Consider the following 72,089-nt stretch of genomic DNA (forward strand, 5'->3'; position numbering starts at 1 on the left):
GAATGAGAACAAGTCTTTGATATTAATTACTAGTCTGCAGCTAGGAATTCGGTATCATTGAACACGAAGAAACGACAACTGCCGAAACATCCATTCTATAACGAATGTCACTTTGAACTATCCCCTCTAACCAAGACAGAGAGGGAGAGAGACGGACAATTCTACAAAAGAAAGACTTTTCACCAGCGATCAATTGCAATTGTTCCCGAATGAGTGAGCGTTCATGTGTAAAGGATTAGCATTTTAATTGTTATAATTATCACTCTGTAGTGACTTCTTGGTCGACCCCCCATTTCCCCTTTGTCTAATAAGCCGCCATGCCGGTTCAGCCCACTAGGGCACATTTTCCTATCATTACATTTACCTTTGTTTGTTTGTTTATGCATTTCTGTGAATTACTTAGTTAGTAGTAAATACATGATTTAAGACAATTGATGTATGGATAACTCATAGTGAAGACTGGGGTCGTGCAGATAACCAGCAATTTACGACGTTTGGAATGAGACTAACGTGAGGTAAAATAAATAAAACATTAATCAGAAGACTATTGATCAGATATGAAAATATCTGAAAGGTTATATTGGGAAATTATAACTTTGTAATCTGAACACTTTCCTTGGTGCCCCAACTTCCTAGATAGTAAAGACGCGACACTGGTATTGTTCCTTTGCATAACATGGAGTAATTAACATCAAAAATCATTATTTCCAATTGGTACCACCTGGGTTCCCCACAGAAAGGCTGTGGAGGTGGGTTTCTGGAAAATCATTACCTGTGTGCCAGATGTGCTCCCCTTGCCCTGTAGTCCTATGTATAGTGGGGAGAACAAGTATTTGACACACTGCCGATTTTGCAGGTTTTCCCTACTTACAAAGCATGTAGCGGTCTGTAATTTCTATCATAGGTACACTTCAACTGTGAGAGACAGAATCTAAAACGAAAATCCAGAAAATCACATTGTATCATTTTTAACCTCTTGTAACTCCCCATCCCGGGTCCGGGAGCGTAATCATCCACTGACACGAATTAGCATAACGCAACGGACATAAATATTCCTAGAAAATATTCCTATTCATAGAAATCACAAGTGAAATATATTGAGACACAGTTTAGCCTTTTGTTAATCACCCTGTCATCTCAGATTTTCAAAATATGCTTTACAGCCAAAGCTAGACAAGCATTTGTGTAAGTTTATTGATAGCTTAGCATAGCATTTTGTCCAGCTAGCAGCAGGTAACTTGGTCACGGAAATCAGAAAAGCAATCAAATTAAATCGTTTACCTTTGATGAGCTTCGGATGTTTTCCCTCACGAGACTCCCAGTTAGATAGCCAATGTTCCTTTTTTCCCAAAATATTATTTTTGTAAGCGAAATAGCTCCGTTTGTTCTTCACGTTTGGCTGAGAAATCGCCCGGAAATTGCAGTCACGAAAACGCTGAAAAATATTCCAAATTAGCTCCATAATATCGACAGAAACATGGCAAACGTTGTTTATAATCATGGCTACCTCTGTATTTTACGCGAGAATCACTCTGAGAGCCATCAGGTGACCAATTGCGCAATGTAGCCGCTTACGGGTATTCTTCAACATAAATGCGTAAAACTACATCACAATGCTGTAGACACCTTGGGGAATACGGAGAAAAAGTAATCTGGTTGATAGCCCATTCACTGCTCAATAGGGACGCATTGGAACTCAGAGCTTTCGAAAGATGAGTCACTTCCGGATTGGATTTTTCTCAGGCTTTTGCCTGCAATATCAGTTCTGTTATACTCACAGACAATATTTTTACAGTTTTGGAAACTTTAGAGTGTTTTCTATCCTAATCTGTCAATTATATGCATATTCTAGCATCTTGTCCTGAAAAAAAATCCCGTTTACTACAGGAACGTTATTTTTCCAAAAATGAAAATACTGCCCCCTAGTCACAAAAGGTTTTAAGTAATTAATTTGCATTTTTTTGCATTACATAAGTATTTGATCACCTACCAACCAGTAAGAATTCCGGCTCTCACAGACCTGTTAGTTTTTCTTTAAGAAGCCCTCCTGTTCTCCACTCATTACCTGTATTAACTGCTCCTTTTTGAACTCGTTACCTGTATAAAAGACACATGTCCACACACTCAATCAAACAGACTCCAACCTCTCCACAATGGCCAAGACCAGAGAGCTGTGTAAGGATATCAGGGATAAAATTGTAGACCTGCACAAGGCTGAGATGGGCTACAGGACAGTAGGCAACCAGCTTGGTGAGAAGGCAAGAACTTTTGGCGCAATTATTAGAAAATGGAAGAAGTTCAAGATGACGGTCAATCACCCTCGGTCTGGGGCTCCATGCAAGATCTCACCTCGTGGGGCATCATTGATCATGAGGAAGGTGAGGGATCAGACCAGAACTACACGGCAGAACCTGGTCAATGACCTGAAGAGAGCTGGGACCACAGTCTCAAAGAAAACCATTAGTAACACACTACGCCCTCATGGATTAAAATCCTGCAGCGCACGCAAGGTCCCCCTGCTCAAGCCAGCACATGTCCAGGCCCGTCTGAAGATTGCCAATGACCATCTGGATGATCCAGAGGAGGAATGGGGGAAGGTCATGTGGTCTGATGAGACAAAAATAGAGCTTTCTGGTCTAAACTCCACTCGCCGTGTTTGGAGGAAGAAGAAGGATGAGTACAACACCAAGAACACCATCCCAACCGTGAAGAATGGAGGTGGAAACATCATTCTTTGGGGATGGTTTTCTGCAAAGAGAACAGGACGACTGCACCGTATTGAGGGGAGGATGGATGGGGCCATGTATCACGAGATCTTGGCCAACAACCTCCTTCCCTCAGTAAGAGCATTGAAGATGGGTCGTGGCTTTGTCTTCCAGCATGACAACAACCCGAAACACACAGCCAGGGCAACTAAGGAGTGGCTCCGTAAGAAGCATCTCAAGGTCCTGGAGTGGCCTAGCCAGTCTCCAGACCTGAACCCAATAGAAAATCTTTGGAGGGAGCTGAAAGTCTGTATTGCCCAGCGACAGCCCCGAAACCTGAAGGATCTGGAGAAGGTCTGTATGGAGGACTTGCCCAAAATCCCTGCTGCAGTGTGTGGGTGTGTGGGTCGAGAACTACAGGAAACGTATAATCTCAGTAATTGCAAACAAAGGTTTCTGTACCAAATATTAAGTTCTGCTTTTCTGATTTATCAAACACTTATGTCATGCAATAAAATGCAAATTAATTACTTAAAAATCATACAATGTGATTTTCTGGATTTTTTTTTTTTTTTGTCTCTCACAGTTGAATTGTACATATGATAAAAATTACAGACCCCTACATGCTTTGTAAGTAGGAAAACCTGCAAAATCGGCAGTGTATCAAATACTTGTTTTCCCCACTGTACGTCACTGCTTTCACCCATCTATTATTCTCCACATCCCCGTCCACAAAGGGAAGGGTAGGATTTGGAGAGCAATAAATACCCTGCATGTGTGTTTCCATGGTTGCGATTTTCTTGTTTCACAACCATAGTGTGTGTGTATGATGGTTTCCTCGATATCTGGTGAATCTTCAGGTTCTGTGGTTGAACCCTCTGTTGGGTCTTCTGGCCTTTGGTCTCGGTCCTCTGGCTGTGGTCTTCCCCGTTTCTCCTCTGACCTTCCTCATCGGTGGATCTCAGCCTTTTTTGTTGCCATGGTCACCTGGAAGGGTCCTATCCATCTTGGCTGGTTCCAGTTTCTTTTATGGACTCGTAGTTTCACTCAGTCTCCTAGACAGATGGTCAGAGCATCTGGATCCTCATCTGGGATTGGATCCGCTGCTTTCCTAGTGTGAGAGTGGAGACATCTTACAACAGAAGTTAGTTCCTTCGTGTACTGAAGACAGTCACACTATATCTCAGTTATGTCTATCTATCGGTCAGTCATAGGTCTCACTCCTGATGTGTTCATTGGTCGTCTTGTTATCATTTCATAAGGTGTACACCCAATACCTTTGTTAAGGCTGCTGCACATTTTCATGAGGACAAGAGGCATTCCCTCTACCCATGTCATTCCTGTGGAATGGCATAGTTTAACAAGGAAGCCTTTCATGTTCTTATTAGCCCTCAGTAACTCTCGTTATCCGCAGTTGATAGATGGACACAAACTTCTGGTCAGCGCCCATCATTTTGGCCATTTGGGTAACCACATCTTCTATGAGATGGGTCCCATTGTCTGCAGACAAACCTCAGGCACTCCAAACCTGAGTATAATTTCCCTAATTATCAATTTTGCAACTTTTCGTGCATAACAGTTAGTAGTGGGATGGTTCCATCCACCTGGTAAACCTGTCAATTATCACCAGGCAGTATCTCTTTCATTCTTTTCGCTCTACCATGTCTATGAAATCCATAGCTAGGTGGATAACCCCTCCCCTTCTATTAATACAACATAAGCATAATCAATTATTATAATACATCAAACATTTGGTACAGCCCCTATCATGACCCCTAGGTGAACTCCTGACAACATCCAGCCAATTTGACACAACTGTGGGGAGCATTGGAGTCAACAAGGGCCAGCATCCCTGTGGAATGCTTTCGACACCTTGTAGAGTCCATGCCCCGACGAATTGATGCTGTTCTGAGGGCAAAAGCGAGGCGGTGCAACTCAATATTAGGAAGATATTCCTAATGTTTAATATACTCAGTGTATATCGTATGCTTAAACGAAAATGTTAAATTATTACGTTACACTAATAAAATTGTTCAGAGAAAGAGATGTTGTTTAACAAGGAATAAAACAAATCTTGAAATGATACGGTTAAAATTATTGGCACCCCTGTTTTCAAGACTTCCCTTGCAAGGGGGGCGGTAGCCTAGTGTTTAAGAGCGTCAGGTCAGTAACCGAAAGGTTAGCCTAAGAAAAATCTTTTGATGTGCCCATGACCAATTCTCCATACAGAAGGCAAACAGGTTTTTGGCTAAAATGCACTTACTAAAGTTCATGATATCGTTGACTGATGCCGAACAGTCGAAATGAAATAGCCCCATAACATCAAAGATCCACCACCATATTTTACCATTGGTATGAGGTACTCAGCATATGCTTCTGTTTTTCCAGTATCAGCAGAGAAGCGTCCGTTTTAGCAAAAAGAGACGCATCAAATAACATGAAGCTTATGTGAATACATTGCATTCAGCAGGGGTAAGATTAGTCTCACAATATTGAAACCTTAAAAATAAGAGTCAGAGACATGATTCCTAAGTGAATACATTGTATTCAATGAGTCTCTCTCTTTCTCTCTCAAAATATATGGTTCAATTGATTTGACCCATATGTCAATACATAGCTGAAGCTGATGAAGCTGAAATGGGTCAATTGCATTTGTCAGTTTTCAGCAGACCATCCAGCCAAACCAACATAATTGGTATGGAGAGGAGGGCAGTGATATTCAGCTTTCCTGCTACTGCTACTGCTCCTCAGCATACAGTGTACTGTGGAATAAACAGTATCCAGGATCAGCTCCCCAATTCCTCCTCTTCATCCTCCATGCCTCTAGGACTGTAGTGAGAGCTAAACCTCCATCCTCTCACCTCACTGTTAAACTGAACAAAGAGAAGACCTGTACAGATCTGGAGATCTCCTCTGTTGAAGTGAGAGACTCTGCTCTGTACTACTGTACAGTGGAGCCTACATTGACAGGAAACTGAGAAACACTGTACAAAAAAAATGAATCAAATGTATATGAAACGTCTTTGATTCTACATTGTCAGTAGGGGGAGCTAGAGTATAAAACTCAGGATTAGATTATGAATCCTCAAGATAAAACACGATACTACCATGAATATCATAGCCAGTTGATGCTGTGCTTTTCATCAGCAGTTGGTGCTTATTCTACACATCCTGCCATCTACAATGTTGTTCTGTTCACTTTTACTCTTCTTTGACTTGATAGGTAAGTAATTACATTTTCATTTAAACTGAGTGTGATTATGTTAAGGTGTATTTATTTTTCAAAACAAATAATATAAAGACAATGGATGACATTATGTTCCATGTTTTATCTTTACACTGCATTTGGAATTAATTAAATCTTCCATGTGGGTTTAAAGTATTAAATATAATGTTTTATGTTTTACAGGTGTCAGTTCTGAACAGGTATTAATACCCTACACTGATGTAGAAGTGGCTTCAGAAAGGGACAGAGTTACTCTCTCTTGTAACTACACCTCTGGTGACACTCTTCAATGGTATCGACAATATCCCAAATCAGCACCACAGCTACTGCTTAATGAGTATCTGGATAATACACCAGGGTTCATCCTAAATCATGACAAAAAAGCTAAACGTGCGGATCTGGTGATATCCTCTGCTCATGTGACAGACTCTGCCATGTACTACTGTGCACTGAGGCCCACAGTGACAGGAAACCCAGAAACACTGTGCAAAAACCTAGAACATCTGACTGAGCGGAGAAAGTTATCAACAGGCACATGAATGACTTTGTCCAAAACACTAAGGCCTCGATTCAATCAGATCAAGCACTTGCAGTGTCGGAGGTGTAACTGCGTTGGACCTGTCAAATTTGTGAGCTCTTGATCATTGTCACAAAGCCTAACCTGTTCTCAGAGCATTTTCATAATATTAGGTTATGAATTACAATTCTAAGCCTTACCCTGTCTTTGGCAGTAGGTGGAGCTTCAACATTTTCTCCAATCATCAAGACTGAAACGTTGCTACAGGGAGAGATACACAGTTCCACCTCTGGTACCACCAAAACAACAACTATGCAGATGTTGGCTAAAGTGTATCTGATTGAAAAGATCCCTGAATAGAGTCCTTCTGCCTAGCCAGAACCCTAGCCCTAATACTAACCCAAGCTTCATGTCCACACCCCAGATCAATCCTAACTTTAGCCATAACCCTAAACCTAACCTTAACCCTAGCTTCATGTCTACATCCTGGATCAACCCTAAGCTTAACCCTAACTGTCAAGGATTTCCTCCTCTTCTTCCGAAGAGGAGAGCCGAAAAGGATCAGAGGACCAAGATGCGGCGTGGTAAGTGTCCATGGTTCTTTTAATACGTAAACGTACACATGAACAACTGATTACAAAAAACAAGAAACGTGTGAAACCCTAAACAGCCCTATCTGGTGCAAAACACAGAGACAGGAACAAGCCCGCACAAATACCCAGCGGGCCTAGTGCCCTTAAATACCCTACAAACAAACCCTAATACAAAACAGGTGTACCCAATTACCCAAAACAAACGGAAAGGGAATCGAAGGCAGCTAATAGGCCGTCGACGACGACCCCTGAGCACCGCCCGAACAGGAAGAGGCACCATCTTCGGCGAGGTTCGTGACACTAACCCTAACCCAAACCCTAACCCTAGTTTCATGTTCACATCCCGGATTAACCCTAACCATAGCCATAACAATAACCCTAAATTCACGTCTAGATCAATGATTAATTTCAAAACTTTTTTCTTCACAACATATAAGGAGTGGTATTGTTAAAAATAAATACTTAAATCCTACGATGTACATTAAACAAGGGTTGAATGGCACATATAAACACACCCCATCACCACCCCGATCTTTGGTAGTAGGTGGAGCTACAACATTTTTTCAAATCATCAAGACTGAACGATTGCTGCAGAGAGAGATATTCAACTCTGCCTGTGTTGTGTCAGAGTCTTTTTGATACTGTATATATTAACTATGTTGCTGGTTTCATCAGTTCTCCTCCTCTCAGTCCTTGTTGGTGAGTGCTGGATTCAAGTTGATAGTTTTAATTTAAACACCAGAATGTATTTCAAAGTTGTCAAAAATACAATTATACTTCAGATTTGAGTATCACTAAATGGTATTAAATTGATTGGACACACCTACTCATTCAAGGGTTTTTCTATATTTTTTTTTACAATTTTCTACATGTATTCTTATTCTACATGTAGAATAATAGTGAAAACATCAAACTATGAAATAACACATATGGAATCATGTAGTAACTGAAAAAGTGTTAAACAAATCAAAATATATTTTCCAAATATCTTTGAGATTCTTCAAAGTAGCCACCATTTGCCTTGATGACACCTTTGCATACTCTTGGCATTCTCTCAATCAGCTTCATGAGGTAGTCACCTGGAATGCATTTTTATTAACAGGTGATCCTTGTTAAAAAAATGTTTAAGGTATTTCCTTCTTAATGCGCTTGAGCCAATCAGTTGTGTTGTGACAAGGTAGGGGTGGTATACAGAAGATAGCCCTATTTGGTAAAAGACCAAGTCCATATTATGGCAAGAACAGCTCAAGTAAGCAACGAGAAACAACAGTCCATCATTACTTCAAGACATAAAGGTCAGTCAATCTGGAAAATTTCAAGAACATGGAATGTTTCTTCAAGTGCAGTCACAAAAACCATCAAGCACTATGATGAAACTGGCTCTCATGAGGAAAGCCACAGGAAAGGAAGATCCAGAGTTACCTCTGCTGCAGAGTTCATTAGAGTTACCACCCTCAGAAATTGCAGCCCAAATAAATGATTCACAGAGTTCAAGTGACATACACATCTCAACATCAACTGTTCAGGGGAGACTGCGTGAATCAGGCCTTCATGGTCGAATTGATGCAAAGAAACCACTACTAAAGGACACCAATAAGAAGAAGAGACTTGCTTTGGCCAAGAAACACGAGCAATGGACATTAGACCAGTGGAAAACGTGTCCTTTGGTCTGATGAGTCCAAATATGAGATTTTTGGTTCCAACCACTGTGTCTTTGTGAGACGCAGAGTAGGTGAATAGATGATCTCTGCATGTGTGGTTCCCACCGTGAAACGAGGAGGAGGTGTGATGGTGTGGGGGTGCTTTGCTGGTGAGAATCTCTGTGATTTATCTACAATTTAAGACATTTAACCAGCATGGATACCACAGCATTTTGCAGCAATTCGCCATCCCATCTGGTTTGCGCTTAGTAGGACTATCATTGTTTTTCAACAGGACAATGACACAACACACCTCCAGGCTGTGTAAGGGCTATTTGACCAAGACGGAGAATGATGGAGTGCTGCGCAAGATGACCTGGCCTCCAAAATCACTCAACCTCAACCCAATTGAGACGGTTTGGGATGAGTTGGTCCGCAGAGTGAAGGAAAACCAGCCAACAAGTGCTTAGCATATGTGGGAACTCCTTCAAGGATGTTGGAAAAACATTCCAGGTGAAGCTGGTTGATAGTATGCCAAGAATGTGCAAAGCTGTCATCAAGGCAAAGGGTGGCAACTTTGAAGAATCTAAAATCTAAAATATATCTAAGATACTGTACTAGTCTGAATAAATACAGAATGAAGAACATTTGTTGTGTTGTTTTACTTCCTTACAACAAAACTTTTTCACTTGGGCCCCCCCATCAGGCATCGTGGAACACCCCCACCCCCATCTAGAGGTCCCATCTAGGGGTGATGGGAGACAGGGTGTTCCTTATGTCCATTCTCCTCCGTAATTTCTTTTTGTTGGCGTCATTGCGGAAAAACCTGCTTCGCAGATATAGGAGATTGGAAATGGAAGCAAAATGTTCAGTGCTTTTGTGGCTATCACAGGATATTCAGCCTTGGTCGGCAGAGATGACATTATCTCAAACATACTTTTAAGGCCACCGTCATTTGCAACCTCAAGGAGTTGATCTTCTTCCTGCATGGACATGGACGATTCACCTGGGACATTCACAAATGGGTCGCGGATCCATTCCTTCGCACTTCGTGAGTCTTTGGAAGTAACACTTGAACTCCGTTGACAGCGAAGCTAGGTGATCGCGCACGAGCTGGGAGGAAGACGGCCCAGTTTCAGTCTCTCCAAAAATTCCCGCTAATGTTTGGAACATGTAAAATATGCCCCTCTCCACTCGCCGTCCCCACAGTTCCAGTTTGGCTTTGAATGCAGCCACTTTATCTGCCAACTTAAAGACAGTTGTCATTCTCCCCTGAAGTGACAGATTGAGTTCGTTGAGCAGGTTGAATATGTTGCACAGGTAAGCGAGTTTTGCGACCCATTCCTCGTCATTGAAATGTGCTGCCAGTGGTGACTTTTTTTCTGATAGAAATCTTGGCAGCGGCTCTCGTAACTCAAACACTCTAGCAAGCAATCTCGCCCTGGATAGCCATCTGACTTCTGTGTGTAAGAGAAGGAGTTTGTGCTCTGCGTCCATTTCCGCATAAAGCTGCCCAACCAGACACGAGTTAAGGGCGTGCGCTTTGATGTAATTGATAACTTTAATAACATCATTCAATACGATGTTAAATTCAGGTGACATTTTTCGGCTAGCCAGCATTTCTCTGTGAATTACACAGTGCGTAGACTCACATTCAGGCACAACCTCTTTAACCCGGGTAGTGAAACCAGACAGCCGTCCAGTCATGGCAGTAGCCCCATCCGTGCATAACCCAACACAGAATGACCAATACAATTTTCCTGACATGTAATCATCCAAAGACTTGAATAGTTCTGCAGTCGTTGTGTTAGTCGGCAGGGACAGTGAAAACAACATATTCTCATGCACATCATCCTGAAATATATATTGCACATAAACAAGCAGTATTTCCTTGTTGTCGACATCGGTAGATTCATCAATCTGGATTGCATACCACGGTGACTCGTTAAGCCGCTCTAACAATTGTGCCTCAACGTCCTCCGTTATTCCATCAATTCGCCTAGTAACAGTGGTAGCCGAAAGAGGAACCTGTGCTATCTTTTTAGCGGCAGCCTCTCCTAACAGTTCAAGGTAAATGTCCTTAGCAGCAGGTAAAATCATCTCCTCGCCAATTGTGAAATATTTCTTGGCCTTAGCAATACTGCTAGCCACTAAGTATGACACTCTCAGTGCAGCCACATTTGTTGGATTTCAAGAGTTGCTTCTGTCCTTCTTGTTCACGTTTTCTTCACTCAAAGAATTCAACAGGTTTGACTTTAAGTGCAGGGTGCTTGGATTCGATGTGCTGAAGTGGTTTTGAGGGCTTCATGGCCTCGTTAGATAGCCTATATCCACATACTACGCACAGGGGGCTTGGAGCATGCGAGTCACCTGTCGCAATAAAGCATTATTTTAGGTAGGACTCATCATATTTTCTATTGAATGAGGCTTTCTTTTTTTTTGCAGTCTCGGGCTCTGCTGTCCGTGCATTATCGACATCTTCGTTGGGTCTTTTATCTCTCTTACCCTTTGTGAAGAAGCTCTCCAGCGACATTTGTTTGTTTTTATTCATGTCAGCTAACGTATCTAGCAGGTACAAAGTTGGCGGGCAAAACAGTTCATGCAGACCGTGATGAACAGGCTGCGAGCGCATTACTCAAGTTCCAAATCTGTAAACTGTTGTGGGCGTGACAGAGATATTAGAGTGTTGAGAAAAGGACCAACAGATTGCATCAAGTTCAAAGTAATTACTGCACAAATAGCCTATACTTGTGTATAATAATTATTTTATTTTATAGATTTAAAAAATACCAAATAAATGATTTATCCTTTCCATGCGGCCAAGGAGCGAATGGGCCTGGGCCGCATGAAGCTAAATGATCTCTTTTCAGAACTACAGCAAAATCATGAAGATGACATTTAGCAGCAATCCAACCCAGAAAGACAGTTGAACTCAAATACACAACAAACTATACTGTAGAGAGGTGGAGCTACATAGTCAATGAGTGCTTTGACAGTACAGTATGTAGTCTACAATATGTTTGAGGAGAGGATAATGATACACTCTTACTTGACAGGGCATGAAGACAGTCATTCAGACACCATGAAGATGTTTTACACAATTCTGCTTTTTTCAATGTTCTTAGGTAAGTGCACAGGTTTAGCACTGCAGTTTTGGATTGTACACATATGTCTATATAGCATTTATGGTGCATGAATCACGATATGATTAATTCAAAACATGTTTAACATTATTTATTTCAGGTAGCAGTTATGAGGAGGAAATAATATCAGCCACAACTGAAGAGCGTGTTTTTGAGGGTGGTGGGATTACTTTATCCTGCAACTACACTGGCTCTTACGGTAGTGATTCTTTACTGTGGTATCAACAATACCCCAGATCAAAACCAGAATTCCTGCTCCTCATCACTGAAGGAGGGTTAAAGACACATAATGAATCGACCCATCCTCGACTGTCTGTTAAACTGAATGAAGAGAAGACCCGTGTGGATCTGGAGATCTCCTCTGCTGAAGTGACAGACTCTGCTCTGTACTACTGTGCTCTGAGGCCCACAGTGACAGGAAACCCAGAAACACTGTACAAAAACCTGACAACACACAATATACTGTAGAATAAAAGCCATAACAGACAACATTTCACTTTGGTGTCAAGAGGAGGGGCTGTATAATCAAAGATCCACATGAAGCTTATGGGATTTTATTGTTCGTTAGTTAGTCGGTCAGGTCTTTCACTGCTGTCTGTCTGTCTGTCAGTTTCTCAAAGGTCTAAGCAAGATGTTTCTTAAACATTATTATTTATTTTTTTTAATGTAGGAGGTAGATCAGCTTTAATATTGCTGATAGATTGTAGCTTCTATCAATGCAGTTGTCTGCATCACAATGCCAAGAGTATACAAAGCTGTCATCAAGGCAAAGTTTGGCTACTTTGAAGAATCTGAAATATAAAATACATGTTGATTTGTTTAACACTTTTTTGGTTACTACATGATTTCATATGTGTTATTTTATAGTTTTGATGTCTTCACTATTATTCTACAATATAGAAAATAGTCAAAAAAATAAACACCCTGGAATGAGTAGGTGTGTCCAGACCTTTGACTGGTAATGTACATACATATATACACATACACACATACATTTAAAATATATATATATTTTACTTTTTACTTTCTAACCCTACCACCCATCCTCTAATTGGAGTAAACTAGTGAACAACAATGCTTAGGACTCTACTTCCAGTGTCACGGAATTCTTCCTGGGAAGGAGAGGCGGACCAAAACGCAGCGTGGTTCTTTTTATACATCTTTAATAAAAATGATAACTTGAACAATGTATAATACAAAATAAGAAATGTGGAAGAAGAAAAAAAACTAAACAGTCCTATCTGGTGCAAACAAAAAGACAGGAACAATCACCCACAAACCCCAACACCAAACAGGCTACCTAAATATGGTTCCCAATCAGAGACAATGACTAACACCTGCCTCTGATTGAGAACCATATCAGGCCAAACACAGAAACAGACAAACTAGACACACAACATAGAATGCCCACTCAGATCACACCCTGACCAAACAAAACATAGAAACATGCAAAGCAAACTATGGTCAGGGTGTGACATCCAGCTTAAACATACTATATAACTCTTGTCCTTCCTCTAACCTCAACCTCTCCCATATATTTCTGATGTCCATCTGGTTTCATTTCTATTTCCCATATCTTTCAAACTGTCCTCTTTCGCAAAAAATCTTAACCCATATACCTTTTTTTACAGACACAGTCTGTGTTACATGAGTTATCTTTAATATAATTTTTAATTTGTCCCAACCTTCAGCTCCATTCAAACCCTCCCATCTGTCTCTTAACACCATCCATATTGCATTTCTATTTACCATACATGTTTCAACTGTGTGATGTTTCACAAACGTTCAGAACCTTTCTATTCTCATTGTTTCTACAGATTGTAAATAGACAATTATCATTTTTGCTGAAGTATTATTATATTATTGATCGATTGACTTTGACTTTTCAGATCACCCAGTATTGCTGTCTGCATAGAGTTAGCTCCAGGTAAATATTGCAATTCTGCAGCCTTTCCTGGACCTGTGACCCAAAACATATGGACAGTACCAAAATAAATAAACAAATGATTCTGTCTGAGCTGGGATGGTTGAATCCCCCATACAAATAGCATTCTATTGTTTGCAATAATTTTGTATAGTAATTTACATTGACAAATTCTACGTTTTGAATCCGGTGTCGTTTTGCCTATTAGTTCATAAACCATGTGCCATGGAATCGGTACATCTAAAATCTCTTCCCAACTGTTTTTCAACTATCTATGAAACTAGTGTACTTTTTAATTATTTCAATTTTCTTTAACCTATTATGGTCTTCAATTAATGCAGGGCCGACAGTAAAGTTCCTTACTTTTTCCTCCTTCCACTTTCCTCTTCCATTTTTGCCCTAATGCTTCAATTAGTTACTTGTAATTTTGGGTAGAGCAGACATTTCCATAGTATATTTGAGTTTAACCACAATATTTGTTGTATTATTTGTTCTGTCTTTTCTGGTGGATTAAATTGAAATTGCAACCAACTTTCTATGGCTTGTTTTAAAAATAGCAATATTTGGGAGATGATTTCCTTCTCAAAAAACTGAAAGTGAGACGTTGTAATTATTGAACTTGGGGTCAGACATTCTTACTAATATGCTAGAGAACCAGTTTGGATGTAAGTATAACTTTTGTCTGACTGAAGCCTTTAGTGAGAGGTCAAGTGCTTTAACATTTAATCATTTCAACCCTATAAATAGGCCCATTTGATTTGAATATTGTTTTCTCAAATAATAAAAAATAATAAATAAACTGTTCTCTAGGTGTAGGCGAGACCATAAGCAAATAGGTAAACTGGGATATGACTTAATCAGGGTGATTTTTCCACAAATAGATAGGTATTTACCTTTCCATGGTAGCAAGATCATATATATATTTTTGCTAACTTTATATTAAAAGGTATAGGAGTGAGATCATGCATTTATTTTGGGATATGTAAACTGAGTATAACCACTTCACCATCAGACCATTTTATTAGTAAACTACATGTTAATGTTAAAGTTGTATTGTTTTGTGATCCAATACCTAATATAGTACACTTATCATAATTTGGTTGTAATCCAGAGAGGTTAGAAAAAATATCTAGATCAATTGTGAGGCTGTGGAGGGATCCAAGTTATGGATTTAAAAGAAAACATGAATCTTCAGCGAACAATGGCACACTTGTTTTTAAGCCCTAGATTTCTAATCCCCTGATATTATTGTCGGATCTGATTTTAAAAGCTCACATTTCGATGCCCATAAAAAAATAGATATGTCGATAATGGACAACCATGTTACACTCCTCTTGACAGTTTAAAACTTTCTGAGAGGTAGCCATTATTTACTATTTTACAACTAGGGTTATTATACATGATTTTAACCCATTTTACAAGAGATTCTCCAAAATTGAAATGTTCGGGGCATTTATATATAAATTCCAGTCGTACTTTATCAAAAGCCTTTTCAAAGTCAGCTATGAATAGCAGGCATGGTTGCACAGATTTTTCATAGTGTTCTATTGTTTCCAGTACTTGGCTTATATCATCTCCAATGTACCGTCCATGTAAAAAAAACTGTCTGATTAGAATTAATCATGTCTGACAATTGATGTTGTTCTTCTCAACTGTTCTCTTTTCAGCTTTTTTAGGTGAGTTATATGGATTGAAATCTTTTAATTTTACAGTCAATTAACAGCACAAAAACATGTTCATTGCACATTAATCATTTGTAAATGTCAGTTATAAGTGCACAGTTTTACAGTTACAGAAGTTATTTGACCAAATATTTTTGCAGGAAACAGTTTTGGGGATTCAATAAACCCTGAGACTACGGAAGAGCTTGTTCAGGAGGGAAGGAATGTCCATCTCTTCTGCAAATATGATGTCATTGTCTACAATCTACAGTGGTACTGCCAATATCCCAGATCCAAACCAGAATTCCTCTTGTACATCACATCCTATTCTGACAGTTTCCATTGATAAAGTGGACAAACTTGTGGATCTGAAGATCACTTCTGCTGATGTGACAGACTGCTGTTTGCTACTGTGCCATGAAGACCACAGTGACAGGAAACTCTGACACACTGTACGAAAACCTGTCAAGACCCATGGGAGGAAACCGATATCTTGTATGACATACATAAGTAACATACTTACTGTATGTTAAGGGGAGGGACTTATGGTAGAGGATGAGTTGAACAGCAGTTGAACAGCAGCATAGAACATTTAAAACAGGAGGCTGCTTAGATCTTTCTTTCAGTTTGTTTCTCTTCATCTAAGATGCAGTTGCTGTATTCAGCATTGTTCCTGACCATATTTATGGGTTTGTGATACAGTACATTTCCATGAAATGTATTGCCATACTAGCCAAATTTCAATTAAATTCAATTTCAGTACATTTTCATGAATAATTAAGTGTGTGTGTATTAAAATCATTCTCTATGCAGGTGTCAGTTGTGAGGACCTCACTCCACTCAAGAAAGAAGAGTACTGTTTAGAGGGAACCCCTGTTACCCTGTCTTACAACTACTCCAGAACAGCTACTGCTGGAGATGAATTCTATTGGTATCGACAGGACACAGCACAAAGGCCAGAGTTCCTCCTGTACATCTCAGGTTCAGGGTTTATAAATAAAGCAGATCCTCTGAACACTCGAATATCTGCAAAACTGAACAAAGAGAAAAACCGTTTGGATCTGGAGATCTCCTCTGCTGTAGTGACAGACTCTGCTCTGTACTACTGTGCTGTGAGGCCCACAGTGACAGGAAACCTACACACACTGTTCAAAAACCTCAGCAGGGACCACATCAGCAGGAATGTATCTAGTTTTTGTTTGAACTTGTGCCTAACCCTTACTTTGCATTAAATAATTATGTCAATGTCTCCTGTAAATAAAGTTAATGACTCCAATGTTTCACCTGTCCTTAATTTGATTTGATCATTGACAGATTCTGTCAGTTTGTTATATATTCCCATTCTGATACACTCAGAACCCCTATTCACATCCTCTACATACAATATACATGCATTATGTGACATAATTACTCTCAACATGTACAGTCATGTTGCTGATCTTTATCAAGGGTGCAAATTATTACGGACATGACTGCTCAGTGGTTTAGTCCTCTGACTGGGGTATCTCAATCCCAGCGCGCAATAGCCTTAGGATGAGGTTAAGTGACTGGTAATTGACCAGACAAACATAAAAGGCTCTTACACTGTTTTGGTCTGGTAAAGTCCATAAATATTTGCCCCATTGATAAAGATAACCAAAAAATACTGTATTAAACAAAAAGACAAAAACAGAGCTACACTGAGTATACAAAACATTAAGAACACCTGCTCTTTCAATGACAGTCTGATCAGGTGAATCCAGGTGAAAGCTATGATCCCTTATTGATTTCACTTGTTAAATCTACTTCAATCATTCAGTGTAGGGGAAGAGGCAGGTTAAAGAAGTATTTTTAAACCTTGAGACAATTGAGACAGGGATTGTGTATGTGAGCCATTCAGAGAGTGAATAGGCAAGACAAAATATTTAAGTCCCTTTGAACGGGGTAAGGTATTAGGTGCCAGGCACACCGGTTTGTGTCAAGAACTGCAATGCTGCTGGGTTTTTCACGCTCACCAGTTTCCCATGTGTTCAAGAATGGTCAGCCACCCAAAGGTGGCACTTAACATTAACTGTGAGCAAGGCACTTAACCTTAATTGCTCCTGTAAATCGTTCTGGGTAAAACTAAAATGTAAAATAATAAATACTGATACAGCTTTTTTCTAAAATATTTTATGAGATTGGAGAACACTTGGTGGGGGGGTCTTAGACAATTCCTCCATACAGAACCTTTCCAGATACTTGATATCCTTCATCTGCTATTATGGGATGCTCTCTTCAATTCAAACTACAGGTGACTGAGCTGGCCATTACAAAATGTTGTTTTTGTGGCCAATTACCCATTTCTTAGTTGATTTTGATTAGTGCTTGGGTTAATTGTCTTGCTGGAAGATCCACTTGCGGCCAAGTTTCAGCATCCTGGCAGAGGCAACCAGGTTTTTGGCTAAAATGTCCTTGTACTAGGTAAAGTTCATGATGCCATTGACCTGATGCCGAACAGTTGAAGCAAAATAGCCCCTTAACAAAGATCCACCATCATATTTTACCATAGGTATGAGGTATTCAGCATATGCTTCTGTTTTTCCAGCATGGAATCAGCATAGAAGTGTCAATAGGGTACGTTTTTCAAAACGAGAAGCTTCAAATAACATGAAGATTATGTGAATTTGCACGTGTAAGCCAAACACCACCACTGTGACAGTAGCACTGTCAAAGCTGTACAAAAAAGCACGCACTGCAAACAAGCACACACTGGCCACGAACAATGTGTTTACAATACCGCGATTGGTAATAAGGCATTATTTGTTCGACAACAACTTCTGGGGTTGCTAGCTAGCTTTAGCTTGGTACCTAGCTAGCACCAACACAATAAGCCTGAAAACAATGACCCTTAGAAACTGCAGTCATTTTCATTATCCTTAACAATGATTTAGGAACCCTTGTAAGTATTAGCTAGGTAAATTACCTAAAGTTGGATTATGAAAGTTGTTTGAAATGTTTGGACAAAGTTTGGACAAGTAACTCATTAGATCATTTGTAGACATGTTGGGCGAGTTGGAACCGGTGTTTTTCTGAATCAAACGTGCCAAATAAATGGACATTTTGGAGATATAAACGACCGGATTTATCGAACAAAATTAACATTTGTGATGTTTATGGGACTTATTGGAGTGCCAACAGAGGAAGATCTTCAAAGGTAAGGCATGAATTATATTTCTGAGTTTTGTGTCGCGCCTAGCGGATTTAAATATGATTGTCATGCGTTTGTATGATTGGGTGCTGTCCTCAGATAATAGCATGTTTGCTTTTGCCGTAAAGCCTTTTTGAAATCTGACACGGTGCCTGAATTAAGAAGTTAGGCTTTATTTTGATGTATTGCACTTGTGATTTTATGAAAGTTAAATTCTAATAAGTTCTAATAATTTTATTTGAATTTGGCACTGCCATTTCACCGGATGTTGTCATATCGATCCCGTTAACGGGATTTGATCCCTAAGAAGATATGCGAGCAGGCTCCCATCACCTACAAGAGCCAGCTCTTAGAGCCGACTCATTCAGGAGCGACCTATCACTACCCGGTCCAGTCGAGCCTCACTAGCCAGATGAAGCTAGCTGGCTGCTTATAACGTTAGCTTTGGGCAACAGGGTTAAGTAGCTGGCTAGCTATTTATTTCAATAGGCAAACAAATGGTTACTTAAAACATAAATAATCGATCAAATTTAAGACGGGATAAACTTTGTTCAATAACGGATAAAATGAAAATGGAGCGAGCTCCAGGTCACGTGCCCCAAACAAAACAGTACACTTTGCTATACACCCAGAAAGGAAAGGGCTACTTTTTTATTTCTCAAAGGAAAAACCATCAACCAATTTCTAAAGACTGTTGACATCTAGTGGAAGCCATAGGAACTGCAAGTATATTTCTATTAAAACGGGTTTGCCATAGAAACTGAATGGAAAACAGAATGACCTCAAAAAAAAATCCCTGGATGGATTGTGCTCAGGGTTTCCCCTGCCAAATCAGTTCTGTTATACTCACATACATTATTCAAACAGTTTTACAAACTTCAGAGGGTTTTCTATCCAAATCTAGTAATAATATGCATATCCTAGCTTCTGGGCTTAAGTAGCAGGTTGTTTACTTTGGGCATGCTTTTCATCCAGGCGTGAAAATACTGCCCCCTATCCCAGAAAGGATATCAGAAGAGCCAAATCTAACTAAAAAATATATTTTAAAAATTAAGATATGAAAAGATTTAGATGAATATAATTAACTAATTCAAAGAACAAAAAAATAAAAAAACACAGGCCTAAATGCTCAAGCGCACACACATTCATTCTGACTGTCTGCTCAGACTAACAGCCTCACCTGTTGTTCCTGTCACAGACACAGTGTCAACCAATGAACCAAAGATGCGTGAGGGAGGGCTGAGCCAACTCACTCACAGTCACACACTTAGCACCCGAGGAGAGAGAGGAAGCATGCCCAAAGTTCTACGCACAACCTACACCGGCATATGCGAACTGTGCACCCAACTGTGAAACTAGCTGTAGCGGAGCTTCGTGAAACTAGAGGCCTGCTAGTGATAGTGGTGGAGCCAGCAACTCCACAAGTGGAGATGTATCCACTCAGTCAAGTAGGCCTACTCCGTGACCCACAGCAACGCAGTCTTCTATGGACCAGTTTATGCCAAAGTCTATGTCTGTAGCAAAAACAAGGCCAAATTGATATTGCATTGGCTAAAATGATTGCCACAGATATTGCATTGGCTAAATGATTGCCATTTTAGCCAATGCAATAGAGGTTCTAGAAATAACAATAGTCTAAATCCAATGTACACATTTCCAAGCAGGACAACCCTTTCAAAATCACTTATGCCACAAATGTATGAGAGCACACAGGCTTCAGTGCGGGAAAGAGTCCAAAAAGCTACTGTAGTTTGCCTTACGACTGACTGCCGGACATCAAAGGTAACCACTTCTTACATGTCGGTTACATGCCACTTCATTGAAGATTTTTCAATGTCTAGCTGTCTTCTGGACTGCTTTGAGTTCAGCGACATACACACCTCAGAGAACTTGGCCGAGGAACTGCTGAGGGTGGTCAGAGAATGGCAAGTAGATGGAAAAGTGGTCTGTTGTGATAGCAACAATGCAGCTAACATAACCAAAGCCATGTAAATGTTTAAATGGACCCATCATCCATGTCTTGCACACACAATCAACCTGATTATAAGAGATGCTCTGAAGGTGATGAAGCCCACTGTGGACAAAGTGAAAGCAGCGTTGGAATACTTCCACAAGAGCACAGTAGGTGCTGAAAAACTATAGTCTACACAACACCAGATGGGGATGCCCGAGCTGAGGCCTAAACAAGACTGCACTACAAGGTGGAATTCAACATTTTATATGTAGAAGCGGTTTCTTGAGTCAAAGGATGACATCATTGTTACGTTCCCCAGATTATGTGTTGTAGTTTGTGTATTTGCATTTGTTTATTTCAGGAAATGGCTTCCTGAAATCCCTCAAGTTATGTTACGCACGCCTCTTTGAAGAGGGAACGCAGCACCCTGCTACAACTAAACTCTCCGTGAAGTGAAAAAGGTATGGACTGTAGGTGCAAGTAAGAATGACAACAGGCAGAATGTGGTACCGTTTACAAGGACTTTATTCCTTTACACGGTAATATGGGGAAAAGGGGCTGGACGGAACCAAAGCAAATAAATTAAATCTCAAAGCCCCCCCCCTCTCCTATCTTACCTGCCTACCCACTACTTACCTAATTTAGCACCACCTGGTGCCCTAACCAAAATACAGGGGGTGGTCCGCCCAGGTCTTACCTAGTGTGCCTAGACAGTGAATATACTACAGGTATATGTATGCCCGCAGGCCTCTTGCCTAAGCACTCCCAAGGTGCCTTCCCCTTTCCCCCTGGGAACAAATGAAACAGAATATTAAACAATTTCAAACAAACTAAGAAACAAAGGACATCAAATAAGCTCTATCTGAGCAACAAACTCACAGAACATACCAACTCTCAGCAATGAACTCCCAGCAAAATCAACCTCTAGCAAAATCTCTCTCAGCAATGAACTCCCAGCAAAATCAACCTCTAGCAAAATCTCTCTCAGCAATGACCTCCCAGCAAAATCTCCCTCCTGAACAGAACACTGGCTTTTATATAGCTTCAGAAGGAATGGGTAATTGGAGACAGCTGCGTCTTGACGAGGGGGCGGGGTCAGCTCTCCAATTAGCCCTGGAGTCGACCAATCAGCTGCTTGAGGGATTTCAGGAAGCCATTTCCTGAAATAAACACATGCAAATACACAAACTACAACACATAATCTGGGGAACGTAACAATCATCTCTACCCTGGCCATTGTCAATGTGCCTGTTGATGCTCTGACCGAAGAGGAGCATCAACAGAGGAATGGGAGGTGGTGGAGGAGGTGTGCAGAGTCCTGGAACCCTTTGAGCAGGTCACTGTGGAGATCAGTGAAGAGAGGTACAGTAAGCAGTGTACAGTAAGCAGTTATTACTACATCATTATTTATCCATCATTATCCAGTATTATATATGTATATGAGCAGTAGATGAGAATGTACTATCAGTGGACAAAACATGAACCTGAACTAATAAGTTACTGTTTTCTCTTTTCAGCTATGTGACAGCCTCAAAAATGATACTCCTGTGTAAGGGTCTGCAGCGAATCACAGCCAGCTGCCAGAGAGAAGCAAATGTAACCACAGGACATGTGACAGAGTTGATGGACACCATGTGTTCACCAATGGACAGAAAGTTCCACAGAATGGAATATAAGCACATCAGAAACTGCTGCACAAACCTGACCCAAGGTTTAAGAAGTTAGCCTTCAGTGATGCCAGAGCGATTGATGAGGCTCTTCAAAGAATTACCTCAGCAGTAGAGAGGGACAGCCCAAGCAGTCAGCTGGCTCAGGCACCAGGGTAAAAGAAAGAAGAGGGATCAGATGGAGCAGGAGCACCAGCAGTAGTGCCACAAACGTCTGCTGTTTGGATGCTGTTTGATGAGAGAGCAACTGGGGATGCAGCACGAAGGAATCCCTCAGCAGATGCCATAATGGAGGTCCGATCCTTATTTGCAGATCCGCTGAGCTGGTGGAAGAACAAGGCCTCTGTCTACCCACGGCTTACTAAAGTCATGACAAGGAGACTGCATAGTGGCTACATCCGTTCCCTTTGAGAGGGTCTTCTCGAAAACGGGATAAATAATTACTGAGAGAAGAAACCGCATCAGCCCCTCGAAAGGGAGGCAGCTTGCATTTCTGTATGCAAATCTCTCATAAAAGAAAAATATGGTCAGCATTGCTGTGTGCTGCTGGTTATAACATGGCAATGAAGAAGAGAGAGAAAAGAAGGACCAGTTTAATATTTTAAGTGGGATGCTGCAGTTTTGCACATTGTTACTTATTTTTCTTTGATATGGTGCAATATTCTATTATTATGCTGTTCAGATTGTATTCGTTCTGAATTGTTATATTTATATGCACTTTGTTTATATACATTAAAAAGTTGTACTTTAAATGCACATGTGTAATAGCATCCTTTTTTTAAACATTTATTTCAATTTGTGGGATGCTGCAGTTCTGCAAATAGATATTTATTTTTCTTTGACATGGCGCAATATTCTATTATGCTGTCCAGATTGTATTAGTTTTGAATGGTTAGAATTATATGCACTTTGCTTATATATATTAAAAAGTTATACTTTAAATACAAATGTGTTGAAAAGTTCATAAAAAAACAATGCATTTTTAAATAGATTGTGGTTAAAGGTAGAGTATGATTTCATTTAATAATTTAATTAGAATTGTTTTAACACCAATCATAGTCAAAGGATTTGTGCAATTATAGGGGACTTGTATAAGGAAAAGTATATCTCCTCTAAACACAGGTATTATTTTTATGGTCCGGACCCGCCGAGAGCCAGAAAATTATTTATCTTAAGTAAAATACACAAGGATCCTAGTACATGGGCGGTCCCATATGAGGTTCCCACTGGTCGACCAATCGATTTGTATTGCGGCAGCGAGTCATGTAGTGTGGCAGAGTAAAATCCCTTTATATCAGTTATGTCAAACACACCTATGAGCTTGTAAAAAAACATTGAGATTTAGATTTTCCCCCTGGAGCAATGCTTTTCTCTATTGATGTATACTGAACAAAAATATAAACGCAACTTGAAACAATGCCTGATATTTTACTGAGTTACACTTCATATAAGGAAATTAGTCAATTTAAATAAATCCATTAGGTCCTAATCTATGAATTTCACATGACTGGGAATCACAGATACCTTTAAAAAGAAATGGGCCTCACAACGTGCCTAAGGATATCGTCACAGTATTTGTGTGCATTCAAAATGCCATAGATAAAATTAAATTCACCACCACCATAGGGCACTCTGTTCCCAACGTTGACATCAGCCAACCGCTCGCCCACACAACGCTATACAAAATACCAAATTCTCTAAAACGACGTTGGAGGAGGCTCATGGTAGAGAAATTAAAATCATATTATTTGGCAACAGCCCTGATGGACATTTCTAGAGTCAGCATGCCAAATGCACACTTCAAAACTGCACATTTTAGTGTGGCCTTTTCTTGTCCCCAGCACTATGTGCACCTGTGTAATGATCATGCTGTTTAATCAGCTTCTTGATATGCCACACTTGTCAGGTAGATGTATTATCTTGGCAAAGGAGAAATTCTCACTAACAGGGATGTAAACAAATTTGTGCACAACATTCTAGAGAAAAAAGCTTGTCTGATCATTTCTGTGATCTTTTATTTCAGCTCATGAAACATGGGACACAAACTTTTATGCGTTTATGTTTTTGTTCAGTGTAGATTCGTTATATATTAACATTGACACTCAGTTAGGCCTGAAAGCAGTCACAGAAATCCCAGACCCAAATTTGCCAGGTGAGGCTATCCTCTCTCTCCTTGAGCTGGGGTTGATTTTGAGTTTGATTCAAAATGTTATGTGCAGGTTTCGGGTACTGCGATGGGTAAAAAGTTTGCTCCCGCGTATGCCAATGTACATGGCTGATTGGGAGCATACTGTCCTTTCCAAGTGCAGGAAGCTACCCTCCCTATACATCCGATATGTAGATGATATCTTTGGGATTTGGTGCCAGCCAGTGGTGGATTTTGAGAGTTTTATAGACACTGAATGGGAATCCCCCATCACAGTTAAATAAAACCTACAACCCCAAAACATATAACTTCTTGACACTTAGGTATTTCTGATGCCGGGGAACAATGGGAGAAATGTCTTGGGGACAAAGGTATATTTTAAGCTTACTGACACACACGCCTTGATACATAAGACTAGTTATTACTCTAAACACACATACAGGGGACTTATAAAGTCTCAACTGATAACATTCAACAGAATATGTACAAGAGCAGAGGATGTTGAAGTAGCAACACAGATACTCTTCAAAGCACTCAGACCAAGAGGTTGCACCAAGAGATTTTTCCGCTCAGTAAAGGCGGCGGTGCACATGGCGGAGACCTCCATCATGGGGAACTTCCTACCCAGGCCGATACTGTTGAGTGTCATATCGTTTGCCACTACCTTCTCCACACCTTCAATGCAGCTTAATTCTATAGTGAAGGCGCACTTCTAGGAGACACAGAATATTTTTTTACTGTTGCATATTTTAAACTTATCTCAGAGTTAGGAAAGAAGATAATCTTAAAGATGACTTTGTGAATACCTCTCTGGATGGTGGGAAACGGTCGATCAATTCCCACCTCGGGTCTATGAAGTACATTATAAAAAAACAAACAGGATTGGGGCGCCAGTCTGCCAAATCTTTCAGCTGGAGTCATCCAACCTGGTTTATGTGATACAATGTCAAAAGTGTAACAAACTGTACATCAGGGAAACTAAAAACACATTTCTCAAAGGTTACAGCAACACATCTATTACGCAGGGAGATCTGACAAGATGACAGACCACCGGCCTTAATGAGATTGAATGAAGTCCCTCTTTGGACTTTATTCCAACCGGAAGCCTTAACTTTTAGCATTTATAACCCAGTACAGTATCCATGGGAGGAGAGGACCCTAACCCTAACAGACCCACTACTGACCCACTACTTTTTTCTTTATTTATAAATACTTTGCTTGGATCTTTAGTGTGTGTTCCGTTTATTTGAATGATACTTTAAGATGTGGGAAGGTGGTTTCTTTTGAAATATAAGGGAGGCTTCTATTGCACTTACTCCCCTCCCCTTAATGCACTTGATTCATTCATATTAGCAGTTATGACTTTTGAATTATAATACTTATTTATTTTTATTATAATTTATTATATATTAATTTAAGGGTCTAGATATTTTGACGTTTTGATTCTGTAGTGGTCTCTTCTCCCAAAAAAAGGTATTATATTGGGCTTTATTTTCACAATTCCTGAACAAGTATCATATTGTACTTGTTCAGGAGTTGTGAAAATAAAGCCCAATATAAGACCTTTATTCATTTGGATGCACCTGTGGCCATAGCTTGCCATCTAGTGGCCTTTTATAAACACTACAGAGCACTCTTTATTGATTCTGGTAGGAGTGTGGAGCTTTCTGTGGGACCCCGCACATACACTCTTAATAACAGGTTGTAGAAGTGTTCTCTTTTAACTAGAGGTTTATAAAATGAGTTGGTCAAGTCGTTATGTGCTGTGCACATTGTCCCCCTGGCGGGTAACATACCTCAGTACCCTTACCTAACTCTAACACTAACTAAAGGTCACTCTCAAGTTTTGCAGGAGTGTGTAATTGGAATGCTGACTGCAGACACCAGAGCTGTTGCCAGATAATTGAATGTTCATTTCTGTACCATATGCTGCCTCCAATTTCATTTTAGCTCATTTTGCAGTATGTCCAATTGATTGGCTGGGCCTGGCTCCCCAGTATGTGGGCCTGGCACCCAAGTGGGTGGGTCTATGCCCTCCCATACCCACCCATGGCTGCCCAGTCATGTGAAATCCATAGATTAGGGCCTAATGTATTCATTTCAATTGACAAATGTCCTTATATGAACTGCAACTGAATAAAATTGTTTAAATTGTTGTGTTTATATTTGTGTTCAGTAATAGATAAGTATAGGTCAGAAAATTAGGAGTTACTGCTTCCTACAAGAGCACAAAACGTGTAGGCTACGTTTAAAGCTGTTTTTGAAAAGCGATTCAGGTAAAAAGCTTATGTCTTGATTAAAGGGGCAGTGTTGTATTTTGAAACAGGCTTGAATATGCAAATAAGACAATAGGCAGAGGAGTAGCCTATATTATCTGTATGGTAATAATAATTGTTATTTTGTAAAGTGGTTTCTTAAATCAAACAACACAATACAATGCCATGTACAGTCACATATTTGACCCATGGTGTTACAGACCAAGTAAAAAATTATTAATGTCAAGCCCCACATATAGGCTACTATAGGCTACGTCATAGAAATCCAAAGCTACTTCCATGTGAAAATGTTCCATTGGTTTTGTTGGCAGGCCTACATTATGCTCAAATAGCCACAATAACATATTGGCTACTGTATAAAACTGTAAGGGTACAGCCTCAGTGTTCACTGTAAACGTGAGCCGGAAGTTGCACAAAATTCAAACAACATTCAAGTTTCAGTTCACAAGACCTAAAATTTGCCCAGTGCCCCCAGAAATTAGAGGGAACATTGCCCAGGGTGTCATTTGGGTTATTGCATTGGAATTAGAATTCTGCTTATATCATGCTATACCACAATAAACATAAAAGTTGAAAACATTATTTGACCATGAAGTGACAGTTTCAATGGCACGAAGTCTCGCTAAACTCTATCAGCACCATGGACAGCGCCCTACACACTAAGCAAGATTTTGATACAAACCAACCAGCTAGATTGTTTCAATCTTACCTTTTCATAAGAGTTGCAGCTTCCTTGATGCTCTGTGGAACTTCCTGAGTCATCAGCATGCTTCTTGTGTGCCGACTGAACACATTTGTCAATGTGGGAATTAGTTCTCGCATGTGACTGTGGACTCCCCAAAATTCAGTCCATGTTTCAGTGCAGTAAACATTTCAGTCTGCAAAAACTGGCAAGCGACACTGAACTCAGCTTTCACTGCATTGCTTAAATCCAGCAGTGGTTTCACCTTTTTCACATGTAGAAAGTCATGGCTCTCTGGGTCAAGGGCACAATAGGGCCTCCACTAGTTGGCTGTTGCGTTCGCGAAATCTTTCTGATATTTCACCAATGGCAGCATCCAACGTGCTGAAGAATAGTATTTTACACTCAGTCTCTTCTCCTCTATCCTGCTGGTCTACTGTACTGTCCACCACGCATTTGTACTTACATAAAATTGGCTTCCAACTCGCTGTCAAACCTCAGCTTCTCGACGCACTCCAACGCACCACTTTGCGGACCACTTTGACTCCAGTGTAAAGATCCATTGCTTTTGCCTGGAGTAATTTTTTTTCGGTTCGAGGAGACTAGGAATTCTGTGCACCATGGTGGCTGTAAACGTAAAGCCAGGGTCCATCACCGCTTTCAGCAGCCCTGTCCATTGTGCTGACACAGCGCAGCGGATATAGTTTTGTTTTGTGCCAACATATCACTCAATCATTTGAAATTCTTTGCTATTTTTATATATAGACATACAACTGAAACTGAGGGGGATAAAGTTTGAACTGAGGGATCTAAGTCCCCTTGATCCACTTGGCCCATCAGGAGCTGTGGAAATAAAGCCCAATATAAGGCCTTTTTGTTGTGAGAGACCATCACCGAATTGAAACCTCTAAATATCTAGACCCTTAAAGAAATATAATAATAATAATAAATAAGTTATAAGTTATAATATGAACAAATCAAGTGCATTAAGGAAAAATTTGTACATGCAAACAAAACCTCCCTTATATTTGAAAAGAAACCACCTTAAAGTATCATACAAATAAAAGGAACAACACAAAGCAAAGCATTTATAAATAAATAAATATTACAAAAGAAACGCTTTGGTAATGGGTCAGTTAGGCTCATCTCCTCCCAAGGATACTGTACTGGGTGATAAATGTTAAGGGTTCTAGTTGGAGTAAAGTCCAAAGTGGGACTTCATTCTATCTCATTAAGGTCGGTGGGAGGAAGAGTTCCAAACCTTTTTATCAACCACCTTTCTGAGGCCAATGTACCCCCCCCCCACCCAACTCGAGGCCTGCAATTGATAGCCACTCTTTTCCATGTGTATGGAAGTGGAATTTGCTATTTTATTAGGATCGCCATTAGCTGTTGCAAAAGCAGCAGCTACTCTTCCTGGGGTCCCCACAAAACATGAAACATGACATAATACAGAACATTATTAGACAAGAACAGCTCAAGGACAGAACAATATCAATTAAATAAGTGTTAAAAAAGACACACATAGCCTACATATCAATACATACACATACACTTTCAATGTCAAATAGGGGAGAGTCGTTGTGCCGTGAGGTGTTGCTTTATCTGTTTTTTGAAACCAGTTTTGCTGTTCATTTGAGCAATATGAGATAGAAGTTCCATGCAATAATGGCTCTATATAATACTGTACGCTTTCTTGTATTTGTTCTGGATTTGGGGACTGTGAAAAGACATGGTGGCATGTCTGGTGGGGTAAGTGTGGGATTTTCAGCACATGTTTCTTATGTTCAACATTCATTACCAGATTCAGCTGAGGTCTAGAACTTAGGGAATGATTTGTACCAAATACAATGCTCTTAGTTTTAGAGATGTTCAGGACAAGTTTCTCAAATACTTCTCATTCAGACCTGTGGGATCAATAGTACATATTGTTTTCATCCAAAAATGCTCCTTAGTCTGTCTCTGTGTTAATGACCTCCCTTGGTTGGATTCCAACCCTCCTATTCTTAGTTGTGCTACTATATGAGATCTATAATGTGTGTATAGTGTGGTTGTGATAGACTTTCCATATATGGTTTAGGTGTTGTTTGAGTCTGGCTTCCAAGGAGTTCCTGTTTTCCACATTTTAGGTATTAATTACAATATAGAATGTTGGTAGTCTTCAGTTGAAAAACCTCCCATACTGTAACCCCTGAACCTGACACTTTGTTCTGAATGCACTGTACTTGTTTAAAATGCGATCCACTCTGTACCAGCTTATCCTTGAATCCAGAGTGTACCAGCATATCTTTCAAATGTTTGTTTCGCCGATATATTTTACTCTGAATTGTTGGAGAATATCATCATCCTTTGTCTGCTGGAAATGACCATTCACTACAGAATTAAACTTCAGAGAAGACTGAGAGTATGTGGTGACAAATGGAATAACATTTACATAATTACTGGTCACCTCATGCATAGGTTCAGTTCCAAATGTAGTGTCCATCTCATGCTCTGACGAGGGATAAAGTTTGTATGCTGTAAAAGTGTGGTGATTGGTTAAAATTGCAAGCGCTCTTCTTGCGGTAATTGCAAAAAATACTTTGCTTGGATCGTTAGTGTGTGTTGTTCCTTTTATTTGTATGATACTTTAAGATGTGGGAAGGTGGTGTCTTTTTAAATATAAGGGAAGCCTCTATAGCACTTACTCCCCTCCCCTTAATGCACTTGGTTTGCCTATATTGGCACTCATCATTTTCTTCCACCTTTACTTTGTACTTGTTTTGTTTGATTGATACTTTAAGTTTGTTGAATGTGTTTTCAAAAATAAGGGAGGTTTTCTTAGTATTTACTCCCCTTATTTCTTAGTATTTACTATTACTACTTGATTTGTTCATATTAGCACTTATAACTTATTTATGTATTATTATTTACTATATTTCTTTAACGATCTAGATATTTTGAGGTTTTGATTCTGTGGTGGTCTCTTCTCCCACAGAAAGCTGCAAACTCTACCAGAATGAAATAAATGTGCTCTGTAGTGTTTATAAAAGGCCACTAGTTGGCATCCTATGGCCACAGGTGGGTCCAAATGCATTAAGCTCATGCTGTACATGTTCAGGAGCCAGACCTGACCCCAGCATAAAGTGACAAAGGGGGCAGTTGAAATCACTGTGGGGCCCCAAAAAACGGGGTTCTTGCATTGGAGTTATATTGAATTTTGTTTATATAATCATGCTATTCCACAATAAAAAATCAAGTTCAAATATAGAGACTCCGGGATCATTGAGTGCTTTTGAAATCTGTAGCCTATCTCTGCTGAGCTGTATCAGCAAATGGGCAGCGACCAACAGCTAAGCCGTTTTGGTAATGAATAAGCTTCAAGATGGGGATGTCAATTCACCTATTACATTCAGCTATGGGAATGCAGCCGTACATACATCTGTCTTATCAAAATAATGCAAACTAAATGTTGAAATTAGTAGCCTAATTATTCAAGCATGCAAATAAAAATACTGAATAGCAGTTTGGCTTAGAATACCGACATACAGTGCCTTGCGAAAGTATTCGGCCCCCTTGAACTTTGCGACCTTTTGCCACATTTCAGGCTTCAAACATAAAGATATAAAACTGTATTTTTTTGTGAAGAATCAACAACAAGTGGGACACAATCATGAAGTGGAACGACATTTATTGGATATTTCAAACTTTTTTAACAAATCAAAAACTGAAAAATTGGGCGTGCAAAATTATTCAGCCCCTTTACTTTCAGTGCAGCAAACTCTCTCCAGAAGTTCAGTGAGGATCTCTGAATGATCCAATGTTGACCTAAATGACTAATGATGATAAATACAATCCACCTGTGTGTAATCAAGTCTCCGTATAAATGCACCTACACTGTGATAGTCTCAGAGGTCCATTAAAAGCGCAGAGAGCATCATGAAGAACAAGGAACACACCAGGCAGGTCCGAGATACTGTTGTGAAGAAGTTTAAAGCCGGATTTGGATACAAAAAGATTTCCCAAGCTTTAAAAATCCCAAGGAGCACTGTGCAAGCGATAATATTGAAATGGAAGGAGTATCAGACCACTGCAAATCTACCAAGACCTGGCCGTCCCTCTAAACTTTCAGCTCATACAAGGAGAAGACTGATCAGAGATGCAGCCAAGAGGCCCATGATCACTCTGGATTAACTGCAGAGATCTACAGCTGAGGTGGGAGACTTTGTCCATAGGACAACAATCAGTCGTATATTGCACAAATCTGGCCTTTATGGAAGAGTGGCAAGAAGAAAGCCATTTCTTAAAGATATCCATAAAAAGTGTCATTTAAAGTTTGCCACAAGCCACCTGGGAGACACACCAAACATGTGGAAGAAGGTGCTCTGGTCAGATGAAACCAAAATTGAACTTTTTGGCAACAATGCAAAACGTTATGTTTGGCGTAAAAGCAACACAGCTCATCACCCTGAACACACCATCCCCACTGTCAAACATGGTGGTGGCAGCATCATGGTTTGGGCCTGCTTTTCCTCAGCAGGGACAGGGAAGATGGTTAAAATTGATGGGAAGATGGATGGAGCCAAATACAGGACCATTCTGGAAGAAAACCTGATGGAGTCTGCAAAAGACCTGAGACTGGGACGGAGATTTGTCTTCCAACAAGAAAATGATCCAAAACATAAAGCAAAATCTACAATGGAATGGTTCAAAAATAAACATATCCAGGTGTTAGAATGGCCAAGTCAAAGTCCAGACCTGAATCCAATCGAGAATCTGTGGAAAGAACTGAAAACTGCTGTTCACAAATGCTCTCCATCCAACCTCACTGAGCTCGAGCTGTTTTGCAAGGAGGAATGGGAAAAAATCTCTCGATGTGCAAAACTGATAGAGACATACCCCAAGCGACTTACAGCTGTAATCGCAGCAAAAGGTGGCGCTACAAAGTATTAACTTAAGGGGGCTGAATAATTTTGCACGCCCAATTTTTCAGTTTTTGATTTGTTAAAAAAGTTTGAAATATCCAATAAATGTCGTTCCACTTCATGATTGTGTCCCACTTGTTGTTGATTCTTCACAAAAAAATACAGTTTTACATCTTTATGTTTGAAGCCTGAAATGTGGCAAAAGGTCGCAAAGTTCAAGGGGGCCGAATACTTAACTGCGAATGCGAACAAATGGAACAGAGCAAAACAGCGGTACCAAGTAGTTGGACAATAAAAAAAATACCAGATTGAGAAAGGCATGACACAGTCTATATTTAGGCTAGTTACATTAACAGTAAACAAATGCAGTACACAAAAGGCGATTGGAGATCCAAATAACCAAAACATAGCCTACTACAGTGAGATGCATTCATGCACAGCTGTCTTGCCAAATAAATAGGCCTAAACAGGCCCGCTTAAAAAATGGAAAATCATGCCGCTCGCTCATGAGTTCAACAACACGTTGTGATATGGTACAATACCCGTCTGTGAATCAAATTCGACCCAAGTAATAAATGAAGCAATGCCAGCATACAAAAACATGTTTCCAATGCAAACAGTTCCATTTACAGAAATGTAAACCAATAGGCTACCAAGGAAACCATAGAATGTAGGATCTATTTCTATGATGAAACTTACCGATATTTAGCCATACCCAGGGGAGTCAATTGGGTTCTTACATCGAAATTATATTGAACTATGCTTATATCATGCTATGCCACAATAAACATAAAAGTGACAGGTTCAATGGCAATAAATCTCGCTGCGCTTCAACAGCACCATGGACAGCGCCCCACACACTAAAGCAAGATTTTGCAAAAAAAAACAACCAGCTAAATTGTTTCAATCGTACCTTTTCACAAAAGAGTTGCAGCTTCCTTGATGCTCTGTGGAACTTCCTGAGTAATCGATCACGCCATTCTCCCTGAAATCATCTCAAGATAGCCTGCAGAGTTCTGTCCTACTATCCAGGTCTGTACCCCAAAAAATTTAACTTCTACTTTTAAAAATCCACCTCTCTAAAAACAAGTCTCTCACCGTTGCCCCCAGCTGTGCACTGGACACCATATGTGAACTGATTGCCCCCCATCTATCTTCAGAGCTCGTGCTGCTAGGCGACCTAAACTGGAACATGCTTAACACCCCAGCCATCCTGTAATCTAGGCTTGATGCCCTCAATCTCACACAAATTATCAATGAACCTACCAGGTACCTCCCCAAAGCCTTAAACACGGGCACCCTCATAGATATCATCTTAACCAACTTGCCCTCTATATATATCTCTGCTGTCTTCAACCAAGATCTCAGCGATCACTGTCTCATTGCCTGCATCCGTAATGGGTCAGCGGTCAAACAACCTCCACTCATCACTGTCAAACGCTCCCTGAAACACGTCAGCGAGCAGGCCTTTCTAAACGACCTGGCCGGGGTATCCTGGAAAGATATTGATCTCATCCCGACAGTAGAGGATGCCTGGGTATTTTTTTTAAATGCCTTCCTAACCATCTTAAAAAAGCATGCCCCATTCAAGAAATTTAGAACCAGGAACAGATATAGCCCTTGGTTCTCCCCAGACCTGACTGCCCTTAACCAACACAAAAACATCCTATGGCGTTCTGCATTAGCATCGAACAGCCCCCGTGATATGAAGCTGTTCAGGGAAGCTAGAAACCATTATACACAGGCAGTTAGAAAAGCCAAGGCTAGCTTTTTCATGCAGAAATTTGCTTCCTGCAACACTAACTCAAAAATGTTCTGGGACTATGTAAAGTCCATGGAGAATAAGAACATCTCCTCCCAGCTGCCCACTGCACTGAAGATAGGAAACACTGTCACCACTGATAAATCCACTATAATTGAGAATTTCAATAAGCATTTTTCTACGGCTGGCCATGCTTTCCACCTGGCTACTCCTACCCCGGTCAACAGCACTGCACCCCCCACAGCAACTCGCCCAAGCCTTCCCCATTTCTCCTTCTCCCAAATCCAGTCACCTGATGTTCTGAAAGAGCTGCAAAATCTGGACCCCTACAAATCAGCCGGGCTAGACAATCTGGACCCTTTCTTTCTAAAATTATCTGCCGAAATTGTTGTCACCCCTATTACTAGCCTGTTCAACCTCTCTTTCATGTCGTCTGAGATTCCCAAAGATTGGAAAGCAGTTGCGGTCATCCCCCTCTTCAAAGTGGGGGACACTCTTGACCCAAACTGCTACAGACCTATATCTATCCTACCCTGCCTTTCTAAGGTCTTCGAAAGCCAAGTCAACAAACAGATTACCGACCATTTCGAATCTCACCATACCTTCTCTGCTATGCAATCTTGTTTCAGAGCTGGTCATGGGTGCACCTCAGCCATGCTCAAGGTCCTAAACGATATCTTAACTGCCATCGATAAGAAACATTACTGTGCAGCCGTATTCATTGATCTGGCCAAAGCTTTCGACTCTGTCAATCACCACATCCTCATCGGCAGACTCGACAGCCTTGGTTTCTCAAATGATTGCCTCGCCTGGTTCACCAACTACTTCTCTGATAGAGTTCAGTGTGTCAAATCGGAGGGTCTGCTGTCCGGACCTCTGGCATTCTCTATAGGGGTGCCACAGGGTTCAATTCTTGGACCGACTCTCTTCTCTGTATACTCTCTTCTCTGTATCAAGGATGTCGCTCTTGCTGCTGGTGAGTCTCTGATCAACCTCTACGCAGATGACACCATTATGTATACCTCTGGCCCTTCTTTGGACACTGTGTTATCAACCCTCCAGGCAAGCTTCAATGCCATACAACTCTCCTTCTGTGGCCTCCAATTGCTCTTAAATACAAGTAAAACTAAATGCATGCTCTTCAACCGATCACTGCCTGCACCTGCCCGCCTGTCCAACATCACTACTCTGGACGGCTCTGACTTAGAATATGTGGACAACTACAAATACCTAGGTGTCTGGTTAGACTGTAAACTCTCCTTCCAGACCCACATCAAACATCTCCAATCCAAAGTTAAATCTAGAATTGGCTTCCTATTTCGCAACAAAGCATCCTTCACTCATGCTGCCAAACATACCCTTGTAAAACTGACCATCCTACCAATCCTCGACTTTGGCGATGTCATTTACAAAATAATCTCCAATACCCTACTCAACAAATTGGATGCAGTTTATCACAGTGCAATCCGTTTTGTCACCAAAGCCCCATATACTACCCACCATTGCGACCTATACGCTCTCGTTGGCTGGCCCTCGCTTCATACTCGTCGCCAAACCCACTGGCTCCATGTCATCTACAAGACCCTGCTAGGTAAAGTCCCCCCTTATCTCAGCTTGCTGGTCACCATAGCATCTCCCAGCTGTAGCACACGCTCCAGCAGGTATATCTCTCTAGTAACCCCCAAAACCAATTCTTTCTTTGGCCGCCTCTCCTTCCAGTTCTCTGCTGCCAATGACTGGAACGAACTACAAAAATCTCTGAAACTAGAAACACTTATCTCCCTCACTAGCTTTAAGCACCAACTGTCAGAGCAGCTCACAGATTACTGCACCTGTACATAGCCCACCTATAATTTAGCCCAAACAACTACCTCTTTCCCTACTGTATTTATTTTATTTATTTATTTATTTTGCTCCTTTGCACCCCATTATTTTTATTTCTACTTTGCACATTATTCCACTGCAAATCTACCATTCCAGTGTTTTACTTGCTATATTGTATTTACTTTGCCACCATGGCCTTTTTTTGCCTTTCCCTCCCTTATCTCACCTCATTTGCTCACATCGTATATAGACTGGTTTATACTGTATTATTGACTGTATGCTTGTTTTACTCCATGTGTAACTCTGTGTCGTTGCATGTGTCGAACTGCTTTGCTTTATCTTGGCCAGGTCGCAATTGTAAATGAGAACTTGTTCTCAACTTGCCTACCTGGTTAAATAAAGGTGAAATAAAATTTAAAAAATCTTGTAGGATCCCCCTCAAATACCTGTTGGATTAGTTTAGCATTACCTCTGGTGTAGCATGCTTCTTCTGTGCTGACTGAACATGTTTGTCTAAGTGGAAAATTAGTTACCTCATGTCTTGCTTCTGTGTTGTAGGAACCGGTGTATTTTTTCCCCCACTTTATATGGAAACCCAAAGGAGTCAGACATAACCACACAGTGGCTTTCCATAAACCCCTACACACATCGCGACACTGCCTGTCTAAGTTTAACCAATCCTTTCTGGAAGATGTGAATAGTATTAATAACACCAAACATTTCATAATTAAATTATTTAATCACAATACAGACACAGCTGATCAGCATTATTGTATGGGACGCCAACAAATTCGCCTTCAGGGGACATGTGAAAAAACATTCCTCTTGGACATTTTGTCTGATTGACCTACTGAGGGAGGAACTAAACTTTGTGTATTCGACCATATTCCTAGTCACCGTGCCATGGTTAAATGGTTCGCTCTTTCAGTTTTCCGCGAATGCTGCCATCTATCCACGATTTCTGGTTTGGGTAGGTTTAAATAGTCACAGTGGGTACAACATCTCCTGTACACTTCCTGACGGACTCAATCCCCGTATTCATGTATTCGTCGATGTTATTCTCAGAGGCTACCCGGAACATATCCAAATCCGCGAGATCAAAACAATCTTGAAGCATGGATTCTGATTGGTCAGACCATCGTTGAATAGACCTTAGCACGGATACTTCCTGATTGAGTTTCTGCCTATAGGAAGGGAGGAGCAAAAAAGAGTTGTCATCAGATTTGCTGAAGGGAGTGTGGGGGAGGACCTTGTAGGCATTTCGAGAAGTTGAGTAGCAGTTGTCCAATGTTTTTTTAGCGTGAGTAGTCCAGTCAATGTGTTGGTGGAACTTCGGTAGCATTTTCCTCAAATTTGCTTTGCTAAAATCCGCATCTACAATAAATGTGGCCTCAGGATATATGGTTGATTGGCATTTGAATTTTTCTAGGTCAGGTGAACAACATGACTTGAGTTTCTGTATGTTATCACAATCACATCATGAAACATACACCCCACCTTCTTCTTCCCGGAGAGTTCTTTATTCCTGTCTGCGCAACGTACTATCTTGAGAGAACCATATTTCCGTGAAACAGAGTATGTTACAATCCATGATGTCTTTCTGGAATGAGATCCTCGCCCTGCGCTCGCCTACTTTATTATTTAGAGACTGAACATTAGCGAGTAATATACTCGGAAGTGGTGGATGGTGTGCAGACTTCCTGAGACTGACTAGAATTCCACTCTGAATACCTCTTCTCCGCCGGCGGTGTTTTGGAGCAGCCCCTGGAATAAGTTCAATTGCCCTGGGGGATACAAACAAAGGATCCAATTCGGGAAAGTTGTATTCCTGGTCGTAATGCTGGTGAGTTACCATCGCTCTGATATCCCAAAGTTATTTTGGGCTGTATGTAATAACACAAAATAATTCTGGGCTAATAATGTAAGAAATAACATACAAAAAAGTAAATACTGCAAAGTTGCTTAGGAGCTAGAAGCAGAGCTGCCATATCTGTCAGCGCCATCTTACTGAAATGATTCATTATTATGATAAAGCAAATAAACTGGGCCTTATATTTATTGATTTGACCAGATTGTCACGCTGGTGTAAAGGATTTGGAGACAGGCGCAGGAATACATCATCTGGGTTTTTAATACATCCAAAACAAACATGTATACAAAACACTGGGATGTACTCAAACTAAAGAGCGAGGGTAAACCTCGTAGAACAACATGGAACAAGAACCATAATACACAATGCACAAAACACGCAGCACAGGCTGAGACAATGCATAGGTATTCATACAACCAACGGACATGGGAACAATAATCAACAGCCCAATGGGGAAAACAAAGTGCACATTTATTCAAACACAATCAGTGATGAATTGGAACCAGGTGTGCGTAATGACACAGTTCAGTGCAGCCCAGAAGGCCGGTGACGTCAACCTCCAGAACAGAATGAGCAGCAGTACCAGGGGCATCCGTGACACAGATGGGACTTCTTAAATGCATGTCTGAAATACTTTACCTTTGGCGAGTCCCTCATGAAATGGGCAAAGGTCTTATACCAGAACATAAATAATGGATACTATCAAGAGCAGTGAGAGAGGGTTGCTCACTCTCACAAGTATCGATTTTTAATTGGAATTTAAATACTGGCTATAAAGGTGAGAAATAACAGAGATCGAATGATTAGAAATGTATGGTTTTATGATCAAGAGTTATACCTATTGTCACGCCCTGATCTGTTTCACCTGTCCTTGTACTTGTCTCCACCCCCTCTAGGTGTCGTCCATCTTCCCCATTATCCCCTGGGTACTTATACCTGTGTTCTCTGTTTGTCTGTTGCCAGTTCGTCTTGTTTGTCAAGTCAACCAGCGTTTTGTTTATCAGCTCCTGCTTTTCCCCAGTCTCTCTTTTCTCGCCCTCCTGGTTTTTGACCTTTGCCTGTCCTCACTCTGAGCCCGCCTGCCTGACCACTCTGCCTGCCCCTGACCCTGAGCTTGCCTGTCGTCCGGTGTCTTTGCCTCTACTTTGGATTACCGACCCCTGCCTGCCTTGATCTGTCGTTTGCCTGCCCCTGTTGTTGTAATAAACATCTGCACTTGGGTCTTACCTGAAGCGTGATACCTATGCAGAAAATATCACTTACCATCTCTGTCCTCTTGCTGCCCAATAAGATTAAAAGATTTTGCCAATCTGTCCAGTTTGAGTGCTTAGTATTTAAACTTGGATCTTTAAAAAAACTCCAACTTTGTACTACTATGTAGTGTACCAATTACACGGACAGACATGTTACAGGAATACGTTTACCTGAAAACATGAACGACCTTGTTAAAATATATTCTGAAGCGACATTTAAATATATTGATAAATATTGCAACCATGGAAAGGCAATCATCTTTCCATCCATGGAAAAATCACATTAATAAATGATTTATCAGTCTTTAGACTAATTTATCTTCCTTCTCCAGATAATACTTTCTTCGATATAAACAGAAAAATATAAAAATGTATATGGAACAATAAACCTGAGAAAATATATGTATGTATAACTCATTTCAAGAGTAAGGTACCGAGTCAGGTTAGTCGAGGTAATTCAGGTAATATGTACATATAGGTAGGGGTAAATTGGCGATGCATAGACAATAAACAGAGAGTAGCTGCAGTGTATGTGAAGAGTGTAAAGGAATGTGTGTGTGTGTATTTTGTGTGTGTGCATGTGTGTGTATTGGGGTATCAGTGTAGTATGTGTGAGTGTGTGGTTAGAGTCCAGGGAGTGTACATTGAGCCTGTGCAAGAGAGTCCGTGCAAAAAATTATAATAAATAATAATAAAAACGGGGTTAATGCAAATAGTCCGGGTAGCCATTTGATTAACTGTTCAACAGTCTTATGGCTTAGGGGTAGAAGCTGTTAGGAAGCCTTTTGGTCCCAGACTTGGCGCTCTGGTACAGCTTACCGTACGGTAGCCGAGAGAACAGTCAATGACTTTGGTGGCTGGAGTCTTTGACAATTTTTAGGGCCTTCCTCTGACACCGCCTAGTATAGAGGTCCTGGGTGGCTGGAAGCTCGGGACCAGTGATGTACTGGGCTGTAAACAGTACCCTCTAAAGTGCCTCGCGGTCAGATGCCGAGCAGTTTCAATACCAAGCAGTGACACAACCAGCCACGATGCTCTCGATGGTGCACCTGTATAACTTTTTGAGAATCTGAGGTCCCATGCCAAAACTTTTCAGACTTCTGAAGGGGAATAGGCATTTTCGTGCCCTCTTTACGACTGTCTTGGCATGTGTGGACCATGATAGGTTCTTAGTGATGTGGACACTAAGGAACTTGAAGCTCTCGACCGGCTCCACTACAGCTCTGTCAATGTGAATGTGCTTGATCCTCCTTTTCCTGCTGTCCAGGATCAGCTCCTTTATCTTACTCACTGCCAGGTCTCTGACCTCTTCCCTGTAGGCTGTCTCATTGTTGTTGGTGATCAGGCCATTGTGTCATCTGCAAACTTAATGATGGTTTTGGAGTCATGCGTGGCCATGCAGTCATAAGTGAACAGGGAGTACAGAAGGGGACTAAGCACACACCCCTGAGTTTGTCCCCGTGTTGAGCATCAGCGTGGCAGATGTGTTGTTGCCTATCCTTACCACCTTCCAGTTGCAGAGGGTGTTCAGTCCCAGGATCTTAGAAGCTTAGTGATGAGCTTGAAGGGCACTATTATTTATTTTTTATTTTACCTTTATTTTACTAGGCAAGTCAGTTAAGAACAAATTCTTATTTTCAATGACGGCCTAGGAACAATGGGTTAACTGCCTGTTCAGGTGCAGAATGACAGATTTGTACCTTGTCATCTCGGGGATTCGAACTTGCAACCTTTCGGTTACTAGTCCAACACTCTAACCACTAGGCTACCCTGCCCCCCTGGTGTTCAACGCTGAGCTGTAGTCAATAAACAGCATTCTCACATAGTTGTTCCTTTTGTCCATGCGGGAAAGGGCAGTGTGGAGTGCAATAGAGAGCGTCATCTGTGGATCTGTTGGGGTGGTATGCAAATTGTTGTGGGTCCAGGGTTTCTGAGATGATGGTGTTAATGTGAGCCATGTCCAGCCTTTCAAATATTTTTATGGTTACAAATGTGAGTGCTACGGGTTTCCACTGCTCTAGAGTCCAATGGCTGCAAGCTTTATACCACTCCTGCTGACGCTTGGCATTGCGCATGGTGATCTTAGGCTTGTGTGCGGCTGCTCTACCTTGAAAACCCATTTCATAAAGCTTCTGAAGAACAGTTATTGTGCTGACGTTGCTTCCAGAGACAGTTTGGAACTCACTAGTAAGTGTTGCAACCGAGGAGTGAGTGTTCAGCACTCGGTGGTCCTGTTCCTGTAAGTTTGTGTGACCTACCACTTCGCGGCTGAGCCATTGTTGCTTCTAGATGTTTCCACTTCACAATAACAGCACTTGCAGTTGACCGGGGCAGCTCTAGCAGGGCAATATTTCATGAACTGACTTGGAGAGGTGGCATCCTATGACGGTGCCAGGTTGAAAGTCACTGAGCTCTTCAGTAAGGACATTCTACTGCCAATGTTTGTCTATGGAGATTGCATGGTGGGGTGCTCGATTTTGTGTGGCTGAAATAGCGGAATCCACTCATTTAAAGGGGTGTCCACATATTTTTGCATATATAGTGTATGTTATTATAAATGCAAACGGCTCCCTATGCCATGGAATGTAAGCTAACAATGTTTTGTCCTTATTTATTTTTGTATTGGAGAACACCATGGCATTGCTGATAACTGTCTTTTCCAAGTGTGTTGTATCGTGTGTGTGATTATCTATCTGTTTGAGTATTGTTATGTCCTCAGTTCTTATGGTTGTCTTGTCATATTTTTATTTGTATCTAATCTGTGCATCACGTCTAATCTATGCATCTAATCTATGCATTCATTGATTGCAATAATTCACTTAGGTGTTTTGTCTCTGGTGCTTATCTCTAGGAGTTAATACTGTGACACTAATCTTCCCCCATTGAATAGAATGTAGTAACTTAAGCATCAAGTCTGTGATGCCTGTCTCTAGGCATAGATATTGTGACACTAATCTTCACCCTATTGAATGCAAAGTAGCCACATAAGTGTCAAGTTCTGGAGACCTATCTTTTTGCAAAAACATACCAGATTTATGATTTTCAATGATGTCATGTTGGTTTTTCAATGTCAAACCCTTTGTCTCTCTGCATGTCTGTCTGTGAGACTTTCATAAATGTACCTATTGCAGCTTTATCACCTACTTTTTTGCCTTGAATGCAATGTATTGAATTGACTTCTATGCATCAATATCCAGTCTGTAGAGGTCGGAGATAGGAGCGAGAGGTGGGGGTGGGAGAGAGGAGAGAGGAAAGGAAAAGAGAGAGAGAGAGTTATCAGGTGAACAAAGGGAGAAGGGGTGAAAGAAGGAGAGAGAGAGAAGAGAAGGAGGGGGATAAAGAGGAAGTAGAGAGGCAGAGGAAGGCAAATATAGGGACAGAGAAGGAGGAAGGGAGGGAGAGAGAATAGAGAGAGATGGAGAGGGGTGATTAGAGAATAGGTAGTAGATAGTTTACCAATGAATAGATAGTTTAATGGATAGTTTATCAACTTCTTCGTTTTGTCCTTTTTTCATTCAATTTCTCACCCCAGACGATTTATCTGCATGTGGATCTGCAGGACCTCCATCAGCTAAGCTAAGTAACATTAAGCCTTCTCATTGCAGTCGCTGTACTCATAATATGCAGGAGAACTGTCGCTGAGGAAAGCCGAGTTGCAAGCCCATCTTCAGATGCAATCGTTAGGCAAGGGCAATTTAAGTGTAGGAAAGGATGAAACAGCGTCTGTGCCCCCCCACTGTCCCTGCAGCCGGACCATTTTTATGGAATAAATAGCAGAATTCTGTCAGTATGCATAATGAGTGTCACTCAGTCAGCCATTAAAAACTTTCAACCGATTTTCCCCACTAAGCAACGAGTCGAAGTCAGAGCACGGGCCTTCTCAGGTCTCTTCTCCACCTGTCAGTGTCGACATCATTACCCTCAATCTTAGATTTAAAAATAATCATCCAGCGATCATACATTGTTCACCAGGGGGCAGGGCTACCTACGTAAAAGGCTAATCTTAAAATGAGGCTAAAACTTGTGAGTGTAGAGACTATAGGGATATTTCTATCCACGTTGGCACCAACGATGTTAAGATGAAACAGTCAGAGGTCACCAAGCACAACATAGCTTCAGCGTATAACTTGTTGGCGTTGAGTAATTGTCTCTGGTCCCTTCGCAGCTGGGGGAGTGATAAGCCCTACAGTAGACTCGCACAGCTCAATTGCTGGTTGAGAACTGTTCTCTGCCCCTCCTGAAGGATGAATTTGTAGATTATTGACCCTCTTTCTGGGACTCACCCACAAACAGGACCAAGCCTGGCCTGCTGAGGAGTAACGGACTCCATCCTAGCTGGAGGGGTGCTCTCATCTTATCTATCAACATAGACAGGGCTCTAACTCCTCTAGAGCCACAATGAAATAGGGTGCATGCCAGGCATCAGGCTGTTAGCCCCTAGCACAGTCAGTGCAGTCAGCTCAGTTTTCCCCATTGAGACTTGTCTGTGCCTCAATCTAGGTTGGACAAAACTAAACATGGCAGTGTTCGCATTAGAAATCTAACTGGAATAAAGACCTCCTCCATTCCTGTCATTATTTAAATAGATTGTGATATTACTTCACACCTCAAAATAGGACTACTTAATGTTAAATCCTTCATTTCCAAGGCAGTCATAGTCAATGAACTAATCACTGATCATAAACTTGATGTGATTGGCCTGACTGAAACGTGGCTTAAACCTGATGAATTTACTGCGTTAAATAAGCCCTCTGCTCCTGGTTGCACTAGTGACCATATCCACCACACATCCCGCAAAGGCAGAGCTGTTGTTAACATTTATGACAGCAAATGCTTAAATACATTTTTCGTGTTTTGAGGTTCTAGCCATGAAATATATGCAGCCTACTCAATCACTCTTTATAGCTGCGGTTTACAGGCCTCCTGGGCCGTATACAGCGTTCCTCACTGAGTTCCCAGAATTCCTATCGGACCTTGTAGTCATGGCAGATAATATTCACATTTTTTATGACTTCAATATTCACATGGAGAAGTCCACAGAACCACTCCAAAAGGCTTTTCGAACCCATCATCGGCTCAGTGGGTTTTGTCCAACACGTGTCCTACGCATTTACACAATCATACCCTGGATCTAGATATGTGCCATGGAATAGATATTGTGGATCTAAATGTTTTTCCTCATAATCCTTGACTATTGGACCACCATCTTATTATGTTTGCAATTGCAGCAAATCATTTGTTTAGACCCCAAACAAGGATTATCAAAAGCCGCGCTAGAAATTCTCGGACAACCCGAAGATTCCAAGATACCCTTCCAGATGGAAGCCTTCCAATTAGCTTGGAAAAACAGTACCATGCTCTCACTTGAAAAGCCCTCACTGCTGCTTCATCAGACTATTTTTCCAACCTGATTGAGAATAAAAAATAATCCAACATACATTTTTGATACTGTCGCAAAGCTAACTAAAAAGCAGCATTCCCCAAGTGAGGAAGGCCTTCATTTCAGCAGTGGTGAATTCATAAACTTATTTGACAAAAAGATCTTGGTCATTAGAAAATGAATTACGGACTCCTCCTTTGAATATCCATATTTCTCAACAACTCACCTGTCCTGAGTCTGCCTTCCTGAATAATGTATATGAAACGATCAGTCTGATTCTAGGCCCCATCATAGTACTAAGACCACACTCGTAAAAGGGTGGTAAAATACCTCTTAGGGGCGTCAGACTCTGCATCGCTCCTCATGCTCCTAGACCTTAGTGCTGCTTTGGTCGTGATGCTGATCCAGTTTTTTTTGGTCTACGGAAAAAAAATATCCAGTATCGCCACCCCCAAACTACTTCCTGCGGTTATGGAACTCTGACATGCTACCATGTCGTGCTGCTGATCCAGTTTCTGCTGTTCTGAATGCAGCTGTGGAATCCTGACCTTTTCATTGGACGTGCTACCTTGTCCCAGACCTGCTGTTTCAATCCTCTCTCTTTCCCTGTTTCTCCCTCCCTCCCTCCCTCTATCTCTCTCTCTCTCTCTCTCTCTCTCTATCTCTCTCTCTCTCTCTCTCTCTCTACCTCTTGAAGAACGATCTGGCCTTAAAGGCCATGTATTCTTATAATAATAATTATACAATAGTTCCATCTAGTGTTCAACATTCTGCCCAACAAGGTGAAACCTAGAAATTGCTTGAGCTAGTTTTCAAGGGCAAGTTCCGAGTGAGAGTCAATAGGTGTCAGTAGAGACTCATCAATTTGCTCCTATTCCTTTAAATGACGCATGCAGCATGTCAACACTACATGTGTCTATGTTGTATAATTTCCCCACCAAACAGAGTATACATTCATTATGTTTTAATTATGTTTTAACCCTTTCTTGACACAATTGCATATTTTGTTTGATGGGGAAACTGTGGCTTTCCAAAGTGCATGCAGGCAGAGTCAACTGTATTTATGACTAAATTGTGTACAACAATATACTGTATAATGTAGGCCAGGGCTAACCCAAGCTTCATGTCCACACTGCAGCTCAACCCTATCCCTAGCCATAACCCTAGCTTCACTTCCACATCCCAGATCAACCTAGCCATAACCCTAGCTTCACGTCCACATCCCAGATCAACCTAGCCATAACCCTAGCTTCACGTCCACATCCCAGATCAACCTAGCCATAACCCTTTGTGATTTCCGTTTTGCTTTCAATATTACCGGACCCTGATATCAATCTTAAACACAGGCAAGAATATTCTACACATGTAAAGGCAAGATCTAACTTACTGTTTTAAACAGTCTTATCATACGTACATCTTCCTGTGTCTTTGTCTCTGTTTTTCTGTGGTGTCTTCATCTGTCTCAACGTTTTTAACATGATTTATGATATATTGACAATAAAATACATCAAAGCAAGCATGCATTTGCGTAATTGAGTGTGACCTCTTTTCTCATGTACAAAACATTAGGAACACCTGCTCTTTCCATGACATAGGCTGACCAGGTGAATCCAGGTGAAAGCTATGATCCCCTTATTGATGTCACCTGATACATCCACTTCAATCAGTGTAGATGAAGAGGAGAAGACAGATTAATGAATGATTTTTAAGGCTTGAGACAATTGAGACATGGATTGTGCATGTATGCCATTCAGAGGATGAATGGGCAAGACAAAATATTTAAGTGCCTTTGAATGGGGTACGTTAGTAGCTGCGAGGCGCACTGGTTTGAGTGTGTCAAGAACTGCGACGCTGCTGGGTTTTTCACGTTTCCCGTGTGCATCAAGAATGGTCCACCACCCAAAGGACATCCAGCCAACTTGACACAACCGTGGGAAGCATTGGAGTCAACAAGGGCCAGCGTCCCTGTGGAACATTTGACACCACTCCCTAGCATTCTTCTTGCCAATGTCCAGTCTCTTGACAACAAGGTTGATGAAATCCGAGCAAGGGTAGCATTCCAGAGGGACATCAGAGACTGTAACGTTCTCTGTTTAACGGAAACGTGGCTCACTGGAGAGACGCAATCCGAAGCGGTGCAGCCAGCGGGTTTCTCCACGCATCGCGCGGACAGAAACGAACATCTTTCTGGTAAGAAGAGGGGCGGGGGCGTATGCCTTATGGCCAACGTGACATGGTGTGATGAAAGAAACATACAGGAACTCAAATCCTTCTGTTCACCTGATTTAGAATTCCTCACAATCAAATGTAGACCGCATTATCTACCAAGAGAATTCTCTTCGATTATAATCACAGCCGTATATATCCCCCCCCAAGCAGACACATCGATGGCTCTGAACGAACTTTATTTAACTCTCTGCAAACTGGAAACGACTTATCCGGAGGCTGCATTCATTGTAGCTGGGGATTTTAACAAGGCTAATCTGAAAACAAGACTCCCTAAATTTTATCAGCATATCGATTGCGCAACCAGGGGTGGAAAGACCCTGGATCATTGTTACTCTAACTTCCGCGACGCATATAAGGCCCTGCCCCGCCCCCCTTTCGGAAAAGCTGACCACGACTCCATTTTGTTGATCCCTGCCTACAGACAGAAACTAAAACAAGAAGCTCCCACGCTGAGGTCTGTCCAACGCTGGTCCGACCAAGCTGACTCCACACTCCAAGACTGCTTCCATCACGTGGACTGGGAGATGTTTCGTATTGCGTCAGCCAACAACATTGACGAATACGCTGATTCGGTGTGCGAGTTCATTAGAACGTGCGTTGAAGATGTCGTTCCCATAGCAACGATTAAAACATTCCCCAACCAGAAACCGTGGATTGATGGCAGCATTCGTGTGGAACTGAAGGCGCGAACCACTGCTTTTAATCAGGGCAAGGTGTCTGGTAACATGACTGAATACAAACAGCGCAGCTATTCCCTCCGCAAGGCTATCAAACAAGCTAAGCGCCAGTACAGAGACAAAGTAGAATCTCAATTCAACGGCTCAGACACAAGAGGCATGTGGCAGGGTCTACAGTCAATCACGGACTACAGGAAGAAACCCAGCCCAGTCACGGACCAGGATGTCTTGCTCCCAGGCAGACTAAACAACTTTTTTGCCCGCTTTGAGGACAATACAGTGCCACTGACACGGCCTGCAACGAAAACATGCGGTCTCTCCTTCACTGCAGCCGAAGTGAGTAAGACATTTAAACGTGTTAACCCTCGCAAGGCTGCAGGCCCAGACGGCATCCCCAGCCGCGCCCTCAGAGCATGCGCAGACCAGCTGGCCGGTGTGTTTACGGACATATTCAACCAATCCCTATACCAGTCTGCTGTTCCCACATGCTTCAAGAGGGCCACCATTGTTCCTGTTCCCAAGAAAGCTAAGGTAACTGAGCTAAACGACTACCGCCCCGTAGCACTCACATCCGTCATCATGAAGTGCTTTGAGAGACTAGTCAAGGACCATATCACCTCCACCCTACCTGACACCCTTGACCCACTCCAATTTGCTTACCGCCCAAATAGGTCCACAGACGATGCAATCTCAACCACACTGCACACTGCCCTAACCCATCTGGACAAGAGGAATACCTATGTGAGAATGCTGTTCATCGACTACAGCTCGGCATTCAACACCATAGTACCCTCCAAGCTCGTCATCAAGCTCGAGACCCTGGGTCTCGACCCCGCCCTGTGCAACTGGGTACTGGACTTCCTGACGGGCCGCCCCCAGGTGGTGAGGGTAGGCAACAACATCTCCTCCCCGCTGATCCTCAACACTGGGGCCCCACAAGGGTGCGTTCTGAGCCCTCTCCTGTACTCCCTGTTCACCCACGACTGCGTGGCCACGTACGCCTCCAACTCAATCATCAAGTTTGCGGACGACACAACAGTGGTAGGCTTGATTACCAACAACGACGAGACGGCCTACAGGGAGGAGGTGAGGGCCCTCGGAGTGTGGTGTCAGGAAAATAACCTCACACTCAACGTCAACAAAACTAAGGAGATGATTGTGGACTTCAGGAAACAGCAGAGGGAACACCCCCCCATCCACACCGATGGAACAGTAGTGGAGAGGGTAGCAAGTTTTAAGTTCCTCGGCATACACATCACAGACAAACTGAATTGGTCCACTCACACAGACAGCATCGTGAGGAAGGCGCAGCAGCGCCTCTTCAACCTCAGGAGGCTGAAGAAATTCGGCTTGTCACCAAAAGCACTCACAAACTTCTACAGATGCACAATCGAGAGCATCCTGGCGGGCTGTATCACCGCCTGGTATGGCAACTGCACCGCCCTCAACCGTAAGGCTCTCCAGAGGGTAGTGAGGTCTGCACAACGCATCACCGGGGGCAAACTACCTGCCCTCCAGGACACCTACACCACCCGATGCTACAGGAAGGCCATAAAGATCATCAAGGACATCAACCACCCGAGCCACTGCCTGTTCACCCCGCTGTCATCCAGAAGGCGAGGTCAGTACAGGTGCATCAAAGCTGGGACCGAGAGACTGAAAAACAGCTTCTATCTCAAGGCCATCAGACTGTTAAACAGCCACCACTAACATTGAGTGGCTACTGCCAACACACTGTCAATGCCACTGACTCTACTCCAGCCACTTTAATCATGGGAATTGATGGGAAATTATGTAAATATATCACTAGCCACTTTAAACAATGCTACCTTATATAATGTTACTTACCCTACATTATTCATCTCATATGCATACGTAGATACTGTACTCTATATCATCGACTGCATCCTTATGTAATACATGTATCACTAGCCACTTTAACTATGCCACTTGGTTTACATACTCATCTCATATGTATATACTGTACTCGATATCATCTACTGTATCTTGCCTATGCTGCTCTGTACCATCACTCATTCATATATCTTTATGTACATATTCTTTATCCCCTTACACTGTGTATAAGACAGTAGTTTTTTTGGGGAATTGTTAGTTAGATCACTTGTTCGTTATTACTGCATTGTCGGAACTAGAAGCACAAGCATTTCGCTACACTCGCATTAACATCTGCTAACCATGTGTATGTGACAAATAAATTTGATTTGATTTGATTTGATTTGAGTCCATGCCCCAACGAATTGAGGCTCTTCTGAGGGCAAAAGGGGGTGCAACTCAATATTAGGAAGGTGTTCCTGTTTTGTACACTCAGTGTATATATGTTACAGGATCAACATAAAAGTGAGATGTTGCACACAAACATCTAACTCAGTGTTTTGAAAGGTCTTATCATATGTTCATCTTTTTGTGTCTTTGTTTCCGTTTTTCTGTGGTGTCTTCATGTCTCAATGTTAATAACATGACTTATTATATATTGACAATGAAATACATCAAAGCAAGCATGTGTTTGTATAATTGAGGTTGTGATCTCTTTTCTCATGCAGATAACCCCTCGGCCACGTTTGCAGACGCCCCACCTCATGCACGCTCTTCTCGATGTGTTGCAAAGCATGCTTGCCCTCGCTTTCTGTCAACCCCCACACACACATCCTGTCACAGGCACAGCTTGAGGTGAAACTACCTCAGTCTCCTCTGACGCAGTCAGCCAGCATCAGACCATTTTACACAGCTCAATACTGAGACCACATCCCAAGGAGATAATCATGCAAAACTCAACCCCAATGTTATTCCACCCCACCTACCTATTTTGGGCTGTAAATCAGCACAGAGTCTAAACATCTTAGTGGTTTCAGAAAATGAAATCTGCCTTCACAATTTTACCTGTGTTTAAAGTTCTAACGATGATGATTGTTCACCAGGCTTGACTGAATGCTTTTGGCTCACCAATATGTTTTATCAATACAATTCTAATTTGAAAGAACGATACAGTTATATTATAGTATTGTTGGTGCAAAACAAAGTTGATGTGTTCTTGTGTGTAGGTCAATTAAGGTGTTAGCACAATTATAGTGTACAGAGTACACATTGCCAAATAAAGCACCAATAATGTTAACACCTTATCAGAATAGTCCATCTGTAGATGTTCTACAGTAACATTTCAACTATCTACTAACCAAGCCCTAACCCTTATGCTAACTCTTATCCTAACTCTGAACTTAACCTTCACCCTAACGCTAGCCCTAATCTTAAACCTTACCCTAACCCTGGTCCTAACCTTAACCTTAACCCTAGCCCTAACCCTAGCCCTAACCGTAACCCTTATCATAACCCTAGCCCTAACCTTAACCCGTACTCTAAACCTAGCCCTAACCTTAACCCTTATCCTAACCCAAGCCCTAAACTTAACCCTAAACCTAACCTTAAACCATCCCCTAACCCTAGCCCTAACCTTAACCTTATCCTAACCTAAGGAAGCTCAATAAAAAATAATGTTTTTTATTTGCTCATTCTATTTTTGTCTTTTTTATGATTGTATTATATAACATTTGTTTTCAAATTAAACTTGCTTACCCTCAGCACTTTATCAACAATTTTCTTCTTCCTGTTGTTGAACTGTCATGAGTGACCCCTCTGAGCTCTCTGCCTTTCATGTTCTCTCACCCTCTCCAGACCGGTATGATGTACAAAATAGAAACAGGACAGAAAGTTGCTATTGACTTGTGCAACCCAACCAACAACCTAAAACAATAACCTAAGAAGACAATCCAGAAATCAAGAAGACAAAGGACAACACAAACTACCTGGGTCACTCCCAGCAAACACAAAAAGGATCAAATTAGTCTATAAACTCAACAAAAAGAACTTCACCACTTCCACAGTACAACAGTCAAGTTGTTATTAACATCCACCTGTGCTAATACCCCTTTCACCAGCTTTTATCCTACACAGAAGGCTGTAAAGCATAATCCAGCAAATGTTATTTGTATGTGATTGAACATTAGCTGGATTAAATATGCTTATTAATAGATTCACTGTTTTAGACACCCTTCCCAGGAGGGGGAGACAAACACACACACACTAAAGCAAAACAAACAACACAGCACTTTCTACCCAACACACAACCAAGACCTACCTCAAACTGATACAAGCCATACAGCACAAACAAATCATTGAACATGTGCTCAAAACTGATGATGATGATGAAACGGGTCTCTCAATTTACAAACTTCAAACTTCATCCCCAAACCCAGACACTAAGCAGTAAGTAACTGACAACACAAAGAATTGGATGTCAGCCAATATGCACATCTTGAGTGAACATTACTACATAATATTAAACGTTCTATCACCTACAGGTTTCCCATTCAAAAGTAGCGCCTTTCAGGTAGCAGCACATTGGTCCCAACACAGGTACAGACACAAATTACGTGAAAGTGCAGTCACTTTTAGAGTACTCACCATCCACCAGTGCTCTAGCTCCATTTCTATCCACCAAGCACCACTCCTCTACCCCTATGCCAGCCCCGAGACTGCACCTAACCAAGCTTTAGCGCAGGCCAAACCATCCACTCCAGTTTCGGGGTCCCCTGAATTATGCTAACATCACATTTTACGGAAGAACCAGATTCAGACAGTGTCGAAGTAACAAAGGTGTATTACTAGAACAGAGGGCAGGTCAAGGGCAGGCAGAGGTCAGTAATCCAGTGTGGTGTGACAAGGTACAGAGTGGCTGGCAGGCTCAGGGTCCCTAGGTAGAATGGCAGGGAAACCGGGAAAACTAGAAAACAGGAACTAGAAACAGACAGGGGCAAGGGGGAAAACGCTGGTAGGCTTGAAGAATAAAACGAACTGGCAACAGACAAACAGAGAACACAGGTATAAATACAGGAGACAGGAGACAAAGGGCTGTAAGACATGGGTTTGATTCTAGACACATGAAAAGTGGGATGTATACGGAGGGTACGGGCCAACAGAAGACGAACAGCAGAGGGGCCAATGACCTTGGAGATGGGGAAAGGGCCGACAAACCGGGCAGAAACTTTGCAGACTCCACCCGGGGGGGGCAGATCCCAGGTGGACAGCCATACCTTCTGCCAGAGATCAATAACTGGAGGTGGTCTTGAGAAGGGCCAAACGGGCTCTCTTCCAGGTACAACGACAGCGGCGGACAGGCATCTGCTCAGGGAAGAGCGGGGGCTGATGACCCAAGGAACACTCAAAGGGTGAGAGACACGTGGCAGAGCAAGGAAGAGTGTTGTGGAAGTATTCGACCCATACTAGTAGCTGGCTCCAGGTCTTGGTTGGCTCGCTCCGACTGGCTGTTGGACTGGGGGTGGAATCCGGAGGACAGGCTGGCTGACGACCCAATGAGTGTGCAGAATGCCTTCAAGAACCGGGACAGGAACTGAGGACTAATGCTGCGCTTCACAAACCTGTTTCCCTATTCCCCAGTTGAGTGCCGTCGCCAGGCACAAGGTGGGAAGGATGGTCTCGGGTTCTTGTGGTCGGTCCACACAATGAACGGATGTTCCGCCCACTCGAACCAGTGCCTCCACTCCTCACTACGAGAAGCTCATGATTTACCACATTGTAGTTCCTCTCCATGGCGTTGAGGCGATGGGAGAAGAAGGCACAGGGATGTAACTTGAGTTCCAGGGCAGAACACTGGGACAGGACAGCCCCCACTCTGACATCTGAAGCATCGGCCTCCACCACGAACTGGCGGGACGGGTCAGGATGAACCAAGATGGAAGCTGTGGTGAAATGGTGTTAGAGATCCCGGAATGCCCGGTCAGTAGCTGGGGACCGCGTAAACGGAACCTTGGGAGAGGTGAGTGCAGACAGGGGGGAAGCCAGGGTGCTGTAACCCCGGATAAAGTGGTGATAAAGTTGGTGAATCCCAGGAAATGTTGCAGATGCATCCTAGACGTGGGCTGGGGCCAATCCACCACCGCTCTCATCCATCTGTACACTCCCTGCAGTGATGATGTAACCCAGGAAGGGGATGGTGGAGCGATGGAATTGGCACTTCTCTGCATTCTCAAAGCACTGGTTCTTTTTTTTGTGTAGCATGTGTTCTTGGGCGGAGCGGGAGAAGACAAGGATGTCGTTGAGGTAGAGGAAGACAAACTGGTTCAACATGTCATGGAGAACACAGCGGGGGCCAAATGGCATGACCAGATACTCATAGTGACTGCTGGCCATGTTGAAGGCAGTCTTCCACTCATCCCCCTCCCGTAGCCGCACCAGGTAGTAGGCCTTCCATTGGTCCAGCTTGGAGAACACGGTGGCCCCCTTGAATGGTAGCAGATAACGGTTCTTCACCATGATGTCGATGAGGCCCTGGTATTTGTTGCACGGGCGTAGGGTTTTGTCCTTCTCCACAAATAATAACCCTGTGCTGGCGGGAGAGGCAGAAGGATGGATGAACCCTGCAGCTAGGGAGTCCTCAATGTAGGTCTCCATAGCCTTGGTCTCCAGACCCGACAGAGTACAGTCGTCCCCGGGGCGGAGTGGTGCCTGGGAGAAGGTCGATCCCACAGTCATAGGGTCGGTGCGGCGGAAGTGAAGTGGTACGGGCCTTACTGGACACCTCCCGGAGGTCCTGGTACCCCACGTGGATGGCAGAGAGGTCCGGGGAAACTTCCAAGCCCCCAGGCAGGCTGCGCTGACTTCAGGCAATGAGCGTGGCAGAATGGGCTCCAGCCCATGATGGCACCAGCAGACCGGTCAATAAGGTAATTGTGTTGCTGGAGCCAAGAGAATCCCAATATCACAGGAACCTGAGGAGACTTAATGAGCAGAAATTGGATCATCTCGCTGTGGTTCCCTGACACACGAAGGTTGATGGGAGTGGTATGGTGGGTGACCCGGCCTATTAAGTGCCCGTCCAGGCTCTAAAATCCATGGGAATGGAAAGGGGCTGAGTGAGGATGCCCAGCTCGGATGCCAGGGTAGCGTCCATAAAGCTCTCATCAGCCCCAGAGTCAATGAGTAACTGGAGAGATTTCGACTGGTTCCCCCACAGCAAAATGGCATGAAAAGGGGTGTGAGTAAGGCAATGTGTAATCCTTGGGTGGGTGAGTGAAATCGAATCTCCTCTCCTTCCTTAGTTGCCCATCGATCCGAATGGTCAAGGCGATGAGCGAGTCGAGATCTGTCGGTAGTTCCTGGGCTGCAAGCTCGTCCTTTACTTCCGCCGATACTCCATGCAGGAACATGTCGAACAGCGCTTCTGGGTTCCAGGCACTCTCAGCTGCCAACGTACGGAAATCCACTGCATAGTCTGCCACACTGCGGGAGTCTTGCCGAAGCTGAAGTCATTTCCGGGCAACCTCTCTCCTGGACAATGGAGCACCGAAAACTTTCTTTACCTCCACCACGAACTCCTCCAGACTGAAGCATACGGCCGACTGTTGTTCCCATACTGCCGTAGCCCAGGCGAAAGCCCTCCAGCACATCAGCGTGATGAGGTACGCTATCTTAGAGCACTCAGAGAGGAAGGAGGAGGGCTGCAATGATGATGAGGATACATTGAGCGAGAAACACCCGACAGGTGCTGGACTCTCCATCGAAGCGTTCCGGGGGAGGTAAGCAGGGTTCCCAGGTAACCGGGGTGGCCGGGGTGGTCGGGAGGCGGTACTGCTAACAGCCGGGTTGCTGAGGGGCTGGGAGGTTACCGTCGTTGTAGGCTGCCTAATAGACAACCCGCGGAATTGCTCCAGCAATGTTTTCAACGCTCGGTCATGACGTTCGGCCAAGGTCTGGAATCCTTCCATAAGACCATGAAGCAACTGCCTTACAATGGTGGCTCGTTGGGAGGAGATGGCTTTGCGGACCTGGTCCAAGTCTGCTGGATCAGTCATGGCCAGTTCGAACTGTCACGTTTTAGGGAAGACCCAGATGCAGACAGTGCCGAAGTAACAAAAGTGTATTACTAGAACAGGGGGCAGGAAAAACGACAGGTCAAGGGCAGAGGTCAGTAATCCAGATCAGAGTCCAAAAAGGTACAGAACAGCAGGCAGGCTCAGGGTCAGGGCAGGCAGAATGGTCAAAACCGGGAAAACTAGAAACAGACAGGAGCAAGGGGGAAAACGCTGGTAGGCTTGACGAACAAAACGAACTCGCAACAGACAAACACAGGAAAAAAATATACTGGGGATAATGGGGAAGATGGGTGACACCTGGAGGGGGTGGAGACAGGCACAAAGACAGGTGAAACAGATCAGCTAAAGATGTGTGACAGCTAAAGGTAATGCTGGAAGCAAAGTTGCAAAATTCAAGTAATGCTAGCATTTTACAGAGGGCTACGACTGATGAATAAGGAATTCTTAGTAGTCAAGAGACAGGTAAACATTTTCTCATATAAGTTACATTCACAGAATGTTACATCATAATGCAGTAGCTAGATAATCAATTAAAACAATATAGCAGGGTTCCCTAGCTGGCGGCCTGCAAGCCAAATTTGGCCTGCGGGTGATTTTATTTGGCCCCCCAAGTTTTCAGTTTTTTTACATTTATTTTATACTTTTTTAAATGTTCATTGTTTGACATAAAAGACACAAATAAAGGATATCAGCTACAAGTGATTTTAATTGATGAAATATGTTCCCAAGTATTCCCAAGCATCATAGAGAGACGTGATTGTATACGAATGTAAGCAAGGATTTAAATTATTATGTTTTATTCAAACATTATATCTGTTTGGCATTCTTGCGGTCAATTTCCAGTCTACAAATGATTAGTAAGTATTTTCCAGCCCCCCGACCATCCGCTCAAGAACAAATTGGCCTGCGGCTGAATCTAGTTGATGATCCCTGCAATACAGAATGACACAGTAAAACAAAACAAAGAAAGGGAATGGAAAATGGAAAACAGGTGATGTTGATGTGGGTTGTGTTTTTTTATGGCGCTCACAGGCTTAGCAGAGGCAGCTGCCAGCCATATGTTTAACTTTCCATTCATACAGCCTTATTGGTATTCCCTGGAAAGCCTGACACATACAGTGCCTTCAAAAGTATTCATACACCATGACTTATTCCACATTGTGTTGTGTTACAGCCTTATGGCTCTCTAAGAGCTTTGCACACCAGGATTGTACAATATTAGCCCATTATTTATTTTTTTATTCTTCAAGCTCTGTCAAATTGGTTGTTGATCATTGATAGACAACTATTTTCAAGTCTTGCCATAGATTTTCAAGCAGATTTAAGTGACAACTGTTACACGGCCACTCAGGAACATTCACTGACTTCTTGTGTTTTAGGTTATTGTCCTGCTGAAATGTGAATTAATCTCACAGTGTCTGGTAGAAAGCAGTCTGAATCAGGTTTTCCTCTAGGATTGTGCCTGTGCTTATCTCCAATCCATTTCTTTTTTACCCTGAAAAACTCCCCAGTCCTTAATGATTACAAGTATCACATAACATGATGCAGCTACAACTATGCTTGAAAATATGGAGAGGTGTACTCAGTAGTCTGTTGTATTGGATTAGCCCCAAACATAACACTTTGTATTCAGGACAAGTTGAGTTGCTTTTAAATTTTTTGGCAGTTTTACTTTAGTACCTGGTTGTTGGTGATCCATCCTCAGTTTTCTCCTATCACAGCAATTAAACTCAGTAACTGTTTTAAAGTCACCATTGGCCTCATGGTAAAATCCCTGAGCGGTTTCCTTCCTCTCCGGCAACTGGATTAGGAAGGACGCCTGTACCTTTGTAGTGACTCGGATTATTGATACACCATCCAAAGTGTCATCAATAACTTCACCATGCTCAAAGGGATTATCAATGTCTGCTTTAATTTTTCATCTACCAATAGGTGCCCTTCTTTACAAGGCATTGGAAAACCTCCCTGGTTTTTGTGGTTGAATCTGAGTTTGAAATTCACTGCTCAACTCAGGGACCTTACAGATCAGCGATGAGGTAGTCAATAAAAAATCATGTTAACCACTCTTATTGCACACAAAGTGAGTCCATGCAACTTATTATGTGACTTGTTAAGCAAATTTCTACTCCTGAACTTATTTAGGCTTGTCACAACAAAGGTGTTTAATGCTTATTGACTCAAGACATTTCGGCTTTTAATATGTTATCAATTAGATTTGCATTTTATTAAATTTTTTTACTTCATATGGTATAGGGGGCAGCATTTTCACTTTTGAATAAATATCGTGCCCAATTTCAACTTCCTGCTACTCATGCCAAGAATATAAGATATGCATAATATTAGTATATTTGGATAGGAAACACTCTGAAGTTTCTAAAATCATGTCTGTGAGTATAACAGAACTTATGTAGCAGGCAAAACCCCGAGGACTAACCGTTTAGATTTTCTTTTTGAGGTCTCTGTCTGTTCACTGAAATCTCATTGGCAAACGATATTTCTTCGGAACTTGTTTTCAGTTCCTACCGCTTCCACCCGATGTCACCAGTCTTTGGAATTTGGTTGAGGTTATTCATTTGTGCAATGAATAAGTAGGGCCAACTAGGAACTGTGTAACACTGTTGAGAGTTGCGCAAGACTTGAAAAGTAGCTTGGTTTGTTGTCTTCCTGTATTGAACACAGATAGACCCGTCATCAATTTGATCGATTATTAACGTTTAAAAATACCTAAAGTTTTATTACAAAAGTAGTTTGAAAAATTTTGGCAAAGTTTATAGGCAACTTTTGAAATATTTTGTGGTGACGTTGCGCATTTTGGAAGCTGTTTTTTTCTGGATCAAACGCGCCAAATAAATTGACATTTTGGATATATATGGATGGAATTAATCGAACAAAAGGACCAATTGTGATGTTTATGGGACATATTGGAGTGCCAACAAAAGAAGCTCTGTGGAAAGGCTGAGGGGTATGAATACTTTCTGAAGGCTCTGTATCATGATTAAATCAATTTAGGGGTTAGTTGTTAGTGTTGTGCAGTCTACAAACTCAACATTGAAAACAATGTATTTGTAAAAATATCTAACATTTTCTTTTACCTCTACACTGAGTGTACAAGAACATTATGAACACCTTCCTAATATTGAGTTGCACCCCATTTTGCCCTTCGAACAGCCTCAATTCATCGGGGCATGGAATCTACAAGGTGTCAAAAGTGTTCGACAGGGATGCTGGTCCATGTTGATTCCAATGCTTTCCACAGTTGTGTCAAGTTGGCTGAATGTCCTTTGGGTTATTCTGGAAAGGACAACTGTTGTCTTCAAAGGGCTGATGAACACCTGAAAATATATAAATAAAGCTAATATATTAATGAAATCTTCCTCCATAGTTTACCAGTGTTTAAAGTTAGAACAGTTATGATGTTCACCAGGTTATGAATTCTCTTGGCTCATTAAGGTGTTTTCATCAATACAATTTACATTTGCAAAGAACGATACAGTTGCATATTTATAATAGCTTTGGTGGTGTAAAGCAAAGTTGATGGATCAGTGTTGGTAGGTTAATATGTTAGCACAGCAAGTACTGTCAAATTAAAGTGTTACAGACTACACATATAAAGGCAAATAAAGCACCAATACAGGCAACTGCTATAATAATCGTAATAATAATAATAATAATGATAAATAGTCATAACTTTTATAGTTCTACAGTCCCTTTTTGAGGCTTGCACAATTGCAACGACAATTTCACAATGGATTCTGTTGTGTAACCTAATGGAAGAGGGGTGGTTAAAGCCAAATGAGTTTACATTGGTTTGCAAGTCTAATACGTGTTTGAATGAATTACACATACTACAAACAGGTATCATACAATAGTTGCAAGTAGCCGACTATGTATATATGTGCAACAAAACTGTAAGAGTGCTAAATGGATGACAATAGTGATTTTAGACAGAGACCGCTACATTCTGGTCCAGGTCACAAGATATGAAAACTAATTACATTTCACACATTGTCATGTTGTAATGTTTCATAATTTGTGTGAGGATTTAGTGTTCCATAAATTGAAATGTGCACAGCATACAATAGTGTGTAATTGACAATTAGTTATTTATGCAAAAAATAGACATTAGAATGATAATTCACCTTTGTCATTCTCATAACTTCCTCAACATTTAAATAAGGCAAGCAAGTGTAAGTAGCTAGGTTTTTCCTAAATATTTACCCACAAACAGCCCTTTCTGCTGCTCCTGGCTGATCTTCAGGTGAGGTACCTTCTTATCCTACATGTGTTGCCCACTACACTTCCTGAAGGACGGGTTGATCAGGCCCAAGTGAACCAGGTGGCTCGTCCACTGCTTCTCACTCTTCAGCCACAACCAATGAGATGTTCTCTCTGCCTCCTGATCAGTTTTTGACAGATCTTCTTTGTCCGTCCTCCTCCTATAGCCTGCCCTCCACAGTTATGAAGCCCAGTGACAAGGTTTTTCTATGTATAATAATGATACAATAGTTCCATCTAGTGTTCAACATTCTGCCCAACAAGTTTCTGGTGAAACCTTGAAATTGCTTGTATTTTCAAGGGTAAGTGAGACTAGTGAGAGTCAATAGGTGTCAGTAGAGACTCATCAATTTGCTCCCATTCCTTTAAATGACGCATGCGCCATGCCAACACTTTACAGGTGTCTGTGTAGAATCATTTCCCCACCAAACAGAATATACATATATATGTTTTAACCCTTTTAGGTCACAATTGCATATTTTGTTTGTGCTTCTTGTTTTAACAATTTGCATTTATTTTATATGAACAGATTGTGGTTTTCCAAAGTGCATGCAGGCAGAGTCAACTGTATTCATTACTAAATTTTGTACAACAATATATAATATAGGCCAGGGCTAACCCAAGCTTCATGTCCACACCCCGGCTCAACCCTAACCCTAGCCATAACCCTAGCTTCAATGTCCACACCCCGGATCAAGAATAAACCTAACCCTCAACCTAACCCTAATCCTAATCTTAACCCTAACCCTAGCTATAACCCTAGCTTCAATGTCCCCACCCCGGATCAACACTAAACCTAACTCTCACCCTAACCCTAACTCTAGCTTTGTGTCCACACCCCGGATCAACACTAAACCTAACTCTCACCCTAACCCTAACTCTAGCTTCGTGTCCACACCCCGGATCAATACTAACCGGAACCATAACCCTTTGTGATTTCCATTCTGCTTCCAGTATTGCCGGACCCTAAATCAAGCAAGAATATTGTGCAGGACGTATATATAATATATGTACAGGAGATGTATGCAACATCTAACTTAGTGTTTTGAATGTGTTCATATGTTCATCTTCTTGTGTCTTTGTCTCTGTTTTTCTGTGGTGTCTTCATGTCTCAATGTAAATAACATGACTTATTATATATTGACAATAAAATACATCAAAGAAAGCATGTGTTTGTATAATTGAGGGTGTGATCTATTTTCTCATGCAGATAACCCCTCGGCCACGTTTGCAGACCTTATGCACACTCTTCTCGATGCGTTGCAAAGCATGCTTGCCCTCATTTTCTGTCAACTCCCACACACACACATCCTGTCACAGGCACAGCTTGAGGTGGAAACAGCCACATACGCCTCTGACGCAGTCAGCCAGCATCAGACCATTTTACACAGCTCAATACTGAGACCACATCCCGTGGAAATAATCATGCAAAACCCAACCCCAATGTTATTCCACCCCACCTACCCATTTTGAGCTGTAAATCAGCACAGAGACGAAACAACTTAGTGGTTTCAGAAAATGAAATCTGCCTCCATAGTTTACCAGTGTTTAATGTTAGAACAGTTATGATGTTCACCAGGTTATGAATGCTCTCCGCTCATTAGGGTGTTTTCATCAATACAATTTGAATATGCAAAGAACGATACAGTTGCATAATAGCTTCGCTGGTGCAAAACTAAGTTGATGGGTCAGTGTGTGTAGGTTAATTCATAGGTTAGCACAGCATTTACAGTGTCATTGTAGTGCTACAGAGTACACATGGCCAAACAAAGCACCAAAACAGGAAACTGTTCTAAGAATTATGAACAGTGATAACTTTTATAGTTCTACAGTACCTGTTGAGGCTTGCACAATTTCAAAACAATTTCACAATAGAGACTATTTTGTAATCCTAACAGAAGAGGTGTGGTTTAAGACGTCAAATCTGCAGGCAGACTATGAAATATATGTTTACAGAATAAATCAAGCTAGCCATAAGATTCAGAATGCAAAGTCCCAGTATTATGTGAATGCTCTCAATGAAAATGTACATCACCCCAAAAAACTCTGGAAAGTTCCTCAAGATCTGGACTCATCAAGAAGATGTAAAACAAAATCCTGTTTTAATGGTATAGATACCGACAATGGAATCTGCTTTGAACAACTGAAAACAGTTGGGTAACCATTGTTACCCCACCAGTTTCTAAACTACCTACTGTACAACATTTGTAAATTACAAATTTGAGACCGTGTCTGTATCAGAGGAGAAGGTAACAAAATTATGTTCTCATTGTGTGCAAACAAGTCAACTGGCCTGGATCAGATCCCAGCCAGATTCTTGAAAGATAGTTCAGGTGTCACCTACAAAACCATTACCCACATTTTAAACCTGTCTATAAACCAAGAAGAATTGTAGATCTGAGGTAGGGAACTACAGGTCTGTCTCAATTCTGACCACAATATCCAAGGTCTTTGAAAGGTTCTTTATGATCAGGTTGAGGAGTATCTCATTCAACATAACCTACTGTATGAATACCAGTCAGGGTTCTGCGCAGCCAAATCTACAGACACATGCCTTACTCATCTCTTTTATCACATCAGATTGGAAAATGAGAAAGGACATTATACTTGCATGGTAATGCTTGACCTTCACAAAGCCTTTGACACCGTAGACCATGCCTTACTGATGTTTAAACTGTGTATGGGACTAAACAAAACCGCTGTGAATTGGTTTAGGTCGTACCTTACAAGGGGATCCCAGGCCTGTGACCTTACAAGGAGATCCCAGGCCTGTGACCTTACAAGGGGATCCCAGGCCTGTGACCTTACAAGGAGATCCCAGGTCTGGGATGTTGATGGGACCCTATTAGAGGCTAAGGAGATTACTTGGGCCTCTTTTGTTTCTTATTTATGTTAACGACATGCCAGCAGCAGTAAAACGCAAACTACTACTATATGCTGATGACTCTGTGTTGCTGTTGTCCGGGAAGGATACATCACAGATTGACGATATACTTGGTAGGGAGTTGGAGTCAGTGAAGGAGTGGCTTACAGACAACAAGCTGTCATTACCTTTAGGCAAAACTGAATTCATACTGTTCGGCATTAAACAGAGACTGCAGAAGGTAGATAGATAATGGTGACCTGTAATAGAAATTCAATTGTTTCCAAAGCGTCTGTCACATATTTAGGCATACATTAGATCTGTCACTCACAGATCTATGCTTGTGGAGTTATTTCCAAGAGTGCCAGTAAACTCATACTTCTCTACCGCAGAACAAATCAGTTTTACATCAAAATACAAAAAAACTGACAACACGGATACAGTGTCATTTTGACTATGCCTGATCTGCGTGGAACAGTGGGCTGATGACAAAATGAAAGAATAAGATGCAGGTTGTGCAAAACAACGTCATTAGATATCTGCTAAATGTACCCTCCAGAACACATGTTGGAGGAAATTCATTCTTAGCAGTGGGTCTGTTGCCATATACAGTGCCTTGCGAAAGTATTCGGCCCCCTTGAACTTTGCGACCTTTTGCCACATTTCAGGCTTCAAACATAAAGATATACAACTGTAATTTTTTGTGAAGAATCAACAACAAGTGGGACACAATCATGAAGTGGAATGACATTTATTGGATATTTCAAACTTTTTTAACAAAACAAAAAACTGAAAAATTGGGCGTGCAAAGTTATTCAGCCCCCTTAAGTTAATACTTTGTAGCGCCACCTTTTGCTGCGATTACAGCTGTAAGTTGCTTGGAGTATGTCTCTATCAGTTTTGCACATAGAGAGACTGACATTTTTTCCCATTCCTCCTTGCAAAACAGCTCGAGCTCAGTGAGGTTGGATGGAGAGCATTTGTGAACAGCAGTTTTCAGTTCTTTCCACAGATTCTCGATTGGATTCAGGTCTGGACTTTGACTTGGCCATTCTAACACCTGGATATGTTCATTTTTGAACCATTCCATTGTAGATTTTGCTTTATGTTTTGGATCATTGTCTTGTTGGAAGACAAATCTCCGTCCCAGTCTCAGGTCTTTTGCAGACTCCATCAGGTTTTCTTCCAGAATGGTCCTGTATTTGGCTCCATCCATCTTCCCATCAATTTTAACCATCTTCCCTGTCCCTGCTGAAGAAAAGCAGGCCCAAACCATGATGCTGCCCCCACCATGTTTGACAGTGGGGATGGTGTGTTCAGGGTGATGAGCTGTGTTGCTTTTACGCCAAACATAACGTTTTGCATTGTTGCCAAAAAGTTCAATTTTGGTTTCATCTGACCAGAGCACCTTCTTCCACATGTTTGGTGTGTCTCCCAGGTGGCTTGTGGCAAACTTTAAACAACACTTTTTATGGATATCTTTAAGAAATGGCTTTCTTGCCACTCTTCCATAAAGGCCAGATTTGTGCAATATACGACTGATTGTTGTCCTATGGACAGAGTCTCCCACCTCAGCTGTAGATCTCTGCAGTTCATCCAGAGTGATCATGGGCCTCTTGGCTGCATCTCTGATCAGTCTTCTCCTTGTATGAGCTGAAAGTTTAGAGGGACGGCCAGGTCTTGGTAGATTTGCAGTGGTCTGATACTCCTTCCATTTCAATATTATCGCTTGCACAGTGCTCCTTGGGATGTTTAAAGCTTGGGAAATCTTTTTGTATCCAAATCCGGCTTTAAACTTCTTCACAACAGTATCTCGGACCTGCCTGGTGTGTTCCTTGTTCTTCATGATGCTCTCTGCGCTTTTAACGGACCTCTGAGACTATCACAGTGCAGGTGCATTTATGCGGAGACTTGATTACACACAGGTGGATTGTATTTATCTTCATTAGTCATTTAGGTCAACATTTGATCATTCAGAGATCCTCACTGAACTTCTGGAGAGAGTTTGCTACACTGAAAGTAAAGGGGCAGAATAATTTTGCATGCCCAATTTTTCAGTTTTTGATTTGTTAAAAAAGTTTGAAATGTCCAATACATGTCGTTCCACTTCATGATTGTGTCCCACTTGTTGTTGATTCTTCACAAAAAAATACAGTTTTATATCTTTATGTTTGAAGCCTGAAATGTGGCAAAAGGTCGCAAAGTTCAAGGGGGCCGAATACTTTCGCAAGGCACTGTAGCTCAGGGTGGAACAGCTGAAGCGTAACCATATAAACTGGGTGGTTCAAGCCCTGAATGCTGACTGGCTTACAGATGTGGTATTTCAGACAGTATGCCATGGGTATGACAAAACATGTATTTTTACTGTTCTAATTACGTTGGTAACCAGTTTATAATAACATTAAGGCACCTCAGGGTTTTCTGATATAAGGCCAATATACCACAGCTAAGGGCTGTTCTTAGGCACGACGTAATAAGACCCCCTTGGGCCTTATTGCTTAAGTATAAGCATCTTAGTGGTACTGCTTCTGACTACTTAGGCTCACAGATAGCTATGGTTCATATTCCTGTCCATAACACAAGAGCCAGCATGCACAGCTGTAAGGTGCCAAGGGTCAATAATGAGACTTGTTCTTCTACACTGGTGTTCTGTTGTGGAATAGGTGGAAGGTAGCTTAGCAGGTAAGAGCTTTGGGGCAGTAACCGAAAGGTCACTGGTTTGAATCCCTGAGCCGACTAGGTGGGAAATCTGTTGATGTGCCCTTGATCAAGGCACTTAAACCTAATTGCTCCTGTAAAAGTCGCTCTGGATAAGAGTGCCTGTTAAACGTAAATGAATAGCCTCCCACTGCCTATTAAATTGTCCCAGGACAGGTCAGAGCTCTTTGGAGAAAGTTGAGTATCACTTAGTGTCAATCAAATCAAATCAAATCTAATTTATTTATATAGCCCTTCGTACGTCAGCTGAATCTCAAAGTGCTGTACAGAAACCCAGCCTAAACCCCCAAACAGCAAGCAATGCAGGTGTAGAAGCATGGTGGCTAGGAAAAACTCCCTAGAAAGACCAAAACCTAGGTAGAAACCTAGAGAGGAACCAGGCTATGTGGGGTGGCCAGTCCTCTTCTGGCTGTGCCGGGTGGAGATTATAACAGAATGACAGGCATTTATGCCTCTGCTACAAGAGAAAGGTACAGGCAGACGTCTGGCCCTAAGGCCATCTTAGTATTATAGTTTTATTGATAAAGACATAGATTTATTGATGTATAATTCCTTTAGAGTCCAGGAGGACAAATAATGATATTAGGATAGGTTGACTGAATCTTTACCTTTTTAGTTATTTAGTTATTCTATGGTGTATGATACTGTTTTGTACTGTAGTGATTACTGTTGTTTTCTTGTGTTTTGTCTGTTTTGTGTTTAATCCATCGAGGACCAAGTTGGAGAAAAGTGAGTTTTGTGTTATCCCTGTGTTGTACTCAGAGCATTATACCCAAATCAATCAATCAATCAGTAGTTACAGTATGCAGTGGAATATTAAATAGATTATTAAATGGATTAAAGTAATGGCAGGAATGAAACATACCTTGAATCAAAAGGATGAGCAAAAGCTTGTGTCTTAAGATACGTAAAAGTAAACTATTGCCACTGGATAAACAGCCCAGTCGGTAAACTGGAGGCCATGGGATGAGGGAATTCATCTGAACTGCTTCTACTCAAAACTATTTAATAGGCTTTAATATGGAAGGTTTATGGCACATATATTGAACTACAGTAGGAATAATCCTGAAGATAATGCTGGAAGCAACATTGTACATTCTTTATGCAAGCATGTTACATAGGGCTTTAATTATGAAATCTTAGTCTAGAAACGGTAAATATCCTCATATAGGTTAAATACACAGACTCAAATGTTACAGTGTACCAGCTGAGTAATCAATTAAAACAATACAGGATGACAATGTAAAACAAAACAAAGGAAATGTAAGTGGTTTTATTTGGATGGAAAACAGGTGGTGTGGATGTGGGTTGTGGATATATTTATGGAGCTCACAGGCTTAGCAGAGGCAGCTGCCAGCCATGTGTTTAACTTTCCATTCACACAGCCTTCTTGGTATACCCTGGAAAGCCTGACACATATAATGACTAAATCAACTTGGGGTTTAGTTCTTAGTGCTGTGCAAAAATTGGGTGTCTACAAACTTAACATTAAAACAACTTGACTGATGGAACTATATAATGTAACTGTCCTTAATAAACCTTGAGTACAATGTATTATTACCATTATTCATAAAGTATGTACACTATATATGCTACTATGAAATGGGATTGATTGAATTCATAAACATATACTGTATAGACATTACAAAATATGAGCATTGTAAGCATGTATTTAAATGTATAAAGCATTTATACATTAGTATTTTAGTACATACGCGTGTCTCAGACAGTTTTAATTGCCCTCAGCACATATTTTGCTTTAGACTTATGACTGAGTGATGAATGATTGAGATGAATATATTTACTGTAGATCGCATGTACTGGATTCTAGGCAGCCACCCACACAAAGTTCCACAAACAGGTATAACAGTTTGAATTTACAATGAAGGCTTTTTCCACTTTCTTTTTGGTGTGTGGGAGAAGACAGACTTGAGTAAGATTTGAAGACTTCAGGAGAGAAAAATATTCCATACAATTCATTTATTTCATTAATATTTTTAAAATAAATTTGGATTCTTTGTTTCCACCAACCTGTGTCTGTGAGGACAGTGATTTAGCTGGCAGTCCAAAGAATTATCTAATTCTTATGAATAAAACTTAAAGAGCTTCAGACCTCTAGAATGTAATAACAATGCAACTGGCTACAGTATTTACAATTCACGAATATAGTTTTTTACTCTGGCAAAGCATGATGAGAAGTGGTCCATTGTCAAATCAGCAGTTCTTCTGGATATAATTGATTGTGTTGTCTTTGAAGAACTGATGGGCATTTTCTGAAAACATATAAATAAAACTAACATATAAATGCATGATATACAAATACACATCGACCGAGGTAAGTGCCATGTTAAATATCTGTCTTGGAAAACAAGGCATTGTCTTGTTCACAATATACCTTGCAATGACAATATTCTGAACAATCACAAACCATGTTCTGCCTTGCAGATTCAGTTGTAAAGAGAAACTGTACAACTGTGAACTCACTCTAACTTATCCACAGATAAAGTCATCAGCACATTGAAAACGATGGTCTTAAGGTTCTCTGAACCACCTCCTGGCAAGTAGAGAAAATAAAGAGTTAAGTATTTTGTATGGTTAGCTGCGACACTTTTCATTTTCATATTAGTAAACACAGTGCACATACTGAAATGTACTGTGATTTGCCATTGCGGTAGTGATACGCACATCAGATTCTAACCTTCAATGCATTCGCCTCCATTTCCCATAAGGGCTACTTGGCTGTTTTGTACTGTAGGGATTACTGTTGTTTTCTTGTGTTTTGTCTGTATTGTGTGTATTCCATCAGGGACCACGTTGGAGACAAGTCAAATTTGTGATATCCCCTGGGTTGTACTCAGAGCATATTTCAAAATCAATCTATCAATCAGTACTTACGGTGTGCTGAGGAATATTAAAAAGATGATTAAACGGATTAAAGAAATTGCAGAAATAAAATGTATTTTTAATCAAGAGCTTATGTCTTAAGATACGTAAAAGTAAACTATTGCCACTGGATACACAGCCCAGTCGGTAAAGTGGAGGCCATGGAATGAGGGAATTCATCTGACCTGCTTCTACTCAAAACTATTCAATATGTTTTAATGTAGAAGATTTATGGCACATATTTTGAACTACAGTAGGAATAATCCTGAAGATAATGCTGGAAGCAAAATTGTAAAACTCAGGGCATTCTTTATGCAAGCATGTTACATAGGGCTTTAATTGTGAAATCTTAATAGTATATAGACGGTAAATATCCTCATATGTTAAATACACAGACTCAAATGTTACAGTGTACCAGCTGAGTATTCAATTAAAACAATACAGGATGACAATGTAAAACAAAACAAAGGAAATGTAAGTGGTTTTATTTGGATGGAAAACAGGTGGTGTGGATGTGGGTTGTGGATATATTTATGGAGCTCACAGGCTTAGCAGAGGCAGCTGCCAGCCATGTGTTTAACTTTCCATTCACACAGCCTTCTTGGTATACCCTGGAAAGCCTGACACATATAATGACTAAATCAACTTGGGGTTTAGTTCTTAGTGCTGTGCAAAAATTGGGTGTCTACAAACTTAACATTAAAACAACTTGACTGATGGAACTATATAATGTAACTGTCCTTAATAAACCTTGAGTACAATGTATTATTACCATTATTCATAAAGTATGTACACTATATATGCTACTATGAAATGGGATTGATTGAATTCATAAACATATACTGTATAGACATTACAAAATATGAGCATTGTAAGCATGTATTTAAATGTATAAAGCATTTATACATTAGTATTTTAGTACATACGCGTGTCTCAGACAGTTTTAATTGCCCTCAGCACATATTTTGCTTTAGACTTATGACTGAGTGATGAATGATTGAGATGAATATACTTACTGTAGATCACATGTACTTGATTCTAGGCAGCCACCCACACAAAGTTCCACAAACAGGTATAACAGTTTGAATATAAAATCAAGGCTTTTGCCACTTTCTTCTTTGTGTGTGGGAGCAGACAGACTTGAGTGATATTTGAAGTCTTCAGGTGAAAAAATATTCCACATAATTAATTTATTTCATGAATATTTAGTAGAATTCTTCAGATTCTTTGTTTCCACCAATATGTCTGTCGTTTAGTTGGTAGTCCAAAATATGAAAGAAATTCGTATGAGTAAAACTTCATACATCCAGAATGTAATTACAATGCAATTGACTGAAGTATTTACAGTTCATCAATATTTTGATTTTATTCTGGCAAAGCATGATGATACGTGGTCAGTAGTCAAATCAATAGTTCTTCTGGGAAAGATTTATTGTGTTGTCTTTGAGGGACTGATGTGTATCTTCTGAAAATAGAAAATAAACAAACATTTTAATGCATGACATACAAATACACATCTACAAGGCATTGTCTTGTTCACAATATACCTTTCCATTAAAATATTAAATCACAAAACCATGTTATGCCTTGCAGATTGAGTTGTTAAGAGAAACTGTGCAACTATGAACTCACTCTAACTCATCCACAGTCGAAGAGTCATCAGCACGTTGAAAACGATGGTCTTCAGGAACAGAATTCTCAAGGCCCAGAATGGTCAGGGATAGGAAATTGATCTTTGCATCTAGAAATGGAAATACCATAGTGATCAATATCTTATATTATAAGCAACAAGTGCCAAATAAGGTGATATTTTTTGGAGACGTTTGATCATATCACAAATGAGAGAGTAAATGCTCTGATATGTACCTGTGTCAAAATACCAGTTTGCTTCACATTTCTCTGAACCACCTCCTGGCAAATAGAAAAAATAAATAGTTAAGTATGTTGTATGGTTAGCTGCAACATTTATAATTGACATATTCATATACACACTTAGCGCACATACTGAAATGTACTGTGATTTGGCATTGCAGTAGTGATACACCCATCAGACTCTTACCTTCAATGCATTCACCTCCATTTTCCTGACAGCTACTTGGCTGTTTTGTACTGTAGGGATTACTGTTGTTTTCTTGTGTTTTGTCTGTTTTGTGTGTAATCCATCGGGGACCACCTTGGAGACAAGGGAAATTTGTGTTATTCCCTGGGTTGTGCTCAGAGCATTATTCCCAAATTAATAAATCAATCAATCAGTAGTTACATTGTGCTGTGGAATATTAAATAGATGATTAAAGGGATTAATGAAATTGCAGAAAACATATAAACTTTGAATCAAAAGAATGAGAAAAAGCTTGTCTTAAGATACAGTTAAGAAAAACTTGTGCCACTTGATACACAGCCCAGTCGGTAAACTGGAGGCCACAGGATGAGGGAAATCGTCTGACCTGCTTCAACTAGAAACTATTCAATATACATGAATTTAGCAGATTATCGGTACATATAGCGCCTTGCAAAAAGTATTCAGACCCGCTCCCCCTCCCTGGCGCTGTTCCGTTTAATGTCCGTCAGCTAATAAACCTTCACTCCCTGTACCTGCTTCTCATCTCCTGCGTCGCTCCCTTACAGAATGCGGACACCACTACAAGAGGCATCGGGGAATTCTTTTTGTTTTGTGGGTGACGTCGGACCCGGGGGCCGCAGCCGATGGAACCGGGGGTGCCTAAGCCTGCTCGTCGGACTTCCACGCCCTAGTTATATTTTGGTTTAATCTGACCATATGACATTCTCCCAATCTTCTTCTGGATCATCCAAATGCTCTCTAGCAAATTTCAGACGGGCCTGGACATGTACTGGCTTAAGCAGGTTGACACGTCTGGCACTGCAGGATTTGAGTCCCTGGCGACGTAGTGTGTTACTGATGGTAGGCTTTGTTACTTTGGTCCCAGCTCTCTGCAGGTCATTCACTAGGTCCCCCCGTGTGGTTCTGGGATTTTTGCTCACCGTTCTTGTGATCATTTTAACCCCACGAGGAGAATCTTGCGTGGAGCCCCAGATCGAGGGAGATTATCAGTGGTCTTGTATGTCTTCCATTTCCTAATAATTGCTCCCACAGTTGATTTCTTCAAACCAAGCTGCTTACCTATTGCAGATTCAGTCTTCCCAGCCTGGTGCAGGTCTACAATTTTGTTTCTGGCTCTTTGTTCTTGGCCATAGTGGAGTTTGGAGTGTGACTGTTTGAGGTTGTCTTTTATACTGATAACAAGTTCAAACAGGTGCCATTAATACAGGTAACGAGTGGAGGACAGAGGAGCCTCTTAAAGAAGAAGTTACAGGTCTGTGAGAGCCAGAAATCTTGCTTGTTTGTAGGTGACCAAATACTTATTTTCCACCATAATTTGCAAATAAATTCATTAAAAATCATACAATGTTATTTTCTGGAATTTTTTTTCTCATTTTGTCTGTCATAGTTGAAGTGTACCTATGATGAACATTTACAGGCCTCTCTCATCTTTTTAAGTGGGAGAACTGGCACAATTGGTGGCTGACTAAATACTTTTTTGCCGCACTGTACATATACATATGAGATGAGTAATGTAGGGTATGTAAACATTATATTAAGTAGCATTGTTTAAAGTGGCTAGTGATATATTTTTCCATCAATTTCCATTATTAAAGTGGCTGGAGTTGAGTCAGTGTGTTGGCAGCAGCCACTCAATGTTAGTGGTGGCTGTTTTAACAGTCTGATGGCCTTGAGATAGAAGCTGTTTTTCCGTCTCTCGGTCCCTGCTTTGATGCACCTGTACTGACCTCGCCTTCTGGATGATAGCGGGGTGAACAGGCAGTGGCTCGGGTGGTTGTTGTCCTTGATGATCTTTGTGGCCTTCCTGTGACATCAGGTGGTGGGCAGGTAGTTTGCCCCCGGTGATGCGTTGTGCAGACCTCACTACCCTCTGGAGAGCCTTAAGGTTGTGGGCGGAGCAGTTGCCGTACCAGGCGGTGATACAGCCCGACAGGATGCTCTCGATTGTGCATCTGTAGAAGTTTGTGAGTGCTTTTGGTGACAAGCTGAATTTCTTCAGCCTCCTGAGGTTGAAGGGGCGCTGCTGCGCCTTCTTCACGACGCTGTCTGTGTGGGTGGACCAATTCAGTTTGTCCGTGATGTGTACGCCAAGGAACTTAAAACTTACTACCCTCTCCCCTACTGTCCCGTTGATGTGGATAGGGGGGTGCTCCCTCTGGTGTTT

General features: G+C 41.5%; 1 long non-coding RNA gene and 1 gene segment (V, D, J or C); one reads left to right on the forward strand and one right to left on the reverse strand.

The window, feature by feature from the left end:
* The first annotated feature begins 11,533 nt into the window (after positions 1-11,533).
* Positions 11,534-12,616, forward strand: LOC116358617 (T cell receptor alpha variable 14/delta variable 4-like). The segment is given in 2 exon segments: positions 11,534-11,806; positions 11,925-12,616. Coding segments are annotated over 2 exon segments (513 nt in total).
* Positions 12,617-67,964: 55,348 nt separating this feature from the next.
* On the reverse strand, positions 67,965-70,199 carry LOC109874599 (uncharacterized). Its single transcript, XR_004206397.1, has 4 exons — positions 69,905-70,199; positions 69,712-69,756; positions 69,478-69,586; positions 67,965-69,310 (listed from the first exon to the last, which is right to left on the reverse strand). It is a non-coding gene; the product is annotated as an uncharacterized LOC109874599 (long non-coding RNA).
* Positions 70,200-72,089: the final 1,890 nt, after the last annotated feature.

The sequence above is a fragment of the Oncorhynchus kisutch genome, linkage group LG30 (genome assembly GCF_002021735.2).
Source record: "Oncorhynchus kisutch isolate 150728-3 linkage group LG30, Okis_V2, whole genome shotgun sequence".
Taxonomy (NCBI): Eukaryota; Metazoa; Chordata; class Actinopteri; order Salmoniformes; family Salmonidae; genus Oncorhynchus; species Oncorhynchus kisutch.